The sequence below is a fragment of the Phalacrocorax aristotelis genome, chromosome 1 (genome assembly GCF_949628215.1).
Source record: "Phalacrocorax aristotelis chromosome 1, bGulAri2.1, whole genome shotgun sequence".
NCBI classification, from domain to species: Eukaryota; Metazoa; Chordata; class Aves; order Suliformes; family Phalacrocoracidae; genus Phalacrocorax; species Phalacrocorax aristotelis.
In genome coordinates, this window is record NC_134276.1 from 167,743,375 (window position 1) to 167,814,791 (window position 71,417).

At 47.9% G+C, this 71,417-nt stretch overlaps 1 protein-coding gene across 2 annotated transcripts; it reads left to right on the top strand.

Moving 5' to 3' along the window:
* The first annotated feature begins 273 nt into the window (after positions 1-273).
* NTN4 (netrin 4) lies at positions 274-51,132 on the top strand. 2 transcript variants are annotated; one of them, XM_075080542.1, is made up of 10 exons: positions 274-457; positions 4,051-4,580; positions 22,402-22,683; positions 33,964-34,090; positions 35,371-35,559; positions 41,774-41,990; positions 42,706-42,818; positions 43,989-44,057; positions 45,858-46,028; positions 49,382-51,132. In XM_075080542.1, exons 1-10 carry the CDS (start codon positions 343-345, stop codon positions 49,516-49,518), a joined length of 1,950 nt encoding a protein of 649 aa, XP_074936643.1. In that variant the 5' UTR covers positions 274-342; the 3' UTR covers positions 49,519-51,132. The 2 variants fall into 2 exon arrangements, with proteins under 2 accessions (XP_074936643.1, XP_074936651.1); XM_075080550.1 differs by lacking the exon at positions 274-457 and adding an exon at positions 1,272-1,398.
* The last annotated feature ends 20,285 nt before the right edge of the window (positions 51,133-71,417 follow it).

A 71,417-nucleotide genomic window follows, 5' to 3' on the forward strand; every position in this document is an offset into this window, starting at 1 on the left:
CTGGGCTCTCTCCCGGGCACCAGCCCCGGGCTGCCGCGGGGGGACGGCGGCGGGGGTGCCCTCCGCTGCAATACCGCGCCTCGCCGCGCACCGGCAACCGCCCCCCCGCGGCGCGGCGGGGGCGGGGGGGGGGGGGGGGCTGACGGGGGAGGGCGGGGCGGGCGGGGAGGGGTGGGGAGCTGTGGCGGGGCGCCGCGCGGCGGGGCGGCGCGGTGCGCGGCGGGGCGGCGGGGCGGCGCGCGCCCGCCCGCCGGTGGCGCGCGGGGCGGTGATGCCGCGCGGGGCCGGTGGCGCCGCGGGGCGGCGGCGGGGCGCGCAGGGAGGGCGGCGGGGCGCTGGGCCATGGGGCGCTGGGCCATGGGGCGCGGGATGCGGCTGGCGCTGCTGCTGCTGCTGCTGCTGCTCCCGCTGCCGCCGCCGCCGCTGCTGGCCGCCGCCGCCGCCGCTGCTGCTGCAGGTGGGTCGCGACCGTCCGGCGCTCGGCGTCGTCCGTCCTCCGCGGGCGTGCGGGGGAGGCGCGGGGCCGGCTGCGCGCGTGGCCGCGTGTGCGTGTGCGTGTGTGCAAACGCGTGTGCGCCTCCCTGCGCGCGTATGTATCCGCGCGCGTATGTCTGCGTGTACATCGGAGCGCGCGGGTGCCCAGGGTATCACGCGTGTGCGCACTGGCTACACACGCGTATGTCTGCGTAGGCACGTATATGTGTACACGCACATACGTATATATATATACACACACACACGTGCATGCTGTGCTAGCGTGTGTCCGTACACGCTGCGTATGTGGGGTTGCGGTGTGCGTGTGGAAGGGCAGGAGCACCGGTTGGGGCCGGGGCTGCGATCCCCGCCGCGGACAAAGAGGGGTCCGGGCCCGCCGAGGCTGCGGCGGGGGGAGCCGGGGCCGGGGGGGCTCGGCCCAGGGCCGGAGCGAGGGGGGAGCCGGGGGATGCCATGGGGGAGCGGGGCCCGGCTGCCTCCCCTCTGGGGAGCAGGGGAGCAGCGGGACGCGGAGGAAGGGAGCTGCGGGGTTCGCAAGCGCTTTCGGGCGGCGGTGCCCCGAGCCGGCGGGGGGGCGGGGGGCGGCAGGCGAGGCAGGCAGAGCGGGCGGGACAGGCTGGGTTTTCAAAGCCCCTTCCCGCAGCATAAACACTTTGCGCTCAGACCCGCCCGCAGCGGGGTCCTGCCGCGCCGCAGCAGAGACAATTGGGAATAAACAGTTTGCATAACGCTTCCTCGGCCGGTCGCAAGCCGAGTGCCAATTTTCTTCTTTAAAAAGAAGAAAAAAACCCAGATGGGAAACACACGTTTAATCAGGCACAAGATGTAAATGAAACATCGCAAGGCAAGTGTTGCTAAAATGCTTAAGCAGGAAGCATATGATTTTCCATGGATGTTTTACAGGTGAGTCATGGTATTCGCTGCATGCTCTTACTCATTACTGAAGATCCCAGTCCGGTGGCATGTACAGTGTATACAACGGGAGTAGTTAGCTGGGTAGAGTCATTAAGTTGAGTAAGGAAAAGCACCTTTTCCAGGGCTGTGGCAGAGCAGTTGTGAGCTTGGGGCTGACGGCGTGAAAATCTTTATGTTCTCATTTGGCCTTTTACTGAATTCCTGCGGCAGGCAGCATTACATTAGAAAGCTGTCACTTTTCATAACATGCGGTGCTCTGCATCCGTCATGCAACTCTTTCCAATTCAAGTGAAAACAAACACCCTTTCAAAGGGGTTTTCCTCTCCCCCCTTCCCGCCGCTGGGATGGGAAGCGGGGTCTGTGTGCCAGCAGCATTTCTCAAATGCTACTGAAGCCAAGGTCCCTGGCCCCAAATCAGGCCCCAGGTAAGGAAGGGACCCTCCATGCCTGGCCTGAAGACAGCTGTGGTCAGTGACCGTGGGTGACCGGGGCCGGAGCATAGCAGGAGCTGGGAGCAATCAAATACCCTCAGCTCCCAGGGTCTCACATGGGAATTTGGTAGCCAGCCCCTCCCGGCCAGGCTCAGGCAGAGCCTTGCCTCTGCCCTGGAAACAGCTACGCGGAGCCTTGCCACCACGGCAGTCACCGGGACACCTTCCACTGGTCAGGTCCTCCTCCGCTGCCTCCCTGGAGGCAGTAATCCATGATGTGCAAAATACCAGAAGGACTAGATGAGCACAAACAATAATCTTGACCTGTCTCAGGGTGCTGTCTGAGCCCTGATCTATTTACCTCATCCCTCGCCCTGCCTTGCAATCCCGCAACTGAAGGAACCGCAGTGAATGTTCATCTATTTGTTTAGCAGCTAACTGTGCTGTGTTACGTATAGCCAAAGAATCCTGGAAAGCAGCCAAAGACATAAATTAGGCTAACTTGTGGCAAGCCTAACTGATAATATGGTAATAGCACTTACTTACCTACCTACCTCTCAGGAGAGCTGCGTAGGTTAGTTAATGTTTATACAATGTTTTGAAAAGGATGTTCAGGAGATGTAAGTGATATTACATTGATTTTACAGTTATGTTTGTTTACTTTTCTAGAGTAAATGTATTCTGCACAGTTAATATAGATCATCTCAGACACGTTTTTACCAGGTCCCGGTAGAAAGCCAACTTGACGGAGTATTTCTTGTTCACTAAAAATTTCCCAAGACTGTTTGCCCAGTGAAATCCAGAGACTGGATTCAGAAGTGTGTTTTAATGGGTGCATAACAAGCAACGGTCCACATCTGTTCTGAATAATCAGTGTAGAAAACCTGTATAGACCTTTGGTGGTAGAAATATTTTCTTTCCAGGGTGTTTCTTGAGGAGCAGGAAGAGTGGGAAACGCTGTCAGGCTCTGAAGGCTTAGCCTCTGCTAGTGCGTAATATAGCTTAATTGCAACTGTGACACTGTAGACAAAAGCTGAATAAACCCCAGATAAAGGATTTATTGGATGCTAAACTGAAACGACCTTTGGACATAACAAAAACGCCAAGAAGAAGCCATAATAATTGGTGCACAAAGCTGACTGTGTATGACTGGGCCGGTGATAAAGAAGACATTATGCACCTCAGATGGTTTGGCCTGCCCACATCCAAGTCATCAGAGCTCTTTTTTTTTTTTCATGTTAAACACTTTTGGTTAATCGAATACAGCCTTGACCTACTGTTACATTTATTAATAAAGAGGCGGAGAGCCCCCTAATCAAACATTCCTGCACCAGGAGGGTTACATTGCAGATGGTTTCACACCAAACCCCATGGTGATTTTATTTTCCTTTGACACTTTAACTGTGGATTTTTATAAATCGACAAGGCTTCCAGAGAAACTTGAACAAAAACCACAGAGCCTCAGCTGTGAGGCAGCTTGCCAGCATCATTTCAACCACGGATTTTTTTTTTTTTACTCCCTTAACACACATCAGTGATAGCCTTCTCAAACTTAACCAGTGCTTTGATTCAACACTGACCTCAGGGACTGTCGGGAGGTTTGGGGACCGGGTGGAGGGGTCGGGAAGGGCGGTGAAGATTTGAGGTCATCCATGGGAGGAGATATTCCTACCAGCTCTCGTGCCCCTGACACCCCATCTGCTGCACGGTGAGCTGGGGTGCAGCAATTCCATCCCCCATGGTTGTCTCCTGGCCTCCGCCAGCATGCCACCTTGGCCGCCCCAGTGTCACTGGCAGTCCATCTTTCTTGTGCTTTTCTCACCTTCCCCAGGACCACCTGGAGCTCCTTGGAGGCCTCAGGGCAGGGGTGGCATGGCCATGGCCACTGCCCCCGAAGCCTCAGCCCGGTTCTGGGTCACTCAGGGTGGGAGAGCGAGGTGGAGGCATCCCTCCTCCCCTGCTGCCTGCTCTGCTCTGCAACTCTAGGTAGGGATTTTCCCAAGCACAGGGAAGTCCTGAGGGTTTTTTGGTTTGTTTTGCTATTTTAGACACGCTGAGCAGCAGTGCCGTGCTTTCCCTCGGTCCCTCCACGGGGTCTCGGGGGGGTCAGTGTCCCCAAAAAGCATGCTGTGGGGCACGTCTGCTCCCATTGGGGTGGTATGCACCTGCCTTGGGAGCCAGCTTGAGCCCCCCGCTCTCTGCCTTACAGGTCTGGGCAGCGCGGTGGGAGCAGGCAGCCCCTGCGAAAAGGCCTGCAACCCTCGGATGGGCAACCTGGCGCACGGGCGGGCGCTGCGGACAGAGACGGCCTGTGGGCGCCACGCCATCGAGCCCTTCTGTGCCTACACCGAGGACGCCCAGCATCGCTGCAAGCGCCCCGCCTGCGGCCAGTGCAGCGGGGCCCACGCGGGGCTGGCCCACCCCCCTGCCGCCATGGCCGACTCCCCCTTCCGCCTGCCCCGCACCTGGTGGCAGGCAGCCCAGGACGCCCCTCGTGAGACCATCCAGCTGGACCTGGAAGCCACCTTCTACTTCACTCACTTGATTTTGGTCTTCAAGTCGCCCAGGCCAGCCGCCATGGTGCTGGAGCGCTCCCAAGACTTCGGCGAGACATGGATGCCTTACAAATACTTTGCTGCTAACTGCTCGGCCACCTTCGGGCTGGAGGATGATGTGAGTCAGAGGGGAGCCATTTGCACTTCCAGATATTCAAGTCCCTTCCCTTGCACCGGAGGAGAGGTAGGTCTGCTGGGGTCGGGAAGAGAAAGCCCTCGCTCTAGCCCCCTTTCCCTTTGCAATCTCCACTCTGGTGTTTACACTTCTTGTTTTACTGCACTGGCATCCCTTGTCATCAGATCTGTTTCACAGGGTGAATTAACGTAATTCATGCCGAGGTGATGTAGGCACTGCCCTGCCCCTCACTTTGCTGAGATTGTAATCCCCCTTTCCCAAAGAACTCCTCTCCCCTCACCTGGTGAAATGGTGAAACCCTCTCACACAACTGCAAAGAAGAGGGATGCTGCTGATTCCTCAGGAAAGCCAAAGGGAATGTTGCTCTTGACGGTCTTCTGCACCCCTTGCAGTTGTGTGGTTTTGGGGTGATGCAAATCGGTCCAGCTTTGGCCAAAATGCAACTATGTTAAAATTAACAGTGGCCAGATTCACTTTAAATAGTAAGTACCCTCACTGAGAACTAAGAGTGTCAAAATAGCTACTGACCGCACTGAAGTAGAGTTCCCATAAGCCAGAGTAGCCAGCTAATTAAGAAGCCTTATACTTAACCTTTTTTTTTCCCTGTGCACACTTACTATTGTGTGAAAGGAGCGTGAAAAAAAATGATGAAAACCATCACGTTTGCTAAAAGGAAAAATACATGTGAAAAATCTGATTATTTCCAATATCAGAAACAGCAGATAATAAATCATGTGCTTGGAGGTGCTACCAAGCTTGGAGGTGCTCTTCCCTTTGGTGCCTAAGCCTGTCCTGCGGCACTGGAGAACCTCCCCTGGGAGACACGGCTGCAGGGCTGCCCTCCGAAGACCCCACTGGTGGGGATGCATCCCCAGTGACCATCCCTGGACTTTAAAGGCTGCTCCCTCTAGTGGCCTCATTTAATGAGCTTGTCTGAAGGTTTAATCAGACTTAAAATTGCCCTCTGACCTAACACAGAGAAAGGAGCAAATTTGATTAGTAATCAGGTTATATAATTTTAGATTCTGCTGATAACACGTTTTGAGGTGAAAGCGTGGTTCTTGGAGACCAGCATTCACATCTGAAAAAAAATCACCTGTTCAGATCCCTTTGCAGTCATTTGGGGTCACCTCTAGCCATGCTCTGGCTAGGAAGCCACTCTCTGCAGAAAGCCTGAGGGCTGCTTGTTCACCAAAGTGCACCTCTTAGTTATGTCTTCGGAGGCAGCTGGTGTCCTGCTGTAGGAGAAGCTGCTCCATGCTCTCATCAGCTCAGAAACAAGGATCTCCACACCTGCCAGACATATCCAGGATGATTATTTAATTATGCCAGCAGAGTTTAAATCAGACGGCTGGTGAGAGAAATTGCTATCTTCCTCTCTTCTCCTGCCTCCCTTTGTACATGCCCCCAAAAAGCTGCCTGAACTTCATTTCACAGTGAAATATGTAAAGGGGCTTATGAGAAAGATGGAGGCTTTTCACCAGGGCCTATTCTGACACAATAAGGGGCAATGGTTTTAAACTGAAATTGATATAGATTGGGTATAAGCAAGACATTTTTTATGATGAGGGTGGTGAGGCACTGGAACTGGTTGCCCAGAGAACCTGTGGATGCCCCATCCCTGGAATTGTTCAAGGTCAGGTTGGAGGGGGCTTTGAACAACTGGATCTAGTAGGAGATGCCCCTGCCCATGGCAAGCAGGCTGGGCTAAACGATCTTTGAAGGTCCCTTCTAACCCAAACCATTCTGTGATTCTGAACCAGGGCTAACCACGATGTGGGACCTACAAAAGAAAAGCATTTTCCAGTCCCTCAGCACTTCTTCCAGCCTGTGTCCCACCACCCAAATCATAAGGCTATGCCAGCCTGTGATACAGCACAGGGACTGAAATCTATAGCTCTCAGGCCAGCCAGGGGGACAATTCTGGAGTAGTGTGACTTGCTTCCTCCTTTTTCAGCTTTCCCAGGGATTGTTCTTCGGGATAAGAAACCCAGGGCATCATCTGGGGCAGTATTTGCCTCGTTTGTGCTGGTCCCCACGTAGCTAGGACCCCGGCGCAGTTTGCACTGCGGTCACTGTAGTGATGTATGGGCACAGCAGGACAGGGGCTGTATCTGGCAAGAACCTGTGCAAATCCCAACCTCAGGCTGGCTCCTCTACTGGCTGTTGAAATGTGTGGGGACAGTAGGTTCAAGGTCTTGTGTGTAGAAACTGGTGCCTCTCTAAAGAAGGAAAAGGATTTGGTGATGTTTGATGCATCTGCAGTAGCATGCTGCAAAAGGAGGCTGTTTACCGAGCTTGCTCCCTGTGGGATCTCTTCTTCTGGCATTGTTTTAGTTTGTGTTATTGCAAAGAAGCTATAAAAATCAAGATCATTTAATTATTCCAGGTTTTAAACAAAGATTGAGTCCAAGGGGCTGGAGCTTATAAGTTTCTATTTATATGGCACACTTCAGTTCCCTGCACTTAAACACCACATTTTACCTGCAAAGTAATAACAGCAGCTCTCTGGCAACCAGATGGCAAGCCTGCGTGCTTAGCAAATATCACATTTAATTTATTACAGTGTGCTACATTCCAGCAATTACTTGTAACTGCCAATAGCAACATGTATCTCACCTAAAGAAACATCAGAGTTTTGTGTTCTCTTTGGAGTTATGTTGTGCTTTACTCCCACTTCTGGTAGCACCTAATTTCAGACATATGGAAACAGTAATTTCACTTGAAACAGTGGTTTCAAATATGCAGTCATCTGAAATGTCCAAGTCTGAAGGGTATTATTTAATTGGAGCTCAGTTTCTGCAGTTTGCTTTAAAGCACAAACATAAATCCTGCGAGTGCTACTGGTTTTCTTTTTTAACCTTCTTGAGTTTTTTAGCTGCAGTGTAACAACAATAACGTGTGATCCAAACTGTGTATCACACCGTCTGTATACCGCTTTCTCCCACTTCAAACATTTCAACACCACATGTGCATTTCCAGGCACAGAGTCAGGGCTTGCAGGGTTTTGTGGCATGGTGGGGTCTCTGCATGCTGCTGGCAGCTCAGTCACTGCTGCCCGTACCCCTGGATGAGCAATTTGCAAAGCTCAGGAGAGACCTCAGGAGATGGCAGCTCGCCCCAACCGGCACCAGAGCAGATCGGCCCGTGTTTCTGCTGAGCATTATGGTGCCTGCAAGCCCTGTTTCAAGGCAGCATCATGCAGAAGCTCATAGTACTCAGGGGCTTATGGCCTCTTTTTAATAAATCACATGTGTTAATTTGGAGCAAAGGTGTATCTGCTTCAGTTCTTATTGAAAAGAAAAATCAGACTTTTTACATTTCTTCTGCCCTCATCATCATGAGTCATTCCTTAGATGCCTAGTTCAACTCTTATCAAAAATCCTCCCTCATCACAACTTGCCATGATGTTGTTCTTGAGGAGATTTATGATACCACAGAAAGCAAGCTGCCAAGTCTCCGGGTTCATTTCAAAGATCCAGAGCTCAGAGTTGGTGGAGAAATGAGAGATGCTGAATTGGCTCTGGGAGACACCTTTCATCTTTCTTCTTTAGTAGAGTAGCTCTGGGCTTTCCCTTGCAGTGGTGGGACCAGGGTGGTGGAGGATATTGGGAGAGTGGTCTTCATGGGGAGGCTGCAGGCTGTCACCATGCTGCAGTTACCTGAGCTAAAGGCCACCACAGCAGTGGGAGCCAGCCATGGTAATGTCACATGCCATGTGTGACACTTGGCAGGTCTACTAATAGGTAGAGTCACCTTGGGAGGGACTTGGCAGCTGTCTGCCCTTCCTTGCTACCTGTCCCTGATGTTGCAAAACTGCCAGGCATGGTTGTCCTCTGCTCTGGGTGCATCTGAGTCCTCCACTCTGAAGCAGGCGTGAGCTGGAGGATCAACAGCCCAATGGTGGGATTAGGAAGGAAAGGGCAGATCTGGACAGAACTGTAGAGGAGAGAGGTTGAAGGCTGCATGGCACAGTACTGATGTCAGGAACACTGCACAGATGCCCTGGGTTTGGTCTTAAAGGCTTTCTCGGCAGAAATAAGCATGAGTTCACAGGTCAGCACGTGCTCAGACACTTTGCCAAGCTGAACCCCGCACTGGAGCAGCCTGGCTGTAGTCTGACCTCATGCAGAGAAGTACCACTCTTTCAGCAGCCAGGAAAGCAATGGCTTGTCTGCAGAGATCCAGGAGCCAGAGAAAGTAACTGAGCCCCTCCTCAGTAGGGAACAAAGGAAAAGAGGCAGATGGTGGGCACCTGCCTTCTGCCCTGGCATCCGCAGGCACTCACTGCATCCTGTTCAGAAACCCACTTGCAGACTGGCACTGCTGTGGGGAGCTCCCCCCATCATGGGGCCCATCCAGTATGGGAAAAAGAGAAAGAGGAAGGAGAAGGAAACCTCAGTACAACCAACCCAGGTTTCCAGCAAGCTTCAAGCGTCTGCCAATTTGAGGGGTCAGATTTGCAACACTGTGAAGGTGACAAGAAATTCCTTCCCTGTCAGGGAATAATTTTGGATCAGCTGCATGCAGAGGGGTCACTGAAGACTTTCCCCATGCTAAATTCCGTGAATTAATTGTTTCACAGCAGCAGTTTTACAGGGTAGACAGAAACCCCTAAATGCTGGCGTTATCTGTGTTTTAAAAGAAAGGCTAAGACCAAGTTTCAGCCTGGACCATACAAATGTGCTGCAAAGACAGAGTATTTCCACTGTTTTCCAGGGTGTAACCCTTCAGCCACGTTATTGCAAGGGAAATCAGAACTGGATTTCCCAGCCAAACATAATCTAAGTAAACAAGATGCAGAAATAAACTCTTCCAGCTTCATGCTCAGACAGGAATGCCAATTTTATTAGTATGCATAAAAGGCTGTCTTCCCTCCCATAGTTCAGATCATATTAATATCTCTTCCTTTGCAGCTTAATCTGATCTCTGTTAAGGGCTGATCGACAAGGGGCCCTTAGCAGATGTTAATTCTTTAACTGTGAGCAAGAGTGACTGTCCACTCTGCAATGCAGTTAATCTCATTCGCTTTACAGTCCCATCTGTGGTCAACTCAGATTAGCTCGCCTGAGTGTCCCCATTTAGACAAGCTCCAGAATAAAAGGACTTACTGAAGTAGAGTCTCCTTGACAAGATTTTAGTAAATTATTAACTTATTTTTGTGTTCATCTATTCAGAACACTGCTAATAAATCACTTGGAGACCTCAGCTATTGTTGCTGTTTGCTATTAATAGGAGAGGCATATTTGCAGCTTGACTATATTCCAGCAACAAATTCTAACGTGCTTTTAACTTTTGAAACGTCACATACCACTCTTTTACTGTGGGGTGTGTGTCTTACTGACCATTTTATTGATCTCATGTGCCTTCTATAGCAGAAAAACCTTCAAATGTTTTGCTTTGCACTGTTGCTGCATGCAGCCTGCTTCTGTTCCTTAAGGATTTGAACACCAGTCCTACTAGTTCTACCTGAAATTAGCTGTGTAGAGAAGTAAATTGTGTCCTGCTAGTCACAGGTTTGGCCCTGATAGGCAGCAAGGAATTGCAACACTCACTGACACAAACAGGAGCTAAAGATGTTCAGTGATTTTTACTTTGGAGCCCTAATTTTGGGTTGTAGAAACACTCTGTTGCAGCCTGGAAGCTTTTGCCCGTTTTTTGGCCTGTCTTTTAGGCCTGAATAAGCCGGGGTTTTAAGCTTATCATTGCTGTCCTGAACTGAAGGTTCATCTCCATTGCTCGGAGATCCTCCGAGGATCTCATGGGTCACGGGACATTTGAGTTCAGCCACTTGCAGGACTCAGGACGCCACAAAGAGTCTGGGCAAATATGCAAGAATAACCTCAAAACAGCGTCGGATGTCAGCCCATTAGAGGGCTGCAAATGGCTTTTTTGATCATCCTCTGTCACTGCTGTCTGCACAGAGAGAAAACAAAGGCCCAGACTGACGAGAAGGAAAAAGGGATCCTGGCTGGTGTTCAGCAGTGCTCAGGACACGTGAGGACATGGCTAGGGAAGTATGTTTTTAAGTCCCATCTCTACGCTTTGTAGAAGTGTATTTTGTAGGAAAAAAAAAAACCTCTTTAACAGCACCTTCCTCATCATCCTGTCTTTGGAAAAACGCAAATTGTCAGGCTCTGTATAGAAATGCCATGTGTAAAAGAGGGGGGAAGGGGTGATGGGGGTGATGGCCAGACCCAGCCCAACTCTTTGCATTATATCAGTGAATTCAGCAAGATGTGGGGACACATAGCACAAAAATAATGATTTCTAAGGGAAAAGTTAATAAGACAAAGTAAATAAAGCCAGGCCAGAGCCAATGTAGTGATGTAGGAACCTAGAAATCCCGGGCTGTAGAGGCTGACCATTAAATGAGGGGTGGCTGGCAAGGGTTCATGAGAGGCGAACAGGATGCATGCCTGCCGGCCAGCACAGCACAAGGCTCTCTGCTCAGCAGTGCTGTCAGCCGCAGGCCAGCAGGGCACCATCCTCCCACCAGCTGCCTTGCCCATGGCTGTGGCGAGATGCATCTCTTGACTTGGTCCCTGAGCTTTCCCTCCCATCTTCCCAAGCCCTGTGCAATGTTTCCACTGGCTTTAGCACTGTCGGGTTGCGGGGAGCCTCTCCCTTTAAATAATGGGGCAGCAAAAAGGGGATTCAAGGAAAAAGGGGAAACCTGAGCTTATTTTTTAATCTGTGCCTGGGAGGTCAGGAGACAGGGGCAGTTCTGGGCACATGTGGAGACAAACCTTGGGTCTCCATGGAATTTTACCGTGAAAAGTACTTTCCCTCCAGAGACTGGGCACCAGCAGGGCTGAGCAACACAACTGCTGTTTTCTGGGCACCCGCACCTGCTTTTTAAGTTTTCCACATGTGGAGTACCAGGGATGACACTGCAAGGTCTCTGGGCGAGGTTGTGTCAAAACCTTCCCTCTCTGCTGCAGGCAGTCCCAGAGCAGTGACACGTCCCTTTGCCGGGCCTCCTGGGTGCTCAGCACCTGTGGAGGAACAGGGCATGCGAGGGGCAAGACACTTTAACCTGCCTGGTGATCCTCTGCATGATTCCCCCTGTTGCAGCTAGCCCACAGGAAAGTCTCATTGTCTCCTTTTCTCCCTGGCTTTCCCAGTGCTTTTGACACTTGGAGGTTGGCCTTCCGCTTGGCCAGCTCTTGAAATGCAGCCGCCCCTGGGATGGAGCATAGCCAGTATTTAACAGTGCGTATCGTCAGTGCTTCGTTTAGAACAGCAAGTTTCTGACAACTGTGGATCAGGGCTTCTGGATCGGCCTTCACTTATGGCTAAAACAAATTATTCCTTGGTGTGAGCTTGACCGGTCTGTGAAAGGGGGTATATTGTAGGCTGCCAACAGCAGGAGGGAATAAGTCCCAGGGCTCCAGGAGACCCTTTCCAAACTTCTTATGTAGGAGGTGAAGAGCACTGTACTCACATGAAACAAGAGGAATTTGGGTAGGCAGAATTTAATTCTCTAAATTGGCATCTGGCCTTGTTAGCGGGACTATTGCTTCCCTTGAGAAGAGTGCTACGGGATTTTAGTGGGGCAGCCAGAGCCTCTCTTCAGGCACTGCACCCCACTGCTTCATTTCACAGTTCATTTTTGGCATGAAGGGAGGACTGGCTCACTTATTCAAGCTCCCCAGTTCGCTGGCTGGAAAGTAGGGCTGCCATATTTCTGTTTGTGATTCCTGGATACAACCGGTTGCACAGGAAGTGTGTAACCTAAAGCAGTGAATCAACACATCTCAGAAGATTTGGATCAAAAGCTCATGGGGACTTAAGCTGAGATTAATCACCATGCACAATGGGTGTCGGCGTGAGATATCCAGATATCCAACGTTCCAAATCCTACACAAATGGTGACGTCCTCAAATTCTCCCTGGGCAACATTTCCAGGAAGAAAAGAAGTTAATGTCCAAAAACAAACTTACTAGACACATATGCCATGACTCTCTATCACCAGTCTCTATGCAGCATCCCTCATTGCTGTGGTCAAAATCTGTAGCCATGAGTTGAAAGGGCAGTGCTGTTTCTCACGGTCTTTTTGATTATGTGAATTTACATATAATTCAGACAGGTGTTCTTTTTCCCAAAATTCAGTGTAGTTCATGTAACTGGATGGTTTAAGCAACCAGCCCTATAGACACAAAGCCTTTTCACCATAGAAAAGAGCAACTGAAAAATATTCATGAAATTGTATTACTCTTAGGCTGAAAGAAATCCCCTCGATCCCTAGTACGCAGGCATTCTTGCCTAAACACTAACCTGCTGCCTTGCAGGCTTTTGCAGTGGTGCATCATGCTCAGGAGCTGTTAAAGGAGTTGTTCTGCAGCTCTGCGGGGTGAGCCAGCTTTTCTTACAGCCCTGCCTATGAACAAGCAAATCCAGTTCTCTGTCTGGTTCTTTGGAGGTAGCTCCAGGTTTTCTTGGTCTTCCATATGCACAACAGGTATTGCCAGCAGGCCGAGGCTGAGAACATAAATCTTTGTGGGGATAGGGAAAGGAGGGGAATTGCTGGAGGGAACAGTATTTAAATACCATTTTTCTTGCTGATCAGTCAAAGGACCTCTTCATATCATCAGCTGAAATGTGCTGGTTCATTTTCCTGTGAGGGATAATGCAGCCTTGGAAACAGCAATGCTGAAGATGAGAAAAAAGCAATAATTATTTTCCTTGATAGTGCATAGCTAATTATATTCTCCATCTGCAGAGTTTTGTGAGGCAAGAAACTGAGTGTTTCTATTTGTTTGATGAGTGAAAGTAGTGATTAGGCAAAATAAAGTAATTGTGGAATAAACTATCTATTCTTGGAGAAGCACCGTTAACTGGAGGTGAGGAAATCAAAATGTTTTGGGGTGTTTTGAGCTGGAGAGAGATTTTTTCTGGAGAGAATATTACTTCTGTGATCGTCATCTGCATGAAGACAGGCATGACCTAGCAGTGTTTCATTTTCATCTAATGAAATTGTGCGGTGGGATGTTGAAAGGAAGCTGAGAAGATGGCTCTTGGGTGATTGATTATTGCCAGAGAAGTCTAGGATCCTGGAGAAATTCCAAGGCTCTTGCCTAGCTTTCTTCATGCCTTTCCCAGCCCCTCACCAGCCAGCTGCTGCGCATGAGTAGAACCTCATTCCATATGGGTTCTTACTTTTGAGAATGGTGGAAGAATGCCATGAGTTTCCCAAAAAATAAAAGTTGTCTTGGCATAAATTAACTTGCCAAGGCCCCCACAAGGGCCAGTCGTTTGAAGTAGTTGGATTTTCCTCCTGAAGTCTTTGTAAGATTGCCTAACTTTTGAATGGTGAGATAAGGGATTATTTGCCTTCTTTCATGTGCTGTCAAAGATTGCAGAAGGGCTGTAGGCATGGGCCAAAATACAGTGCCATTTCTCCAGCATCTCGAGGAGCTCAGGGGGTACCATTGATAGTAGACAGCGGGTTTCTGTCACCATTGCTTTGGGACATGGACAGAGCACTGTGGCCCAAAAGACAGGCCCCACTGCTCAGTTTGACCTTAGTGTCTCCAACAGCCACCTCTCCGCAGTGGTGAGGCAGGTTTCCCGATTTCTCTGTTTTATCTCACCCAGGTGATGCTGAAGTGTGCACTGTGAATATGCATGTGCCGGGAATGGTCAGACCTCTCAGTGAGAAAGACAGAGGCTCTTTTTCCCTCCAGTCCACTTCGTCTCACAGGCAGAAAAACAAAGTATATTAGAGGTGATGATACCTGCCCAGTTTAGGCTGATGAACTTCCCACACCATGTGAATTATTTACAGCATCTGCCAAAAAGTCTTTTTTTCAGCCTAGGGTCATTGCAGTGGACATAGCACAGAGATACACATGGGTTTCTTTCTTAAAAGCTCTTTTGCTTGGTGTGGTAATACATCAAATAAGTGTTTTATCAATGGAGGGTACCAGCACTGTGGCTTCTTCACAGGGGGAGGAGTTCACAAGGCTTGATTTTGTGAAGGAACAAGATTGTTTCATAAAACTTTTAGGAGCTGAACGCCTTTAAGATGTAGCTCCCAAATGTGGTTGAAGTTAGCCAGTGGTTTCAAAAGTTTTTAGGGTGGACTGACGGACAGACATGTAGATACACATGCAGTGCAATGGCATAAGGTCTGTTTCAGTACAGAACTAACCTAAAAGATATGGGAAGGCTTGACAAGCAAAACACTCCTCTGCAGGCACAGCTCTCCCCTCTGGGAAAAAAGCCAAGGAGAGAGCCTGGCAGAAGTTGACCACACTGGTGCAGAAAAATCCCTGGAAACTAACATACTGACTGGGATAGTAAGTGCTAGCATGGGGTTGAGCCCTCAATACTGAAACTGGAAGACAAGAAAAACCTATCTGCAGAGTACCTGTCTCTCTCAGAGGACGTATGTGGTCAGGGAATACGTTGGTTGTAGGCACTAGGTCTGGTGGTTTGACCATGCATCTGACAGACAGAGCACCTGAGCTGCTCCTGCACTGGCAGGCCTAAGGAAGCCCCGTTGAACCAGGCAGCTCCTGTGCCTGATGCTTCCCACTGTAAAAAGGGGTCCCCAATGATGCTGGGGCAGGTAGGACTGTATCTGCTCCCTGTAGATACCAAATAGGATTTATTGCTGTGGCATGAGTCTTGCCACTTGGCACGGCAAACCTTGAAAGTCAAGCCATCCTCACAGGTACAGTGACCGTCTCACCTCAGTCTTTCTTGCGTAGGATGTTGGGCTTAATTAAGCTTATTTAGTCTTTCCTGGGAAGGTGCAAGGGGATGAGTCTCAAGACACCCCTGCACCACCAAGAGGTGACCAAGCAGGGATGAGTGAAGGAGGTTTGGGGACATCCTCTTTGAACCAGGAGCACCTGGCTGGTGCTGAATTTCCGCAGCTAAATTTATATCTGATTCCCTCTGCAAGTGAAAAAAAAGAAAAGTCTAATCAGACTTTTGTGGTGATGATGCAGTTTCTTGGGTGGAAGTTGAAAGCAGGCACTGTGGCAGGTTGATGATACAGAAAGCCTCAGTGGGCACATACATGTTGCATCATTGTTATGATTTTTTAAATTACCCATTTCTACAAATCAGCTTTATTTGCCCCTGGAGCTTTCTGTAACGCTTACCAAGAGAAATTATTACTTTTAACTTTTACATCTATTGAGAAGGAAAACTTAATCAGCCCAATAAAATTTCCCAGCTAAGCTTCTCCAAACAAGACCAGCCAAGGCTGAAAGCAGCTGCTACTTTTGGGTAGTCCTTATGGGAGAGGGCCTGGGCTGTTTGATGGGCTGGGCTGGCTGTGGAGGGAGGCACGGGAGGATGGGGCACAGGCACACAGTGGCTGGGGATGGCAGAGGTGTACTGTGCCGTGGGTGCAGCATGGAGCATCTCAGCTTGAGCTGCAGTTGCATGCGGCTGCAAGTAGCAGTAGGGGGCTGTGGGGACAAGTAGATGAGAGGCAATGCTGGGCAAGCAGTTGGATACCCTGGGGCCAGGATGTGGAGGATGAGGGCTCTCCTTTGCCTTAGCCCCAGTGCCTGGCAGGCAGTGCCTAATCTCGGCCACTTGCTGGGCTTGAGGCAAATTTTTCAGGAGGCAAAGAGACGAGGTTCTGGACACGCTGGCTGAGCTCCACCAACACCTTTTCTGCCTACATTTTCGGAGTGTTGTCCAGGCAGTAATTGAACCAGATAGCTTCCAGTAATGTGGAGATTCAGCAGGGCCCCATAATACAGGCCAATTAGCCACATTTATTTAGTGCCTGCATACCAAGAGAAGCTGCAGACTCATAATGCAAACCTTAACTTTTCCATTAAGCATGTACCGAGACCTCACATGCCCTTTTGTATGGTGGTGCACACCCCTCATTGCTTTTGCCATCTCTCTATTTGGAGAAGACATAAAACCTTACATTCTTTTTGTTCTTATTATTTTCTCCTGTGCTCCTGTAAAATACATTGAAAGGAATAAAATCACCAGCAAAAATTAAATAAAGCAGTACTGAATTTATCAAATGCCCATGAGCCAAATCACTAATATGGATAAGTCATTATTATAGGGTGCTTATAGATGCATTCTCATGCATCCAGGTTGGATGACAGAGAGTAGAGTCCCTCAATCTCAATCTAGAGATCTTGTTGGGAAGAAAACACAGACCACTTTGTGCAGTGTTACCACCTTGGTTTTCATTTACAATCAACTAAAATGCAGTTATGTTTTTAATATTTATTGCTTTTATTTCTGCTGTATTCCCATTTGTTGGCTTTTTCCCATGTGTATATGCTTCTTGAGTCGCCTATCTTTTTATCCCCTCTGTCTATAATTTACTGGTGGTGTCATTTTGTGAACCATCTCCTGATGTCTCCCAGGCTTGGGGGCAGAAACGCTGGCTGAGGCTGGTCTCCCAGTTGGAGGTTGGAGCGTTGTGCCTCTAGCTGGGTGCTGGGACCTGAGGAAGGGGCACACACGGGGACTGTGGGTCCCTGCCCATGGCCTCTGCGGCTGTGCCTAATTCTGAAGGCCTGTGAGGAAGAAGCTTCTTGTGGATCACCTGTGTCTCTTCAGTGTCATGGGCATTTGCAACACAAAGGCCCCATTTTATTGCTGTGGACACTTGTATCTTGACAAAGGTCCGGGTCCCTGCAGCTGTGGTGGGTGGAGGCTCCAGTGATCCGAGATGCACCCGTGACTCATCGAGAAGGCTTTGCTGGCAGCAAATCTTTCACTGGTTTTGTTGACTTCCTCAGGCAACTTTGACTTCAGAGCCTATTTTGTTGCTCTCAGCATCATTCTTTAGCATTTTCCTTCCCACTGTGGATATATATAAAGCTGTCCTTTCATTGCCTCTCGAGTGTAAACATACTAGGGTACTTCTTGCAAAGGGACTTTTATGATTTTATAAATTGAGATCATTGTGGTGCAAACGGTTACTTGAGTGCACCATGTTCATGGCTGCTGTTTTATTTATATATATAGCTACATTATTGCATCTGCGGAATGACAAGTAGCTAAGGCTTCTTGCACCACTAAGACAAAATTAAGTGAAGTAATCAACAGAGGAAGAGTTGCTCATGACAGCCCATAAGGAAATTGAAATACTGTGGAAATTTATTAAAGGGTGTCTGTGTAATGGTGCGCCCAAGCTGCAGCCAGCTGGAGCAGTCCAGCTGAAAAGCAGAATATTTTTACTCTATGACATACACAAGGCACTGTGGGACAGCTTCTCTGCTCCCACTCCCCTGGTGGAGTGGGCTCCCTCCTGCCACCACTGGGCATCGCACCGGGAGGGCCAGGTGGACCCAACCCTCTCAAGGCATAGCAGTGGCATTCCTCACTCAGGGACTGCAGTCTACAATTCCTATTTGGCTGTGTGGAGACCTCTCCCCCACCAAAAAATCCTCATGCAAGTTTTAAATCACTTCGCTATTGATGTTGTTTCATGCAGATGTAGCATTTATAGGACATGGGATCCGACAGCATAATTCCACATGACATGGAAGTAGCATTACCCCAAATACTGATATTTTGTTTTAAAGACAGAGGTTCTTTTTATTTGCCTCCTGGCTTGTGACATTTACTCCTCAGATATGAGATATTGCTAGATACTTAGTTTTAAATGGAAGCTGAGATAAAGATTCAGTTCCTGGGATTATGTTCAAGAAGAATCCCAAGCACCCTAAGATTTATAGTGAGCTAGCAACACTGGGAATGAAAATATCTTTCTGATAGGATATGTTATGGCATGTCTAGCATAGAGTTCCGTGGGTTTTCAATTTATTACTTCCTACTTGTTCTACAAAATAGAAAATTTGGATTAGTGCATGCACTATAGAGCTGCTGATTCAAAGATCCAGGCCTCCCACCCTTTGCTATCATATGCAGTGCTGACTACTGGGAGAAGTCACACTGCCTACCCAACATTGTAATGCTGGGCTTTGACATATTGTCAGTAAGACCCCGCATGCGGAGAGACTTCAGTGGGAAAGCCAGAGGTCTGGTTACTGTGGAGTGCTTTCTGGTGAGACTCGTTGCAGGCAAATGGCCAGATTTTGTTGCCATTGCTCCTCTCCAAAGGGGGTAGGTGCATTCCCCTGTGCATGATGGAGCTTTCTCCTGGCAGAGGCCTTGCTCTGTGAAAACAGGAATGGCATCATTTATCAAAAAGGTTGTTCTTCTGTACCTCACTGACCTGTTTATCCCCCTTATGTAATTGCAACAGAGCTGTCTTTGGCAGGACCTTCGGCCTTGACTTCCTTCAATGCTTTTGAGATGGGAAGAGTAATGGACTTGATGGCTTTGCAGGCAGTAACTTCTCTGGGGGGACAGTAGGGAACTGCTGTCCCCCTGTCACGTCTGGCAGAGGGGTGCCCCAACAGCTAAAAAGCTGTCATGACACGTGCCAGGTCCACGACTGCAGTGGCAGAGATGCTGGGGAGAGTTTCTGTCCCTGTGGTTTGAGCCAGGCGTGCATGTTTTCTCTGTGTTGTTAGCAAGATAAACCCAAAGGGCTGCAGGGAGCTGTTGGGAAGAGAAAACGTCAGCTGTGGATTGGGCACATCACTGCGAGTGTCTCAGGGCGGCTGGGGAGTGCTGGCCCAACAGAGTCGGTCAGAGGAAGTCCGGCCCAGTGGCAACAGGGAGATGATAGGCTTGCAAAACCCCATTGTCAGATACACATGCATGTTGGCAGCATGTTCTTCTCAAATCCTGCGTACGTGCTTCCCCTGCACCATTAAAACTAAACAATATTTTGGCTGAGGGGGACTCTGACTGCACTGGCCAAGGATTACGGCAGAACTGGAGGTGTGAAAACCCAGCCAGGTTTGCTGTGCAAACCATGGTTCGTTCACAGATGTGACGCTGCAGACCAGGGCTGGTCCTATCAGTGGGGCAATTGCAGAGAAAGGTTCAAGAGAGGTAAACGCAGGAAGGCTGTTACCGGCCCGTGTGTGTACGTGGGGCTGATGTGCTGGGCAGCACAGGGGTGCAGACCCATAACAGTTGTATGAGGGCGGTGTGGCCCCAGCGACAGGCTGACTCCCAAGATAGGCTGGGATAAATCAGCGAGGTTAACAACTGGACAGGGAGATCTTGCTGGGAAACGCATCCTTGACCTTATGCAGCCTCTGGGGACTACAGCTCAATTGGCCGGGGCAGAGCGGAGAACTGCTATTTGTATGGCGTCCTACATGTTATAATGACTGGTTTGTATTTTATTAAAACAGAGCTACTAGCATCTGGGACAGAGGGATGAGGGAGTTTACTGTGTTGGCAGCACTGAGACCAGGCTCACCCTGTTACATTGCAGTGCTGCAGGGTGCAGCAAGGCTCTGAAGCTGGTGCCGGGGCTGCTGGGCACAGCCAGAGCAATACGGGGCAGCCAGGGGGAGCGGCTGAGAGCCTGCAGCCCCTGGGAATTACAGATAGGGTTCATGTTTAGCATCACTGTTTTCAAGTAGCCATAAAAAGAAATGTTTGTAACATTTTAGGGCCTGAGCAGGAATACTGGCCCCATTGAAATCAGCAGCATAACTCCTCCTGAATTCCACACAGGCAAGACGTAACTCTTTCAGCACAAAGCCACTCAGGGTTATTGATTTCCTGGCTGCATTGTCTTTAGTAGAGCTACAAGCATCAGTCACGTGCATTAAACAGGGGCAGATAAACAAGAAAAACTGAAGATTATGAGAAGAAAGTCTGCAGCTGGTTCTAGCACAGATTTTTCCCTTTTATGTATTTCCTTCGTTGCTTTCATCTGACTCAGGACCAACAAAGATTTCTCTGAGATGCAATTTATGTAATCACAAGGAACCCGAACTGCTAGTTTTTACTGAAAATTCTCGGTGCAGCATTTTCTATCATCTCTACCAAAAGGAAATCAATGTCACCAGTTTGGATGTTTCCCAAGGAATTTTCTTTCCATATCTGAAAGCGTCTTGTGTTCACAAAGCCATTAATAAGTAAATGTGATCAGAATGACATTGATTTAAATTTGGGTAAATAACAAGACTTGGGGAGAGGTGCAGGGCCTGAGAGTTGGGTTCACTTGGGTTTCTGTTCATATCTGTTTGATATTTTTTCTTAGGAAAGCAGAAAAAACTCAGTATGTCCCTGAAAGAGAGGAAAAAAAAGCCCTTTTGAAATACGTTACTATTTATTAATATCCCTTATCAGACTCAACACTTCCACACGAGGGGCGTACCGTTTACCAGCCTTGCCCTCTGACCACCTCTCCCGGTTAACCTTCTCCCTTATCAACGTCTTTCCGGCAGAAGATGCTGGAATACCTTTGGGAGGGAGCATCTGCAGGATGGCAGCACAGGGCTGCAGCTGTGACGTGCTTGCCAGCGCACGGTGTCTGGCACCAGCACGCCCAAGCCCCGCTGTCACTGGCACGCTGGTGGTGACCATGCTTACCAAGCCAATGGGATGTGCAAAAGCACACTGCTGCCATTCAGCTCTAGAATGAGCTCTAAATCTCCTTCCAGGCCAGGACAAAGTTTGCTGTGGCTGGATCCTGGCAGCTCTGGAGAAAATCCAGGTCCCGGCCAGGAGCGGTGCCAGCAGTGGTGGGGCTGGCAGAGGCAGCAGTCAGCAGGCAAAGCCCGCAGGCTGGCGAGCTGGCAGCACCGGCATCATTATTTCAAGCATACATGAATCCTGGTGAAACAAAAGGGAAGCCTTCATCAGCTGAAGCGTATTAGCTGCATCCTTTGGTAGGACTGTATTTAGGGAGAGGAAGCTGTGATCCCTGTAAGCGGTGCCAGCAGGCTTGCCCACTGCCTGTCTCCAGGCGCCCTGCAGCACCTCCTGGCAAGAAACTATGGTCACCCTTCACTGCTGCACACCTTCTTGTTGTCCAAAGGAGGCTGGCTGCTGTTTCACGTGGCATGGGTGGTATCAGCAGGGCAGCGGGGCAGTTGAGGTGGTTTTAAACGGCTGCTGGGAGCAGTGCATCAAGCTGTTAGGCTGCGTCACACCCTCAAATGCTTGACGAGCGACTGATGGAACTGACATTTACAAATATTGTAGTTCACCAAGCCTTCGGCAGCTACTCAGTGAAGAGCTATTTAACTCTTTAGAAAGTGTCACTATAAGTTAATGTACCAGTAACTAATACATGTGTTGTAAATGTGTCGTTTTATGCCAATAGCAGCTATGTGAGATATACGCTATATGGCACCTTGACCAACAAGTTTAAAATAAACCTCTTCAAGAAGATGAGTTAGTGCTAATTTTTTTAATCTAGTGCTCTCAATTTTCAGCTTGCGACAATATTTACCTATTCAATCAGACCCAAGTTAAAACAATGACTGACTGATAAGTATTTGTTTAAACTTCAGAAGCCCCCCACTTTTTTTTCTTTCTTATCTTGGTTTTCTCGACTATCAGCTTGCTGTTACTAATTGCCACACCTAATCACTTTTCCACTAGGAAGCAGCCTGGGACTCATAAGAGCCAAATATTTGGAAATCTGAGCTTTATTTGTTAAAAAAACTGCCAATTCTGGGGGAGGGAAGGTTAATGAAGAGTCCCCCACCTAGCATCATATGCAGGACTGCCAGTCCCTGCGCTGGGCCATGCCGTGCACCATCGGCACTGACCTCTCCTTTAAGTTAATGATGAAATGTCACTTGACACCCATAGGGTCTGGACATCATGTGGAAAGGGACATAGTGGGTCACAGGGGGTCACTTTGTGCACACCGGGGTGGAGGTGGATTTGCTGCTTCCGCCGCTTGCGAAGGGGGAAGAGCATCACAAAAGCCTGGTGCATGCTCCCAGGGGATGTTCCCGCTGCCATCCCACACCCCAGCCCACCACAGGGCTGGCTGACATCCTCCTTTCTGCTTCCCATGCTATGTTTCTCTGCCCAGGTGATATACCGAGCCCTGTCACCGCCTTATGCCACAGAGGACCCGTACAGCGCGGAAGCTCAGGCGCAGCTGAAGATCACCAATCTGCGGGTGCAGCTGCTGGAGCGGCAGGGCTGCCCCTGCCTCCCGGCAGGGCCGGCTCCCTGGCAGCCCCCAGCACCCCTGCACTACGCCATCTATGACTTCATCGTGAAGGGCAGCTGCTTCTGCAACGGCCACGCTGACCACTGCGTCCCCGTCACCGGATTCAAGCCCATCAAGGCAGCCGGTGTTTTCCATGTGGTATGTACACACACTCAGCAATGTCTGCACTGCAGGAGAGCAGAGTTTTAAAAATAGTAGGGAATGGTGTAGAGTGTGGTATAGGTCCAAGTATATGGTATTTGATGTGTGATGCCCTGAATTCCAAGCACAGTGAGCAAAAGCGGTGTTTACAGGGGAGGTGGTCTGAGGCTGAGGTGCTGGGTCCACCAGGTCACTCATCACTCACTCATCAGGTCATTCAAGGGTTCTCCACAGTAATTTAAGTTTATTTATTTCAGGTTGATCCTTCAAATAAATTAAAGTTCCTGACTCCCTTCTTCCCCCAAATGCTAACTCTCAATAACAGAATATCTAAAAGATAATAAACACAGGTCATCTTGATGACAGAGAAGCAGGAGAGCTTCCCTGAATGTCCTAGGGATCTTCTGATTGCCATTGCTTCTGGAGGATCCTCAAATACTGGGTTGGCTCCTGAAATGAGAGGCAGAAGAGCTGGGGTTTCCCCTCTCACTCCCAGGCTTTCCATTGCACTTTGCAATACCCTTCTCTGGATAAAAACCCTGTGCTCCAGTTTTGAGGGGACTCCCATCACAAGAGGTCTGAGCTCAAATCCCTTGGGACTGACCAAGGCCTAAACCCCAGTCCTCCCACATCACAGGGAAGCAAGAGCCACTAACTCATTGGCAAGGTGATGGGCACAGCAGCAGCCAATGTGTTGGATGCCTGAGGCATGGCACGCCTGCACCGTGCCAGCCCTGGGACACCCTGGGCTCGCTGCCCCCAACCCATCTTGTCCTTTCTGCCTGTCTTGGCTGGCTCTGAAAGTCCTGGCTTTGCTGGCGGAGCAGCAGTAGGGAAATCCAGGGCAGTCAAGCATATTGGCTGAATAACGTTAGAAAGGAAAAGATCATTAAAAAATCATCAGGCAGTTACTCGAGGTAAGGAGGTCTGGCATCTGTCCAGCTCTTCAGGGAACTCTCATTTCACCTAAATTATGGTCTCAGACGTGAAGCAGACAGCATGTTTTCCTTCTAATAGAGCTAGTCTTGCAACATCCTAAAATACACCAATTTGAAAGCGTACAGCTTTATGATTGATAAGGCTGTTTCAAGTAGCACTGCTCTGCTTTCCACAGATGTTCCCTGAGAGAAAGTCTTTGAAAGGAGCTGTCTGCTCAGGATTATTTTGGTGGGATACAATTGCACAGGAGCGTGTCCCGGAGCACCATTGAGAGTTGTAGCAGAGCCTGCAGCCAAATACGTTTCCGGTACAGCTATAGCCTATGGGAACTGTAGCACGCAGGTAACAGGTGGTGCTGTGGGAAGGAATCAGGTGCCAAAATTGCACTGAAAACCAAAGCAAGAAATAGAAACAAGCCCCTGCACTGGCCCCCAGGGGACTGGAAATTCAACTCCTATTATAAATATGTATGTGGCAGGAGTCCCAAAGGTGACGTTTCTGCAGTGAGGCTGATTCATTTTACGGTGCCTTACAGCTTATTCCACATGTCCCAGAAGCGATGTGCCAGTGTGGGGGTGACATAGCCCCGTGGTTTGTAAGGAGGGTCAGGGAGTGGTAAGATGTTTCCTCTCCCAATACCACCTTTTCCATCATAGGACTGGGGCAGCTCAGGCTGAGCCCAGTCTGTGCCAGGCCTCTGCCTGGCACAATTCCCAAAGGCTGCTGCAATTTGGGGGGTCCAGTGTCACCCAACTTGTGCATACCAGACAGGGGGTTGCCAGTGCATTGCTTCAGGAGGGGAAGAGGATTTTTTCCAAGATGATAGCAAGACACGTGTGTGAATTAACAGAAAAGGGATGAAATATTGTGGGGTCTGTGGCTGCTTAGCTGGGAGAGGTAAGAAAAACTTCTGAAAAGAAAGTAGGATTTCAGAGAGGGAGCATTTTTGTATGTTTCACCTGAAAAAGTCACAGGAAAGATAATTCTGAAGAATTACGGTCAGTCATTCAAGTGTGAGATGGGGACTTCAATCTTGTCTTTATGTAACAGTATCTACATGGGGTTTTAGCAGAACCTTCTCTGTAAAACCGAGGACATGAAAGCTGGGAAGCACATTACCATTTCACAATATGATTATAAAATCTGACTCTGTTTTTATATTTGTTTAGACCAGATCACTCCTGAGGAATATCCCCTAAGTTAGAGCATTAGCATCAAAATTTAAGCAAGTTTAAGATCCCCTAAAAAAACCCCAAACTTTTAAAAAAAATTATACACAAGTTTTCTTAACCCCTACTTGGTCTTAGCCCACAGGCAAAATACTAACTGCGGGCTTACATTCAGTCCCTGCTGGGCCAGTGGAAGAACTGGATGTGATATATTTGTTTTTCTCTTGGGCTGCTCTGGGCAGTAAGCCGGGGTGTCCTGGCAGCACCGGGCATAGCTGCCAGGTCTCAGACAGATCTCGCAAAGTGACCAGAAGCATTTCAGCCGTCAGTCAGAGAGGATCTGACAAAGCCACGTGGGGATGCATGGGTGCTGTCCAGGCAGGTTTGGTGCGGGGGCCAGGATGCTCCACTCAGCTTAGGACATTGGCCCAGCTCACTGCCACGGGATTCCTACCATGGGATGCATTTTTTTCTTGACAGCTGGGCCCTTCTGTGCTGGGAGTGGCTGAAGGAAGGCTAGAAGTCCAACTTGGCCATGAGATAGTACTGACACGGGACTCCTCGGGGCATGGGAGTGAGATGCAAACAGGGTGGCTTTTGGACAGTGAGGGCTCCTTCTACCCCAGCAGAAGCAGCTCTAGCTTCATTCACTGGGGTGGGATAACCTCTGAGTCAGGTTAGAGCAAAAGTGGACTTTACAGAGTCCAAACATTCACTGTAAGAAAAAAATTATTTCACAGTAGCCCCAACAGCAAAGAGCAATAGCCAAGACCTGGTAAGAGAAGAGATTTGTTCTGTGCTTTCACTGCTGTTCAGCTGCAAAATTCTCCGTGATGCTCCTCACCGCGGAGGTCACCATGTGGGTACCACAGAGCAAAGCTTACAGGTCATTTCCCTCACCCAGCCTTTCTCCTAAAGGAGAGAGGAATTTATATAGGGAAGCACTAGGTTCTTTTTAGCATCAGAAATGCCATGTCAACCTGTGGGGGAATTCTGAGTATACAGGTGGGTCTCCTGCTCCAGGGGAGTGTACTTCTCCATGAGCTGCAGGGGCAGCCTACGGAGAGCACCTGGCTGCCTTCCAGCAGCAGCAAGGGCTGCTTCTCGTAAGTACTATAATCCTGACTGTTACTTGTTATACATTTGCATACAACAGACAGCTGTCAGGGTGATACAGATACACTTTCTTCTCTTCCCCACTCCTCCCAAATTTATGCAAAGCGTCACTACCCAAACCTCATCAACAGCAGCCCAATGCACGCCCAGGAAAAAATGTGCATGGACAAACGCACCTCATACCATCTATGCAAAGCAGTTGGATCAGTTTGTGAGCTGCATTACATGGCAAAACACCCATGCGAATAGAGAGATGGATTCACAGACACAGAAGATCCCTCCTGACCTTCAGTGGCTGTGAGAAGACTTTTTTTGGCTGATCTGTGGCACAGGAGCTTCTCACCACTTGCCAGTACCTCTGTGCATGGAGCCATTGCAGTGCATGCTTGGCCCCTTACCAGCTAAAGCATTCCCATGGCCTGCTTGCAACTGTGGCAAGGGTCGTGAAAGAGGAGACAAGCCTGGTTATAAGTAGGATCTTGCAATATAGGACTCTGAAGTGGGGAAAGCAAACCCAGAGATACCTCACCTGGCCTGTGCAGTTCTGTCTCAAGGTGAGGGCAGGAGTTCATCTATCTCAGAGACTCCTTGACCCTCCCTGACTGCAGAATCCTGCAACAGCTAAGTGGTTTTCACAGTTGGCCTGAGTTATCAGCCTTAGAGGGCTGTGTCCTTGCTGGGGCTTCCTGCTTGTACCTCTATGAGATGAGATCCTATTATCAACTGACAACTTCATTATCTCATTGATAATCCAACATTTTGAAATATCTAATGTTTCCCGCTCTGTCCTTCCTTTCCTCTCCTGCACTCCCACTAGTGCAGCCCTAGTTACACATCTTTCACCTGCACTGAACTGAGTGAAAGCAGATGAAGCGGTCTGGTTTTGTTCATCCTCTTGTTCTCTTTTTCCCTCAATGACAGCTTTAATAACATGATACAGCAGCTGTCTTTGCTCTGAAGAAAGGAAGTGGGAAACTAAAACTTAGGGATGCAGAAGAAGACATGTGCCCAAAGCAGTTTGTCATAGTGCTGCTGCCATACCGAAATGGTACTGCTGCAATTATGCTTATATGCTTCTTTAGTAGTCCAAGGTGCTGCATCAGTGTGTCAAGGACTTTTCCAGGAACTGGGCTTTATTTTCTAGGCTGAACAGACAAACCAGTTCAGAAACCTGATCAGTGAATGCATCTGAACTTGATTTCTGGCAGCTGCCTGACAATTAGGCACCAAACCCCACATATACCTCACCTAATTTTAGGCATGTGTCTGATGTACCCAAGTTAGCCAGCTGATCTCCCCAGGCTCCTTCCACAGTTATGAAGGGGTGGAGGGATACAATATGGTTGGGATCCTGGGTAGACTGAGTTACCGTGCTAATGCACTTCTATATAGTCGGGCAGCATGAATATTCCTCCCCCTTCCCACATGGCCAACCCAGTGGCTGTTATAAATTGTTATCACGCTACTGACATCAAAAGATGCTGAAGGTCTTCTTCAGCAGCACTGACAGAAGCCCATTGTACACAGAATTTAAAAAAAACTACCAGACAGCCCCCACACCCTGGACAACAAGCTTTGTATTCTTTCACAAGAACGAGATAGGATATGAGAATTTTCTCATGCATAAATTTGGTTGTCTGGTGCTTTGGGAAAGAATACCTCCCCGTGTGCTGACAGCAGCCAGTAAGCAGCGGTTCTAAAATTGGCACAGTGGCTCAAGCACAACACAGTTTAAAAAGCTATCGTTAAAGGCTCGATGTGAATGCTGTGATTTTCCTTTAGACTGATATCAAGCCCATTTTCCATGAAAATAATAAAAAAAAAGAAAATACAATTTTAGCAGTTCCAAGAAATAAACTCTATTAAAAGCAGTTGCCCCTCCCAGCTATTCAGCCTATTTAGACCATCAGGTCTTTACAACATTGATTTTCTTTTAGTGTGTGTTTGTGTTGGACTCTATATAGTGGGTAGTTCTTGCAATATAAATCAATTCATAACAGGTGACTGAAAGCATTTTTCTCTCGACACAGCATTTCTTTGTCACTGCCCAACATTTCGGAACATGATAAGTAGGGGCGAAAGTATTTTATAAAATTTGACTAAAGAAAAAAACCCATGTATTTGCAATCTGAAAGGAAGTGCTGGAAGGTTATAATTCAGCAACAAAAGACTCTGGAAGGAAGCATGCCCTAGCAACTGTCTTTTTATAGAGAAATCAGTCGCTCGTTTATCTTACAGCAGTCAACTTTTGTAACACTGTTTGCATTGTGCCCTCTAATGACTGACGTTGCGACGGGGCTGTCGAGCTAAGAAGGGAAACAGTGTGAAAGTGAACTGGGATGTAAAGACCCCATGACAAAATGAAAAATGGCATGAGAAGGCTTTTGCTGCTTAAATGAGTCAAGAGCCGTGTGAATGCTTAAAGCAGTGAGACGTACTGGGAATTGTGTTTGTGTACTTAGCAATGCTCCAGAATGACCCAAGTGAGTACGCCTTACAGTTAAATGTAAATTGAGATGAATAAAAAGGGAGGAAAAAATGTCTCTTTCCCTTGTCGGTGTGTAGGGGTCACATTCTGCCTTCAGAAAGGTGCTGAGGTGGCAGAGAAATCCCCGAGGCTGGGTACATCATTTCGCTGCTCTACTTTGGGTTCCAGCAGAGCTGCCAGGCTGGTTTCTCAGCCACGGCTCCCAGATGCTTCCCAGCACAACAGGGAATTTACAGGGCATCACAATCTTGCATCTGGCCCTCCTATGGCTCTTATGTGCATTAATTTCACCTGGTGTAGACAGTCTGTTGGCTGTTTTTCACCTGCCGCCACTTCTCCTTTCCTTCTGTTACCGCTCCTTCTTGTCCTTCTGTCCTCTTATTTTCAGCTGTCACAGTATTTCTTTATAACTAAAAAAAAATAACTGTCTGCCTGTGGGCTGCAAGAAAGGGCTTGCTAATATTCACCTTCTTTTGTTGTTTCCGACACATGAAAATCTTTTCTGCCATGTTGGAATTATGTAGAAGAAAAAAGAGATTTTCTTGAATGGGATAAAGTTAGGATGGAGAGATGTTTGAAGCAGAACTGTTTTGGGGGGTAATCATTAGAATGCTATTGAAAAATAATTAATACATGAACCTGAGGCAAGTTTTTTGAAGCACTTAGGTCCGACTTTCATTAAATTTCTGGAAAAAAGGAATAGGGAATAAAAGGTATTAACTAAACAGTTGCACTGAGAAACAACTTATAAAAAAGCCCGTTTCCCTTGCCTCGCTCTGTTGAGATGGGCCATTTAGCTGTTTAGCTTGTTCATTAACAGGTCTGCACCCTTCTCTGGCTGAGAGGGGTCAAGGCCACCTTGGGATGAGGGGGCACCTCACAAAGGCAGGGTTTTCTCGGAGTCCAGCCTGTTTGAGTAGTGGCACAGTAAAGGCTCGGCACCACAGGAGTCGGGAACGCAGCTGTCTTTTCCAAAGCTTGCTCCCAAAGACCAGAGCCTGAGCAGCTGCATCTGATGCAGAAGCAGGACCAACCAGGCCGTCACATCCTGTGCCCCTATGGGCACCCAGACACGATTCCCGCCAAGATTATGAGTCCCTTGCCCCATGGCAAACAAAGAGCATGGTTTTGCAAAGAGCACATGGTAGGCTAGGCCACTGAATGTCCATCCCCGCCCACGCTGAGCTGAGCAGCTCCTGCAGAGGGGGTGCAGGATCCGCAGCTGGATGTGGACTTGGAAGGGAGCGTCTGATGAAGATACTAACGCAAGTGGTTGTGATAACCCCTGGAGGAAAGGAGAATGCAAAGCAGCACCCTTGCAATAAAGACTGGGAATGCATGGCTCCTCCCGACCCAAGCTGTGGCAGCACCCACTGGGTGCTCAGCACTGGCCCCAGGAGCAGTTTTCCAGCCCTGCCGAGTCGGCTGGGGAGCCCGCAACTACAGGCCTCTGTGCTGGCCTTGCACTTGCCATCATGCAGAAGTCAGGATCACACTATTCAGTTATTGTTTAATCTTTTCAGCCAGACCACTCGTTTCTTTCCCTCCTGGATGCATTGTACATTTACAAGCAATCAATACAAGGAGCATTATGCCCCTCTCTACCTCAGGGGCTCTGTAAACAACAACTGGCTTGATTTGCTTGATTCAATATTGTTTTTTGAGTTTTACAAAACTCTTCCTTTAGAGGTCACATACAGATTAAGAAGTTTGGCCAACAGCTATTCAGCAGTTTACTTATTAGTTCTGCATGCCAAATTAACAGCTGCACGTCACAGCCTTGGGATACCCATCCTCTTCTGGTTTATTTTCGTGCACCTCCTGCTATTCTGGCAACACGGCATGCTCTATTATACAGTACTTGGGCTTTCAGAAAATGTAGGCTCTTATGCCTTGGGACTGTGAATGCTCCTCAGCAGGGAGTTTTGCCTTGCTCTCTGCTGGTGTCTTAAGATGCTTAATCCTTTGAGGGTTTCTTAGGTGCTGCTGAGTTCCAGAGCCATATATTATTAATGCTGGGCAGCTGCTGGCTGATTGATTAAGTCCCCACTGATTCTTTGTGTGGCTTTGGCAAGGGGGGAGCTGAATTCGAGGGGTGAGGATGAAGGCTATGGGCACAGGCAGGAGGAGCGCACATCGCTGCAGTAATCCCAAGGGTCCCCATGTCTAAGACAAACCCCTCTTTGCAATTCTTCTCCCACATCCTTCTTACTTTGGCTCCGTGATCGCCAAAGCACCAAGGGACCACCTGGTTTTGACCGTGGCACTCTCTGGCTGCCTCAGGTCACCTTCCCCTCCTGATCACCCACATCCTGGGTCTGGTGGATCCCTCTACCCTAACAACCGGGACAGTCTGGTGAGGAACAAGCCAAAGGGTTTCTCTGGCCACAAATGTGGTTCAGGCTGCTGCAGCTTCTTTAGCAATAACCATTCGATGGCCAAAGGGCTTACGGGAAATGGCAAAATGGCATCAAAGAGTTAGAGCTCCACCAAAACCACCAAAAGATGACGACACGACTACGAAGTTTAATGAATTTCTGTTTCCATGTGTGTGGATTCTTCTAGTGTGTAAAGTGACTCTGTAACATTGGTTTGTGTGTAGACTTTGCCTAAAAAATGTAGAAGAGAGAAAGAAATTTTATTGCAGTGTTGATTTAGGAAAGTGAGGCATCTTAGAGTTTGAAGAACATTTTGTAGGTGGTAGCAAAAATGAAAATATGAAAACACAAGGTACACTTTGAGAGCTAAATATTCCCTCTGCAAATTTATTTTTTCTTTTCTATATTTGCTTCTCATTCTTCTCAAACATTAGCACACATTTAAGCATATATCAATATGATAAGCCAGACACCAACTGATATCTGCAATGAGGCCAAAATAGCACAGAAAGTGATGTTATCTTACTATTTGTGCTTTAGCTTAGATGTTTGCACATTCTGTGGGACTCTGTCTGTATCTGTCCATTGCTTACACAGTCCAGTTGCTGTACTGTACTTTGCTTATTCCTGCTTTGATGATCCAGACATTTTAATAAGGCAGGAAAGAATCACTTGAAAAGTTTTTGAAAGATTTTGCATTGCTGCTGAAAAATCTTTTAAGGACTTTCAAGGTCAGTTTTGAAGTTTTATCTGTCCCGGTTACATCTGACTCCTGTGAGACAGCAGCTGAAATCTATTCATTAAAAATAAATAAATCAGAAAGTCATCATTAGCCAGGAGTGTGTGTGGTGCATGTGTGTGCACCTATGTAACAAGCAGGAGCTGTTTACATGTTCAAGGTCCTCTTCTGTTTTGTTTACTGTTCAGGTTTTTCACAGGAACCTTTTGCATGGCAGATCTCGGCAACAAGTCATACAGTTAGGAACAGCACACTTGTAAAAGCACAAGTTAAACGGAGTGGAAGGCAGCATTTTCCAGTAGCTGTTAAAGCCATGCCCCAGCTCTGGGCCCCTCGACCACCCTGGGTTGCTCCCAATACCGAAAGCAGTCAGTGGGCTGGTGCCCAACTGTGCTGGTTTTATGGCCTACCTGTGGCGTGAGCACGGGGCGATGCTGGCAGGACAGGCTGAGGTCTCCGGTTCATTACTGAGCAGCAGGAGAAGCTGAACCGTGCTCAGTTTATTGCCTTCCTTTCTCTATCACTGGTGAAGGAAGGGGCACCAGGGTGGTGAGGCTCTGCTCAGCTCATGTTTCAACAAATGCAGGAGGACATTGATCGTGCCTTGAGCCTGCCCAGGCATCAGACATCTGGAGAGACTTGCTGCTGAAATGCTGTTAGTAAAGCTGTATTTAAAAGCAAAACTTCAAGCAGAGTAAAGTTGCAAGCACAGGCAGCCACAGAAATAGCTATGGTAGCCTGCCACGCTCCACAGCAGAAGGCAGGGCCATCAGCCTTGCCGGCAGAGCCATGCTGCTTCAGAGCTTGATTTCATTGTCTCTAGGGGATGCTGGGCTGCTCTTGCCCTCTGGCTACATCCTGTTTTCTTCGCGTTTGCCAACAGCATGAGTAATGCCAGTGGCTGACAGGGCAGCTGGCACCCAGCGTGCTACGCTGGCTTTTCATCTCTAATTACACCCCTACTTTAGGCTGTCTAGCTGTTAAATTACCTATCTGTCATGAAGATATCCAAGTATAGACACTCACAGTCTTTGTGCTGTCCCTGGTTCTTCCTCTGTGGGGTAAAAACACTGCCTGAGATGAGTAGATATCTATGCTTTGGGGGTTTGGATTTCTTTTTTTCTCATACTTTTAATGTTGTTGATGGCTGGGCACACAGAGCTGAGTGCTGAGTTTGTGAGTGCTATTCCAGCAGTACTGCAAAGGTGTATTTATGTTTGGGAGGGAGAAAAAGAGAAAGGTTTTACAGTGTGTCCCAAGGATGCTTTGGATCTTGTTTTTTTTTTAATCTCTCCTGGAAATTCATAGAATCATAGAATCATATAATTATTAAGGTTGGAAAAGAGGTCTAGGATCATCAAGTCCAACCGCCAACCCAACACCACCATGCCTCCTAAACCATGCCCTGAAGTGCCACATCTACACGGGTGGTGACTCCACCAGCTCTCTGGGCAGCCTGTTCTGATGCTTGACCACTCTTTCAGTAAAGAAATTTTTCCTAATATCCAATCTAAGCCTCCCCTGATGCAGCTTGAGGCCATTTCATCTCATTCTATTGCTAATAATTTGAGAGAAGAGACCGACACCCACCTCACTACAATGCCCTTTCAGGTAGTTGTAGAGAGCAATAAGGTCTCCCCTCAGCCTCCTCTTCTCCAGGCTAAACAACCCCAGTTCCTCAACCTCTTCTCACAAGACTTGCTCTCCAGACCCTTCACCAGCTTCATTGCCCTTCTCTGGACATGCTCCAGAAACTCAATGTCCTTGCAGTGAGGGGCCCAAAACTGAACACAGTATTTGAGGTGTGGCCTCACCAGTGCCAAGTACAGGGGCACTATCACTTCCCTACTCCTGCTGGCCACACTATTCCTGATACAAGCCAGGATGCTGTTGGCCTTCTTGGCCACCTGGGCACACTGCTGGCTCATGTTCAGCCGGCTGTCAACCAACACGCCCAGGTCCTTCTCCGCCAGGCAGCTCTCCAGCCATTCTTCCCCAAGCCTGTAGCATTGCGTGGGGTTGTTGTGACCAAAGTGCAAGACCCAGCAGTTGGCCTTGTTAAAGCTCATATAGTTGACCTCAGCCTATCAATCCAGCCTGTCCAGATCCCTCTGCACAGCCTTCCTAGCCTCAAGCAGATCAACACTCCTGCCCCATTCATGCTGCAGTTGGAAACTCTCTGCTAAAGATCCTTTTAGCTCTCAAAAAAAAAGGTGTGATTATACAGTACTATAACATGCAGCTCTGCAAATAGTAATCTAATTGAAAATATAACTGCAGAATATTTGTCTGGTTGAAGATACCAAGACAGACATATTGCTAGCCCTCTTTCTAGTCTATATAATAGCATCTAGCTGGTGCAGTATCTCCTCTACCTGGGCATTGCTCATGCCCCAGAGACGCTTTGGGTTTTTCTATGGGTGATCCTTGATCTCTTTCCCCTACTAGGTCCATGGGAAATGCATGTGCAAGCACAACACAGCAGGCTCCCACTGCCAGCACTGTGCCCCACTCTACAATGACCAGCCTTGGCAGGCTGCTGATGGCAAAACTGGAGCCCCCAGAGAGTGTCAGTGTAAGTAACCAGCTGGAAACAGCATCTCCAGAGCCTGTGCTGGAGCAAAATGTTTCCTCTTTGCGCACTTTTCTCCTTTGTTTCCAAGAGGTGGTGGATACTGGGGCGATGGGCAGGTGTTTGCTCAGCAAGCATGGAGCCAATGCCACGCTCCTGCCCAGTGCCCACCACATGTTTGTATGGTGGGGACGGCCCTGTTCGCAAAGCTCCTTGCTTGGAAATCCTCATGAGACCATGGTATCTGGCGGTGTAGCCTTTCTGTGGGACTCAAGTGCATCCATCGCCTTGAGATGAGGTCTTCAGTTGCACGCAGACTGCGGCCTGCCAGGGCTGCCAGCATTGACCCCTCCATGGGCACTGCTGATAAATGTTTGCGGGAGGTATGGCCTTCTGCTGCTGGACATGGTCTCTGCTCACCTCCCGGACACTGGGGGCAGGAGGAGCTGCAGGTTGTGGGGACGTTTGAGGACTGCTTCTGTGGTGCCTGGGAGGGATGCTTGGGATGAGTGCAGGCTGCAGGGGACCGCAGAGGTCGCGAGGTGATCTGCTTCCATAACAGCAGCAGCTTAGCCAGCAGGGCGCTGAGAATTAACCACACCATGCTGGGAAGGTTTGAAGGCATGCTAAGCACCATCCTGCTGTGACTACCATGCTATCAACACTTAAGCTAGCATCAGCCTGCCGATGTGGGCTGTGGTCACACCTTGCTGCAGTGTGGGTGTTCCCCAAGGGAGTCACAGTGAGCCCCTATTTCCACCAGCAGTATTTGATATGCAGGGGTTGGAACAGACCTCACTTAGCCCCTGACTTCAGGCATGTGGGCATCCAGACTTCCTCCACTGCCAGCACAGGGAAAGAGAGATGTTCACCCTCTCTCACACACTTCCCCTCCACCTGCCTTTTCACTCCATCACCTGCAGGAGCATCCTGCATGGCAGATACTGTATGGAGCTCTGCTGATTTCTAAAACAAGGAGGGAAGGATTCAGCCCCAGCAGGACCAGTGAATGTGGGAGGTCTCCCTGCAGCAGCCTGACCATGTTGCTGCCCTTGTACCAGAAATAAGACTTAAAGAAAGTATTATTTTCCTAAATGTCACCTCTAAAGGCTGAGAAGTGCGGATGAAAATGTGATGATACTTCATGCACTTGCATGAATAATGGCTTCATAGGTCAAGTCTCCCATTCCAAAATGCGTTTTGGGGTTTTGTGTCTCTTTTCTATATATCAACATCTTTCATGACCTTAATGAGACTTTCTGTTCCCTTTGGCTTTGTCTCAGCGTGCAAGTGTAATGGGCATGCTGACACTTGTCATTTTGACATGGATGCATGGCTGGCGTCGGGAAATCGCAGCGGTGGTGTCTGCGACAACTGTCAGCACAACACAGAAGGGCAGCACTGCCAGCGCTGCAAGCCGGGCTTCTACCGGAACCTCAGGAAGCCCTTCTCTGCCCCGGATGCCTGCAAACGTAAGTCAGTGACCTTTTACTAGTAAAAATGCTTCTGTTAAGTGGGAGGGTGTCAAAGGAAAGGTGAGATCTTCCTGTTCCTCCTTGGAGCAATCTTCTTGCTTCAGTGAGGGTCAGGGATTTCTTTCAATTCCATTACTGATGCTGTTTGCAAAAAGCAATGGTGCATTTTGCAGGGCGAAAGCCTGCAGATGCTGTTGATAAATCTATCCCAAGGATCCCAGTAGCTTGGGCACAGGGGAAGAGAGATGATTCAGGGACTTTCTCCTGCTATTTTTGGGGAGCAAAAGCTGCATCTTGTTTGCATGTTCTCCTTGTTTGGTGATTGTCACAACCCCAGAAGAGGGGTGCCTCAGCCAACAGGGGTACAGCTATTAAATAGCATCACCCACCAGCACATGTTCACAGCAGCAGCAGGTGGGTCTGAAGGGAAAGACAGGAACATGAGTTAAGTGATATTCCAGAAGGCGTGACACTGAGGAGGCCAGGCCAAAGGCAATGACTTGGACATATGTGAAATTAAATATTTCCCAAGCAAAAGCAGTGATCCAAAAGCCATACTCCCCAGGGACCACTGTGAGGATGGTGACTCACCGTGGGGGACTCCGGATCCCCAAACCGCACTAAGCACATTACACTAGTCAGCTAAATATAGGGCACAGGCATGCCCTCTGCTCTGTACCTACAGCCACCCACTGCCTTCACAATATTTCTCCTCACTGACCCAAATCTGGATGAGAACCTCCATGGGAAGCAGAAAAAGATCTGACTGAGACCCTGCTTGTGTCATTTGAGGGGAGACTGAGCTCATCTCCCACCTCCAAAGGAGAAGTGCCTGCATTTAAAGGAAGAGAAACCCTGCTGGGGTGGGGAGCTGCACCGTGGGCTGGGAGGGTGTGTGCAGTTTCACTTTTGTCTGGAGGGTCGGGTGGAGATTGTCCACTTTTGTCCCTCTCCCTCACTGCGCATCATCCTCATGAGACTCCCTATGGCCCCACCAGCCTGTCACAGAAGTCCTCCTCTTCCCCTTTCACTCATTGCAAGGAGGAGCAGTAACAGCTGAACCGCCTGTGTTACAGCCCTGATTCCTTTTACAAAAACAGAATTGACCACAGTGCTCCATTACTTGTGTAAATAATTATTTCACTGCTGTAGTATGTACACAAATTTGGCTTTTTAGACCATGAATTTAATAACTTTTAAAAGTTCTTTACCTACTTGTGTACATTGAAGTCCCAAGTCTTGTCGTCTTAAACATCACATGCTTTCCCTCCATAATTATTGCCAGAACTTATTCAATTAACTTTTGTTTTAGAGTCTCATTAGCAAAAACACAGGTTTAAATCTTGCACTTAGAGCCAAAGCAGGGGCTTGAGGCTTTTTTCCTACTTCTCATGGATTGATCCGTGCTGATTAAGAAAAAAAACAACTGGATTAGTTGACTCCTGCTAGATAACGCAGGATGAAGGACTGAAATAAATTCTGTATGGGACCCTCAAGCTCCAAAATGTGCTTTTACTTGCAGCTGTGCTACCTTCACTGGGATTGTAATTCCTGATGCTCTTTACATGCCCGTTCTCGTCACAGAAAGCGCACGCTTTTCTGAGGCCATTGAAGCCAAGTCAGGCTTTGGCACTGATTTGAGTGTGGTCTTCTGGACACGTAAAAATAATGCCCTTCACCTTGGAGGTGGTAGGAGTGGCTGCCGTCTCCTGCAATGTCTCATGCAGCCCATCAAGGAGATGGAGTTTCACAGGGGACCTATTGTAGGGTTTTCCTGGTTTTCTTTGCAAAACCAGATGGAAACAGAGGTCTCAGGATGTATCACTGCAAAACGGCCACGACCCAAAGGGAAGGCTGCCAACAGTGTGCATGTGCCTGCGCGCAAGTTAGATCAGCCGTAATGAAGTCAGGCATTACATCACATCATTAGCTATATGTTAGGCAAATCCCAGGAGACTTGATTAAAAAGTTTCTACCAGCCCTTCTGGGCAGGAGGAAGCTGTGGCGATGAGATGATTAATGGGTATTTTTGTTGATGTAATGGCAGACACAAATGCCGGTGCTCGGTCCTCTCAGCTTTCGGCATTCATCTCTAAATCACTGGCCTGTGGCATTCCACTTTCCACATTCCCCCCCACCCCATATCCCACCCCCCAACCCCACCCCCCTCCGCAGAAAAGTGTGCCTGACATAAAGACTATAAATTTGTTTCCAATACTCTTCAATGCAACAATCTAGCCTCTTTATGGGTCACTATGTATTCATGAACTCTGGTATTTAAAGGTGAAAGGTAACATATTTGACAAGAACTATAAGATAGCCTTGAGTACAGTGCAGAAAAAGTCTACATTTATTTACCTTCTGCATTAGGTACATCTACTCTGTTGCTCTTTTTTTTTTTTTTTTCGGTATTTATGAATTACAGAGCATGAAGTACTCAAGTATCTCAGGGAGACAATGTTCCCCAGCATAAACTGGCTTCCACAAAAATGTAGGGATTATCTGAATGCTTTCCTTTCAGAGACCCTATTGACACAAGCACACAGATTATTTCTCTCTGGGCTTTTCAAACCCTCACAAATGCTCTCCTCCATAAGACCTCTTTACCCTTTCCCTTCTGGTCTCCTGCTGCCAGGGCAGCTCCCTGCACATGGGGACCTGGCGTCTCATGGGGGAGCCCAGCAGCTTGCAGGGCCATAGCAAATGACTAATGACTGTTAAATTAAATTATATAAGACCAATTACAGCCTATGCCTGGCACCTTTCCAAGGACCATGCCATGGTCTGCAATAACAAGGGACGTACGTGGTACCCTGTTATTCTTTCCAAGAAGGCCACGGTGTTGCCTGCTTGCTTCTGGCTGAAGGCACCATTATTGCTCAACCATGGGATAGCATTGAAAATTTTAAAATACCAAGGTCAAAGTAAATAAAGGAGTTGTTAAGCCATAATCTTTAAGGATACTTTAAAGATTCTTGTAGGCAAAGAGTGTATCTAATATTTGCTCAGCAGTAGGTGTGTACCCGATAAAACGAGATGTTCTGCCACTTAAAAGAGCAATCTGATGACTCTTTCCCCTCGCCATACCTATCGGCCCTTTTCTTTACATCCCTCATGAATTTTTAAGCCTCAGCTACAGTATAATTGCAGACAATAAATTGGGTTTTATAATTGCTGAGTTTATTTTTGCTTTTCAACTGTAGGTTTTTGAGGGTAAATATTTGTCATTTCCAAAGATTAGCTGGCAGCTAAAGAAACCACAAAAGTATCGCCAATCCAGGGCAGAGAAATCCAGCTCCACTGGGGTCCCGCTCACTGGGTTTTGATCCCAATCAGCACATGCAACGCTGGGACATGTGGCTGTTAATTCATACATGTGTGGAAGTCACATGCAAAATATAGCAGTGTAGTACAGGGTGGTAAATTGGCGTTTTAACGATGCAGCTTACAAATCAAAAAGAAAGCAAAAAGATCAAGCTTGTGGAAGGTTTCTTTTGGCCCCAGGCTAGTGGTGCCCAGCCAGCCCTTCTTTCACTGGAGCTCCCTTGGCTGTGGAAAACCCCAGCCTCCCTCCCCGGTGGGGTGGCCATGGCACATGATATAGGTACTGTCCTGAAGCCTTGCACTGAGAGTCTCATGCTCTGTGCCTGTGCATCTGCCATGAAATGCCATCCAACACTGTCTGTAGCTGCTTTATCTGCTGCTCGGCTGCTCCGCTCATCTTCCTGGAGGTGGGTCTCCAACTACTTGTGTACAGTGAGGTGCAGATTGGGTGGAAGGAGGAAAACAAGGTCTAAAACCAACACAAGGTGCAGCAGCCCATGAGGGAGCAGTAGCTGCAGCTGCCAGGTGTTGTATAATCAGTCCTGCAGTCCCTTTCTTCCTGTCATTGCCATAGTATGGAAGCACTTGGTCCTATTTTCATGCATTTCTTTCTAAGTTGGTACAACGTGCTCACATTTGAGCTCTAGTCTTATTTCTGTGCTTCGTGTGTAGTGATGGTCTGCACTTGATGTCTCAGCACATTCCCACTGCAGCACATCACAAATGTTGTAAATTTACCACCCAAAGCATCCAGATTAATGCCACTTAGCGTCATCTTGGACGTCCGCCTAAGATGCAAGACCAGAAAACTTCCATTTGCCGGCCACCAGTGGAAAGCAGGTTGGCCTCTTGGTAGCTTATAGGGGAGCAGCCAGGAAGGATGGGGTCCATGGAGGTGGGTGTGCAGCCCTTGTAGAAATGACCAACCTTTACAACACATGTCTTTGCAGCTTCTATTCAAAAGTATAGTCAACTACATTCTGATTTTTAATTGCTATTTTAATTGCCTGTGAACTTGCCACTCTATTTTTCTTAACAGCCTTTGTAAATGTAATACTCTTGCCTCACCGTGGTGTTGCCACTGCCATTAAATTTCCCATTATGAAAAAACTTGTGCGAAAGCATTGTCTAAAACATAAAAAGCTCCAACCCCAATAGGATTGGGTATAAACCTCAGCTGAAACCTGACCAAAACAGGACCAAATCTCTGTCTGAGCAGTGGGTTTAGCTCACTGACTGCAGGAGAATAGAAGAGCTTTAAGTGCTTGATATTTCCCCTGAAGGGGCTGAGGAATGCCAGAAATACCCACCACATCTAGTAGGAAAAGAGAGCATTTGGCTACATGTGTCAGGTGTAAAACACTTCACAGACTTCAGGAGAAAGGTATGCAAGTCTCAGTGAGCGCTGTTGAAAACTATGCTATTAAAGGTACCAGAGCTCACTGCCTGCAGCTAGTTATGCAGTTTGTGGAGAGGTTTCTAATCTTTTAATTTTATATAATTATATTTGTTTGGGAATAGAGAGGGTGGGGAAAATTTAGGGATTACTTTGGCAAAGATTTTGGAATTGTAGTCACCTCTAAGTTAGCTGCCAATATTAATCTATCCGTTAATATTTTGAAACGACACTCCAGGTATGTCGAATCCCTGAAACCACAAAAATGTTGTCAGAGCAAAGTTAAATATATCTGTGCAGCAATAAGTATTTTAAGAGAAAGAAAGGTTGTGGTGCATGCAGTGGCTTTTTTTGCTTTATCGCCTTCACAGTTGTAAAATAAAAATATTCATATTAGAATTTGAAACAAATTTTTCCTCCAAATGAAATTTTCTCAGGAAATCCAATTTTTATGTAAATGGAGTTTTAGACAAAAGTCTTTCAGCAGGAAATTTTTTGCCATAATGCTCAAGGCTGACCATAACACATCCTGGTCAGAGAACCAAACTCAGGAGGGCCCAGGTCACCCAGTAGCTGGTCCTGCAGGGCACCACATTGCCTGCTGGCCAGGCCAATGGTCAGACATTTGGCTCACTCTTTTGATAACTGTATTTCTGATCTTTGAAAAGATTAACATATTTGGTGGAGAAAAGACTCTAGTCTTTCAACAGACACAAATTATATTTATGCGAAAGAAAAATCCTAAGAATTAGGCAAAGAAAACTTCACACCACCTAATTTAGGGCAGCCTTTCTGATTTGTGAGAATGGCCATTTCTCCCAGTGTGTCCCAGTACACTTCCAGGGCATCATTCTGCTGCAAGGGGCTGTGGGGGAGGGAAGAAGAGCATCTGGCATTTCTGACATGCACTCTGCAAACCCCTGTCCCAGAGTATATGCAAAAGCATATCTCTAAGCCATTGATGTCCTCATTCTTTTTTTTTAATGTTTTGAAATTATGCTTTAAAAGAAAATCAGACAGAGGGCTACTTTTTGCTCAGCTTCCACTAATTAAAATGATCATTCTGAGGGGTTTTTTTAACCTCCTGGATGCAAGACAGTTGTTATTACTTTAGAAGGCAATTATGCTCTGATTCATTTTTGCAATAAAGCACCCGCAGCTGCTTAAACATCACTGCGAGCCAGGCACATCCCTGGGTACTTGGCTGGACTAGAGTCCAGATGCTATAAGGAAAGTAATAAAGGCCTGTTTGGCAAAACATAACACGAAACCAGGGTAGGTTGACTAATTAAGATACCTCACAAAAGTTGAAGTCATAAAGTTTCTAAAGGGAGATTCTGGACAGATTTATATGGGCAAGAAGGAAAAAAATCCCAGAAACATCATTGTCCCCAGGCCGAGCAGCAGTTTCGCAGACATCTCCTGCGCCTTTGTCCCGCAGAGTTTTTGCATTCACAGACGCTCTCTCTTCCCTGATGGTGTCCTCCACAGCCTGCTCCTGCCACCCCCTGGGATCGGCCATGCTCCCTCTGGGCCCCCGCACCTTCTGCGACCCCAGCACCGGCGACTGCCCCTGCAAGCCCGGCGTGGCAGGGCCCCGCTGCGACCACTGCCTCCCTGGCTATTGGGGCTTTGGTGCCTACGGCTGCCGCCCCTGCGACTGCGCCCGCAGCTGTGACCCCCACACTGGTGACTGCCACAGCAGCAGGTGAGTTGGGGGTCCCGGCCACCCACCCCCCCCAGCCTCAGTAATCTCCCTGCAGTCTGCACCCCAGGGAAGGCACTGCTCCAACACAATTTATGCATGGCACACAGTCTGAAAAATATCCATGATATAAGATATTTGGGTTTGGTATGGTCAGGAATTGGGAATGGAGTGGGAGCTGAGACTGCATTTCACCTGGGTGCCTGGCACACCATGGGCAGGGCACTGGCAAGGTTGGATTATTGGCTCTCGGTGCTGGTGTTAATGCATGGGGCATTCTCCACAGCCTTCACCATTGCTTCCTCTCCATGAACAAAATGTGAGCCTTGCGGTGATCTGAGTGAGAGGAAATCAAAGGGTTAATATCGTTCAGGTGCAACTCAGCTTGCATTGATTGCGCTGGACTTAGAGTCAGGTCTGACTTGTAGAAGACAGCACATTTTAATAATAGCCCACTCTTCAGATCTTACATATTGCTTTTTTTTTTACCACATTGGGGATATTTATAGCATATAAATCCCTATAACACATTTTTAACCCAAAATGGATTCATGACCCACTGTGACAACACTCAACCTGTTCACTTTGCAAAATTGGCCCTTGCATTTAACACCACCAAGTCATGCAGTCACATTGCACCCAGAGGACAGGTTGGTAGTGGCCCTGCTTTTCACCAGCTCCAGGAGGAAGGCTAACCATCTCCCTTTCTCCCTAACAGCTCAGATGTGACCTGGCACCACGAAGCACCTCCTTTCCAGGTGGTGCTTAATGAAAGTGAGCCTGCCTGGGGCTGGGAGGACGAGCAGGGCTTCTCGGCGCTCCGGCACTCTGGTAGGACGGTGGCTTCATGCATGTTTCCTTGTCCCATCCCTCCTGCCAGCAGCCAGCGCAGATACAGTCCTCTGCACTGGCTTGTAGCTAGTGCCCTGGGAGTTGCAGGAGGGAATGGACATTACCCCATTAATGTCCTGTGTGACCGCCTCCTTCCCCTCCATGAGCTGGAGGGGCTTTACTGCTTGTCCCATAAACATGAGGATGTGCAGACCCTTTAGGCAGATGCTCCATGCTGAAAGCCTGCACCCAGTATTTAGCTGTTGGTAAGGCAAGAGTTGCCTCCCTGAATTTGCAGCCCCAGCTCTGAATTTCAAGGCTGAACACTCTCTTTACTTTGTCCATCATGTTTTAAATGTGTCTTTGTATCCACTAGAATGACTACATGTTGGACAAACCAGTAACATTAATTAGAGGATGGGTTTTGCCACTTTATAACCAGGGAATTGGAAATTTCCAAATAAGAATTTATTTCCCTGATGCCCACAATTTTGGCACCAGCTGCAGCTTACGATGCAATTCAAAATTGCCTAACATTTAAGCTATGGTTTCAGCTGGAAAAGTTATTTCCCCCCCAGTCTGGAGGAGGCGGGTGCTGCGTGAGGTTGCTGTGAGGCAGTTTGTCCCCACGGCACAGTGTCAAGCCATCCTCCCTTGCAATCGTTGTATGCAAGCAGGCAAGCGTCATTTCCTCCATTTTCAGAAGGCAGCATGATAAAATCTCAAAGATACAATAATTGAGTTAATTGAGGGGAAAGCTCCATCATTCGTCTGGGCAACTTCATTTTAAACATAAATAAGTATATCATGTTATTCTTTGTTCTAAGATCACGGAAGTCATTAATCTGCCTTAACCTCTGCAACATTTCCTTTTAAAATTTTGTCTGGTACATTATGGTGTGGAAAATACCGCAGGGAAAGACATGCGTGTTATTTGCATCCCGAGGCAAAATAATAAGGCCTTTGTTTCCCTTCTCTTCATATTGTAAACAAGGAATAATTGCCCTTGGACTAAGATTGTGTATTCAGCCTGGATCTGAAAACAGGGCTTTTTTTGCACGGGGGGTTGTGGACCATGTGGAAACCTCTGGCAGGCCCCAGTTTCTGCCCACAAGGGCTCCCAAGTTTTAAGTACAATCCGCAGCTGTTTGCTTCCTTCTCTTTCCCCAGGTAAATGCGAATGTAAAGAGCAAGTTCTAGGGAGTCCCAAGGTCTTCTGCGGGATGAAATACACCTATGGTGAGTTTCGGGTGAGGTGGCAGTCGTGTAAAGGGAGATGCTGCGAGGCGGTGCAAGGGTATAAAGCATGAGAGATGCTGCTGTGCACATCGCTCTGTCCCTGAAAACCCATGGGGTACTTAGTCTGGGGGCAGATCTTTGACCTTTCCATACCATGGTGCTAAGTCAAGGTGGGTCACGCATCTTGCTCTGTTACCCACCTTTCTTGCTACCAAAATATGCCAGTGCCAAAATCACTGGAGGACAAGAGCTGAAAGGGTCCCTAAGAGGTTGTCTAGGTCCGAGCAGACTGGAAAGCACTGTTACCAAAAAGGGGTCACTAAAACTCCGTCTGTAGACCAGGTGTCCCAAGAACAGTCTAGAAATCACTAAATCTGAATTACACTGAATGTAAGGAGGGACAGTGATCATCACACAAGCCACTATATAGAGAAGATGGCTCTGGCAGCTACTGTGAGCTTCCCCCGTCAACAAAGCTCAGCTGTTGCAATGGGGTTATATATATTGTCTTTGTGTCTGTTGGATTTAAATGAATGAGAGGAGGCACATTGTTTCCCAAGACCTTTCCGGTGTGTGCCAGTGAACCGCCTCCTTCATACCACAGCAGAGCAAGGAATGTTCTGTGTAGCACTCCCTTCCTTCACAGTATTCACAGGGGTCTCCTGCACCTGTTTCGTCTCACACCGAAGTTGAAAATGCACAGAGAGATAACCCCTACCTCTGCAGGCTGCAGAGCAACCCACAAAGCGGAGTTCAAGGGGCCGCCAGTTGTTGAAATGTAGCACTGGCTTAGCGATATTAGGAAAAAATCTGATTCTGTTTTGCTTTGCTCCTGGCCGCGATAGTGCCCGTGTTTAATCTTGCAAAAGATAAGAAAAGAAAAAAAAAAGTCACAAAACCCCCAAGTTAATAAATCTTATCTAAAGTGCACTCAGGCTTCCCACCCTTTCATCACTCAGCATGCAAAGGTGTCAGCTAAACTGGAGAGACAGATGAAGTATGGTGCTCATCACAAGCTTCACGAGGCCATGCTGTAGGAGGAGAGGTTTTGCTGAGCTTCCTAATGTGCAGCACTGAATAAAGCACCACCATATGGTGATACCTACCAGTGTAGGCATCAGCGCAGTTGGGAGGAAGCTCACATGTGGGACCCAAGCCCTGAGCCTCCACCTCAGAGGAGCTCAGCAGGTGGGATACTAGGCAGCAGTGGAGTGCTTGTGGGTATCTGTGAGCTCAAAATACTCCACGACTTGCCTCAGTCCTCACCAACATCTCAGTCTCTGCCACTGCATTTGGATTTGGCAATTCTGCAAAGCAGGAGGACCAGCAGCAGGAGTGCTCACCAGGGTAGGCTGGGAGCAGCCCCTCATGCTCCTGCCTGCTGCCTGGCCTACCAGGGCTGAGGCTGGTAAAGTCTCCAGGTCCATCCCTAAAAGTAAGGATTTCCACTTGATTTCCAAAAGCACTAAGGAAGCCAAAGTCTTTGCTGAGCTCTGGGAGAAAATGGGACCCTCACAGGTTTTGAAAATCAGGCCACTGGACATCTCCCACAGCCTGCGTGGCAGGTCCAGGGGTCATGGCCAAACCAGCCAGCAGCATTCCTGCCCACGGGAATGGGGATGTATGTGCTCCCCGAGTGGCTTTGCTGACCCCAGGCTCCACAGCAAGGAGCATCGGACTAACTCCACTGTAATGAATTGTCCTCACTGCTTCACCCAGACACCTGCATTAGACCAAATAAAAAAAAAGAGTACTGTAAACAGTTTATATATTCCTGGTTTTGAATTCGTGTCTTCACAGTGATCAAGGCAAAGGTCTTGTCAGCACATGACAAAGGCTCCCATGCAGAAGTCAATGTGAAGATCAAGAAAGTCTTGAAATCTACAAAGCTGAAGATCCTCCGGGGCAAGAGGACGCTCTACCCTGAATCCTGGACTAACAGAGGCTGCACTTGTCCCATCCTCAATCCTGGTAGGTTTGACGCCCTGAGCAGTTTACCCCCACCACGTTTACAGAGATTTCATTCCCATCCCTCTGTCCCTTCATGCCAATGAGCTGAGATTGCAGCCCAATGTTCATTAAATTATTGGCTGTTACGTCATTTGGATTCCAACAGCAATGTCCATCAAATTTGAATTTTGTAGAGAAAAACTTTATTCATTCTATAGACTTTCAAACACACATTTATCTTTATGAAGCATAGTAACAGTCTTACAGCTTTACCAGTCTCAGTCTGTTCCCAGAGGGAGGGAGGTACATACCACGCCATGACTATATGACATACATTTTCAAAACTAATGCTAATTTGAATCCATAAAAACACGTTTAAATCTAATTTGAGTCATGACATTGTACTGAAGTTCTAATCTAAACTCAGGGGAAGATGGCTCCTTGGAAGTAACACTAATTTGCATCTACAAGATTTGGAAGAGATTCTCTTATGCAGTGAGAGGGCAGCTTTGGCTTCACAGGTTTTTCCTCATCCTCTTTCACTGAAATGGAGGATAACCAGTGGTGGTTAAACCTGTCCATGTAGTCTCTGGTATGGACGAGGAGATGCAGACTTAGGGTTTCCTTCAATAGAGCAAAACTAAGCTCCAGCTGACACACCTTTCTTTACAACTCTGAGATAAACCAACAGTTACCAACTAATTCAGAGAAAGGGTTTTTTTTTTCCATAACGCGCACACATCACTTGGAAATCCCTGATCAAAATGTCAACTTCAGTGCTGAGATGTCCCTTACATGTGTAGCACTAGGAACTTCCTTTGGCGGGGAAAGGGCTGTCTGCAAAGCTGGATCACACAGAAAGGTTATTCATTGATGAGGTGTTTGCAGTCTTCTTTCATCTCCACCAGAGTGACCGTCTTCAGCTTTGAAGGCAAGCTGCTGTGATAGCACAGCTGTAGTCAGGAAGTTTTGTCAGGTGCAAGGGTCAGATGAATCAGCAGCGTTAGGCAGGACTCTGCTATTTAAGCACAGTAAGACTTTGGATATTGGTAAAACCCTATAAATCTGTAATTAAATAGATACAAGTGTTTTATTTTTACATCTGCAATGCAAACACAAGCAAGAAAGCTTTAATATGAACATGGAGGAATGACACAGAAGCTGCCAGACACTGATCATGCAGGGCATGATAGGTACAATTGCCTTTAGGGACAATCCAGGCATCTGACACATTGGGTGTTACCCCTTGCAAGCTCTCATGATTACACTGCAAAGCTTGGTGTTTTCTTGAAATGCAGCTGCCAGAGTCCCATGAATACATAAATTAATCTCAGCTTTCATGTTGGAAAGAAGTTGTGAAGTTTGGTCCTAACAAGAAACTTGAAAACATCAACAGAGTGCATTTTTAAGATTCAACCATTTCAAAGTGGGAAAAAAAGGATCCCAAATATTTTTTAAAATTTCATTATTTTCTTTAGCTACCACATTAATTTCTGGATGGTCAGCAATACTATATTAGCAGATTTATCCCTCTCTCAGAAAAAGAGCTTATGACCTCTGAATGAATAAACCAACAACAGCTGGATAAAAAGCCAAGCTCACATAAAACAATTTCCTGACATATAGCTATGATGGAAGCTCCAAGCATTTATCAAATCTGCATGGGCCATTTGCAGATGATAAATGTGCTTAAGTTCCTATGAGAGGATATTCACTACCCTTGCACACCTTCCCCTGTGCACACACCCACAGAGGCAGGTTGGACTTCTGGGGGGACACTGGGATGAAAGGTTTAAAAGTCTCAGCTGAACGCAAGGGAAAGGGAGCCCTGCTTCTCCTTGGCTCTTCCAACCACAGACACAAATAAGAAGAGAGCTGCCTGCCAGCAACGCAGGGCAAAACTCACAGCCTGAAGTGCTGGCTTGCAGCATCTCAGTCGTTTGATTCATTTTTACACTTCTGTAAACATCTGGTTGAAAATCTAGAAATCCCTACTGGATCAGCAACTACAGCAATATTCGCTTGCTTTCTGAGGGTGCATGCCACTTTTCTCTTTCAGGGGAGGTAGATTTAGGAGCCCTTGAAGAGTGATGTTTATAACAGCAGGCTTGACATGGCCAAAATGAATGTCTTGCAAAGGGTGATACTGCCATACACATATCCTGTGTTTACTTGGCAGAAGAGATAATGTGTGTGCCCAAAACCACAGATAAAGTAGATAACAAATTGTATTGAATTAAAGAAAAACATGCTTGACCTTTAACTAGGGGACACTCTCCCTTTATTCTGAACTACAAAATGAAAAACCAAGAAAACATGAGCAGACCCCCCGCTGTGGCCAGGGCAGAGCAGGGCGGCCAAGAGCACTGAGGGAGACCCATCTCTCCCAAGCTAGTTTGTACCTCCATGTGGTGCTCCCCAGACCAGTGCAAGGAAGAGGAGGTACGGGGAGGGGTCTCATGCTTGCTGTACCCCACGTGTGCTGCAGCAGGATGCTGGCCCTGGCAGGGAGCTCCTCCTGCCACAGGAGGAATTATCCTCCTGGTTATCCTGGTTTATGGCACGTTTGTGACCCATTTAGGCTGTTGGGATCTGTGGCAGTGTTTCTTTAGCTAATTCAGCTTAGCAGTTATTGCCTGGCTCCAAGCGCTCTTTGAGTTGTGCCCCAAAAGCCAGGAATGGACCTGGATGCCTGGGGCAACCTGTGCAGCGGGACGCTATGGGGCTGCCCTTCCGCCCTTTCTGGCGCCTTCTGAACACCAGAGAGGGCTTTGCCACATGCTGCTCTAAAACATCTGGGAGAGGCAGAAGTTAATGCAGCTACTTTCAGTGTGGCTTCCACCCCTCTCAGGCTCTTCTAGGGTGTTTGCGCTGGCAAATCTAGTATTGCTTCTCGGCAGGGTCTAGCGTGCCGTTGCCTGCAACAGGGCGCCGCCATTTGGAGCAAGACACCAGCACTGGGCCATCCTGTGCTGTCACTGCTGGGATGTGCTGAACCGACCGATCTCCAGGCCCACGAATATTCAGGGAGGGGTGAGGTACGTGGCTGCCAAATGAAGGTGGTAGCAGTTCCGAAATGAGGTACGAAAGCTTGTAGTGCAGCTATCAGAATTCAGCTTCCATTTATATTCTGAAGTTAACAAAATCAAAGTTTGTATACTGCATCTCACCAACATAAGCGCCACAGGGGTCATTTTTCCATAGATATAGATAGAGGTATAGATACACAGATATATGAGAGAATCAGTATGTATAAGTATTTCTTCATATAAGTGCATTTTGCATGGGATTAGATATCCAGGCTGACTTTGCAGTGTCAATAGGCCTTTTAAGCATAGTGCTGTGCAGTCCCTGACCACTTTGCTGGTTTGCAGGCTTGGAATACCTCGTGGCAGGACACGAGGATGTCCAAACTGGCAGACTCATTGTCAACATGAAAAGTTTTGTCCATCAGTGGAAGTCAGCTCTCGGAAGAAAGGTCCTGGAGATTTTGAAAAGAGACTGCAACTAGAGGTGCACAACTGCCTAGGGCATTTCTTTATGCATCAAATGCAACAGCCTTCACAGAGAGAAGACCTCTAGGATGAAAACTGGAATGTAAGAAAATAGTGCCAAAACATGTAGCGAGGCATTCAGAGTTGTAGGCGCTGTCTAATTTAACCCTTCCTGGCCAATGTTCATTCACTCGCCTGTAGCTTCCTTGCCAGGGGCTCGCCTGAGCCCAGCTCATTGTTATGTTGAGGGAAACAAAAGGAAGGGCGGATGCTTGTCTCGCTCCAGTGCAATGTTGGAGCAACTCCTATGAAGCCACTGATCACCCCAGACTAAATTGCCACCCTAGAGAGGGAAAGCGTGCCCACGAGCTAGAGGTGAAAAGCAAAACACAGCTGCTGGTGCAGATCCTGGGTGACTTCCAGAGGCTCCCAGAGGACGCTGTGGGGAAGGTGACGGCTGCAGAGGCAGGCAGGCACTGACAGCAGCATGGCAGCGATGACCGCTCTTTAGAAACACCCCCTCAGGTTAGGACACAGCACCTGTCAAAGAGAATCGGGCACCAGGTGCTTTTAACCTGGTGGACCCACGGAAGGTTTCGGGGAGCTACATTCTCTGCCAGTGCTGGTGAGGATGGAGCTGCTGGAGTGAACCGAATCCCTCTGCCTTGGCACAAGTGTGGCACAAGGCAGAGGCCAGCTCTCTACCCACCGCATGCCCACAGAGAAGAGCCGGCTCTGGAGGGTGCAGTGTCTCTGAGCTTTTGCCCTTGAAGTGTTAAAAAACAAACCTAGCCCTAGTGTAAATATTTCATTGTATAAAGCACTTTACTACCTGCCTCTTCACGGTGCGGGAAGTCTAATTGTGTTGGGAGAGAAGAGCTTGAAGGTGGCACATGAAAAAAACTCCCTGAAACAGAAGCACTCCTGAAGACCCTCCCAGTTGAACGGTGTTAACGGTATAAAGGGAACGGCCAGCCTGGCACTGGCCACTCAGAGTATCTGAGGATACAATCTGAAAGATAAAGTATTTGCACTGAAGTCTCAGCTTCAGACCAGCACTTGGACCCCGTGGGCAGGACTCCAGCAAGACTTCACAAGCAGCGTGAGAAGAAGAGACTTTGAGACAAAAAATGCAATTACCAGAAGAGAAAAACTCTGCCTGCAGGTAAAGGAGTGGATGTGGAGAATGAAAAGGACTCACATTCGCATATCACAACCCAGTGATTCATGGTGGGCCTGGAGTTTATTTTAATTTTATGTTAGTATTTAAAACTGAACTTTTTCTTTTTCTGTGTTACTGTTTGCAATATATATGGCCATTATACTTCCTCATTAACACCAGTATGGAATATAGCACAGTTTACTACAGTTTTCAGCACTAAAATATATCTTTTCTGTTAAGCATCTTTAAACCACATTGCATAGAGTATTTTGTTCATAAGTATGAGGGGAAAGAGAATGAAGACATGCAACACCAGAAAAGTCACGAGTCTACCAATCTGCTTTACGTATGTATTTTTCTTTCAAGGTCCCGTCCTGTGGACTCACAAAAAAAAATGATACTATTTTGGTAATTTGTTTTTGTATCTCATGTATGTAATATAATAAATATAATATGATTTCAACATCTTCATCTCCTGTTACTGCTTATGCCACTGGCAAAGTAATGTTTGTGCCAGCACTAGAGAGCACAGTGAAGATGGAGCTGGATAGGAAGAAGCTGCCATGGGGGATATTTTCCTCTCTGGAACATAATATTCACCATATGGTAAAAAGCCAGGTAGCATGGATGGCTCACAGAAATCCCATTTCAACTCTATTTTGGGAGGCTTATAAGCTTTTCTCATAAGAAGGGGAATTGTACCTAAATATTTTCAAAGCCGGCCAGTTCCTGCATCCACACAGGCCTGATGGCTGAGACGCAGAGAAGTTACCCATAAAGCAAGCCAGCAATGGCAGAAATCAGGCTCACTCCCTACATTTGAAACTGTAAAGGAAAAAAAAAAGGCTGTGGGAAATGAGTGTTGTGGCAAAAGGTCTATAAAAACACAGCAGAGTGAAGTCAAGCATCAGAAATGAGCAGCCAGGGGGTCAAGGCATAGCACAACATGGGCAGCACCTCCCCAGGTGGGCAGTTAATCAGTGACCACACTGCAGCAGCACCCATCTCGCTGGTGGCTGGAGGAGAGGGCAGGGAAAGACGACTCCTGTGGCGACACTTGGAGACTAAGCGCCTCCAGTATCTCCATTTTGATTAAAACTTTGCAGTTTTACCTGCTTGACATATTTTTAGCTTAATTTTATTTTAGTGTAATTAAAACTGCATTTGCAATGGCTAGTTGGTTAATGTGGCATCATGAAAGCCGGAGGGTGTGAGTGGAGAGGCCCACAGTCCCAGCCAGCTTGAGCACTGCAGGGAACTGGGATGGCTCCAGCAGTGGCAGACGCTGCTTATGGAACCTTGTCTGACCCCAGCCCTAGCCTTGGGTCTGGTCATTGATGGTCTTATGAAGGAAAAGGATTAACTTCCACAGGACAAATCTGCCCATGAAAGATTTCTGTGAGGGGATTTTGGCTGGAAGGAGAAATGTCCCTTTACCGTGAGCGGGCAAGCTGCATATCCCTCCATCCATATGAGGTCACCTCACAGTGACAAGATGGCCAGCCAAGCCCTTCTCAGAGAGGAAAGCTTGTTTGGACAGTAAATCTTTGCAATTGAGTTCATGGAAGCAGCCTGCCTGGTTTTTCTGTTTAATCCCATCTGTTACATGTATAAGAATAAGATATCTTTCCCTACCCACCTGAAGAGTAGATTTATTGCTTGACAACTCCAGGAGTAGCAATGCCTTGACCAGTCGCGCTGTGTGACAAAAGTCAGCAGCAGGAAAACCAACCCAGTCATAATCAGAGTTGGCAGCAGCATCCGTGAAAGGGTGTTTTCTTCCAGAAATACCCCTCTGGCCTCACATACAAGAGTTTCTGATGGAGGCAAGGCTGGCAACTTCACCAGAGGCCAAGCTGCCCCTCTCTGGACCTTGTTGCTCTGGCATGAGGAAAGCAGAGGCGGGTGCCGGGTTTTTGGGGACCAAAGTGGTGGCAGCAGCACCAGGAGCTGCAGCAGCTCTGCCCAGAGCATCCCTGTGCTGTCCTCATGCCTCACCTGCACCTAAAGAGCAAGTACCTCCCTGCCACTGAAGGACGCATGGTGGAGTCTTCAGCCATCCCTATTTCCAGTGCAGGAGGCTAGATGTAAGCAGTGGCCAAGGGTCAGTGATAGGGGCTAGGGCTGCCTGCCAGAGCCCCCATGCTCCTGGTTGTGTGTCAGCATTGCAGGAGTGACACGGCTGATGACACGCACTTGGGCTGGAGGAGGTAAAGCGGGTGGTTAGAGCCAGCTGCCAACACATCACAGACCAAAAGCACACATCACAAATACAGCCCATCCAGTGTGTCTGCATATGATCCATAGCAGATGCTACAGCACAGAGAAGGGGAACACCCAGCCCCAACAACAAGTTTTCAGTCCCTGCTTCCACCGTGCATCTCTCTGAGCCCAAATACTGTGCCATGAGGGTTGTCAGGACCAGGCACTGAGCTAAATTCATGTGCTGCTGTGCAAGTGAAGCTTTCTCCACTGTCCTCTGCCACCACTGCTACTTGTGGAAGAAAGCAGGACAGCCACACAGATCTGCCCATCAGTTCTCACTAATCTGAAGCCAGGTCTTGGAGGAGGCTATACTCAGAGGTGTGGCACATTCTCCCTCGGGAGGGCACCTTACACACTCAATTGCTTGTTCGTAAACATCTGCAAATGGGGTGAGCGCTCCCAGGCTCTGCAGAGCCTGTGGGCTGAATACCTCTACCCACTCATTTAGCAGGAAGCACAAAGTGATGGGACAGAGGTGTTCAGGTGAAACATCTGCTTTTATTCTGTTAAAGAGCATTTTCTCTTTGGACCACCTTAACAGACACCATCCATGCCTACCAGCTGCGAGTGCAAGGAAGGGTAGGGGAAAACCTGCCTGCAGCCCCAGCCGCATCTTTCCCTGCAGCAGCAGCTGGCCATAGGGCGACCGGGCAACCCATGGACCCCGACAACTTGTCCCATCACCTCCCAGGAACTGATGATGATGGGGACCTACTCTGTCCTTGCAACCTCCCAGATCAAGCCCCAGCGAGCTGCAGAAACTGTGTCCCCTCCTGCCACCACGAGAGTCGGGAAGGGCTCAGGACTGTGCCAGTTGCACATGCGTGGGGCCCATCCAGTCAGCCATCACTTGCCCCAGAGGAACGTGATCTTCCATGCAGTGGAAAATTACAGGCATGTTTAATATAGTTGCTCCGGCAGGCTGAATCTTCTGGGATATGACCATGTTGCTGAAAATGACTGAACATCTGGTACTACTAGCCTGCCTAAATGGAAGCCAGGCTGGTATGGGTAAACATAACAACTCAGGAACAAATAGCTGCAGTGTATTTTTTTTTCAAATCTTTGTTTTTAGTTATGGTATTGACTTCAGTATCAACAGTGGATAGAATAAACATCCCAAAAATGTCCAGTGGCTGCTGCCCCAGCATCCAGAGGAGCCTTCTCTCTGATAAGGCAGGAGGAGATCGGCTGCCTGTGGGCCTACTGGGCTGATGTGTTGATTTTTTGATGACGGTGTTTCCAAAGCATGCCCTTGCCCAGGGGTCACAGCTTCTTGCTGGTCTTTTCCCACAGTTCAGCACAGAAACATCACAAATGCCTTTTATTGCTTCAAGGGAAGGCAATGAGCCCTCGGCAAGGCTCACAGGCTGGGAAATATACTATATATGGGAAATGTTTTGGTATATTGAAAATGTTAGCATGGCCAAGAGGCCAACATGCTGCAGCAGGCATTGGGAGAACCGCTCTATGTCCCCCGCCCAGCTCCAGGCCATGTCCCTTTCCTCACTCTTCCATTACCCCGGTGGCTTCTTTGGAGCAAAAATAATTCTGGGCTGCTCACAGACATGATGTGTTGATCGGTGTGGTGTGCTCATGGGTAAGATGTGCTCACAGGTGTGATGTGCTCACAGGTGTGATGTGCTCATGGATACACTTAAGCCCCACTGATGCACATAGGCCAGGGAAGATTTTGTTGTCCCCAAGTCCTGTTGATTGCAATGTGATCTACGGTTCAAGGCATCTCTAAGCTCTACCTGGTCACTTTCTCAGCAGTAGAAGATGCGTAAAAGAAGTTTATCAGGCTGCTAAGAGATCTGGGAGGTGTAGGTGTGGATCCAGGGGTGTGCATGTGCATCCCTACGGGACTGCTCACTGCTTCATCTCCCAAATGGCATTTTCCCTGCTCACATATCTGACTGGGCAGGTTGCTCACGCTGCCAGCATTTCTGTCTTTGACCTCTTCTCTCAGCCTTATACATAGAAGTCATATGTACTTATTGAACACAGGACCTGGATTTTAAGTCATCTGGAAAACAGGGCTGCCAAAGGCCCTTGGATCTGTATGAAAATTGCTGAGAAGAATAAAATTGTTCCTAAACCCAACATGAGTGAAGTTTCCCTGAACTGACTTGCTGTGAACATGGATATGTACCCCTTTCGGCAGGTGCAAAACACAGTCCAGCTCCAGGCTCAGGACACACACTGATCAAAAACCAGATCAAAACCAAGCAACTGTCCATTAGGCTGGCATTAACCTGGAGTAAAGAACATTCATCACTGCATTTCCTTCACCTGATTCACAAACATCATCCCTACCTGGTTTGGTAGGGGATATTTCTAACACTCTAACCTTAAAATGTATAGCCGTAAAAAAACACAGTTGCTGTCTGTCTTCTGATCTTCACAGGAGCTGGTTCTTCTCTCCTGCATCAGGTGCAGCTTGCTTCTGGACCTTGAGCATTTGTGCAGCCTCCAGGTGGTCAAATCTGCTGCGTCATCTCTGCTTGGGCTTTATCTGAGTAACACCTGCAGGAGATAAGGAAACAGTATTTCAGGTACACAAACAAGGACTGGAGACTCGTCCCACCTAATGTGAGGTGCAGGTGGCAGGTGGCATTTGGGCAAGGATCCCCTGATCCCCCCAGGGTTGCAGAAAAGACCCAGAAGCCCAGGCCCTGGGGGCCATTACAGCTGCCTAACTGCCCTGCAGGCGCAGGTCAGGGGGCAAGAAGATGCACAGGTGCTTTTGTAGCTTGAAGTGCATCACCAAGATTCTCTTGGCAGAAGACCAAGGGATTAAACCCACCTTGTGCAGGGGTAGGGACGTTATCCAAGCAGGGATGTTGGCAGTATTCATCTGCAGCTGCAGACAAACACAGGGACAAGGGACCCCAGCAGTAGGAGACAAGGAAACCTAAGGCATCGCTATCATCACCCCTTGCTCAGCGTGGCTGCCTGGACCTGACCAGCCCCTTCTCCTGAAGAGCTGCAATAGGGGGTCGTCTCTTGACCTGCAAAGCAGGTCCTCAAAAAGGCTCCCAGAGCCACTGGGGTGATGGGAACATGGAGGCCAATTTGAGGGAGCCCGAGCCTGGTCACTGCAATGCACTCAGCTGGCAGCCACCTAAGGAATTTGAAAGCATTCACATGGAGCTCCATGTGCAAACTAAGCATGCCCAGAGCTGCTCTGCAGCCACAAAACATCTCTGAAACAGACATTTTGGGAAGGACCCTGGCCCTCGGCAGCCCCTGGGCCAGGGGGTTGGGAAGGGATGAAGTGGTGCAGGCCAGAGCTGTGCCAGGAGCTATGCTAACAGCTTGGCTGTAGAGATGATCACCTTCCAGGGCCCAGAAAAGTTCCTGAAAACTGTGTAATTTATTCACATGTCTGTACCTCCAGAGAAGCAGCACATCCTGCCCCGTGACTTGGCCCTGGCTGCAGCCAACAGCTACAAAGGCAGGAGGGAAAAAACAACAACAAGAAAACAGAAGCCAAGTTATGCAGCAGAGGGGGAAAAAATATTTCTCTGGTCGCAGCGGGTGACCGACAGAAACCCTGAAAGGTGCTGTAAATACAATTCAATGCAGCACAGACAAACAGCCCGGCCTTGGCGCTCTGAGGAGCCCGACGCCCTGTGGCAGCGCTCCGGGGACCGGGGACTGGGACGGTGGAATGGGCCAGCACTTCCAGTCCTGGTCTGGGACGTAAACAGGACGTCCCACCCGGGCTGATACCGATCAGCTGGACGGGGCAGAAGAGGGAAGAGGCTGGCCTCGCTGCGCCCTAGTCACCTCTGAAATGACAAAGCAATATTACAAATGACAAAATACAAGTGATATGGGAAAGAGCTTCGAGGGTGAGGGGAGGAGATGGCCCAGGGGACTTCTGCCACAGACTGCAATGGGGTCTGCTCCCTTGCCTGCGCTCCACACTGGTGACTAGTTAACTTTGACACATTGAAAGCGATAACGACCAAATTCTTCTGAGCAAAAAAGCACTTATAATTGGATAATGGCCACTGAGCATCAGTAGCTGGGTTGCCTAATGCCCGAAGGAAAGCATGGGAATTTTTTTTCCACCCACAGACCTATTATGAAGCTGACAGGGTCCTGCTCTCTGCAATTCCCATTAATTTTACTGCTGGGCTTGAAGATTTATGACAGCTTTGTCTGACATTCATGAGGCAGACAGGTATTGTTACATGCCGACATAACCCAGGTAGCAGCCACAGGTTGTTCTCCACAAATGACTGCACTCCAGTCAGCTTTGGAAAACTCCCGGCTTTTGTACAGGGAAATACTAAATAAATGAGAATCACTTTAAATTCCAGTCTCCCTTTCCACCCTCAGGGAAGCCCTACACATGCCAGAGAATAGGGATTGCTGCTCATCCTGTATTCAAACAGCAGGCAAGCTTAAGTCCTTAGAAATTCTTGAATACCTGGCAGATGATGACATACACCGAGGACATACCATACCTGTCATTTAAACCCTCTGTGATTTGGAAAGAAATCAAACATGCAGCAGTTATATTAGCTAGGAGCAAAGGAGGAGTGACCATCTGGCATCCTCATTCTTCTCCTTCCAGGACTCTGTTTTTATTAGCTGTGCAGAGTCTTCCCTCCCCCCCCATATAAAATCCAAAATAGAGAGAAAACAAATATTACTAAAATAGGAACAGTACAAGAGAAAATACCATCAGGAGTTCCTGTTCACAAGGCTGGCATTTATCTGGGGTTGTTGACATATTTAATAGTCATCCAGTCTCTGCCAGCCGGATGCCAGCTTCAAGCTTGAATCCACAACTGAGATAACTTCTTGCTTTATGCTACAATTTCTGCCCTGTTATTTTTCCTGTAGTGTAAGTTAGCAGCATGGCATATTCTGGGGGACAGCTTATGCAAAACATCCTGAAAAATAAACCTACATGGCTAATCCCTGAGTTTCCCTCACCTGGTGAAGCAAGAATTCTGCATTCATGTTATGTTAAGGATGTTTTTTTCTGACTGAACTGCAATGAAGAGAGCCTGTTGCTTTGCTGATAAAGGACTGTGAGTGTTACCATGATTTTGGTATAGTTTCTGAAACCTTCTGAATGTTTCTTCATTGTACTGAAGAAACGTTTTCATTTGAATTATCTGTAGTCCATGGAGATACATCCGTGGAAGAAGACTGGGGAGTAACAGGGCTATAGTCTTCCTAATTCCCTCTCCCTAGTTGGTGCAGCAATTGCACACAGCTTGTTGGTGGAGGCTGGTACTCGGTTATACTAGATGCTGCCCAAAGAGTTTTTACCCCAAGGACTGCAGGGTCTGAGGGCTCCAGGGAGACCAGGACTTGGGGAAGACACACTATCCCCTCTTGTCTTGCTTGGAAGATTTTGTTTTCCTTCCCTGGCATCACCCAGGAGTGGAGCAGGGCTGGGCTTTCATGACCAGCAGCTCTTTCATGGTGAGACCACCACAACTCTCACTTGCCGCAATTCTGACACAGATTTTGCAGAAGGTTGGACAGCCCATCCCCTCCACCAGCCAGCCACCATCAAGCAGCAGACACCACAGGGGCAGAGGCAGAGCCCACCTTGTGGCTACAGGAACCCCAGGTCCTGGGGAGCACGTGTGCTAGCACCCAGGCAGCTTAGCTGCCATGAAATAAGCCTGCTAAGAACCAGTAATGTATGGTAGTAAGGCACTTCAGACTCTATGGTTTTTAAATCCACCTGCCTTCTGTTTTCCAGAGTACATGAAAGCCATGACAAAAAGGTAAAGTGTGGATTTGGAGCCTACCACAGGCTTGGGGCAGGGGGGATCCCTCACAGAGAGCATGGAGGTGTGAGAACCATCAAGGGTCACCTATTGCAAACCAGAGGTGCTACGGGTCTTACTCACTGCGCCCCGGTGGGTTTATCTCAGTAATTCACAAGCTGATGAGCACTGACCTCCACTACAATTCTCTCCTTGCTGCTCCCTGAATAAACACTATTTTAATAATAACAAGCCATAAAGGTTACTGACTCATCCTTTCTCTTCCAGTTAAGGAAATTAATTGGTCAATTATATTAAGCATCACATACCTCAAAAAAACCAAATATTCCTGTCAAGGGATCCACTGCGCTGGCCATTATGAACTGAGAAACAACCTTCAGGTATCAGTTCCCAGCTAACACAACATTTTAATGTGTTATAATTAGATATTGGTTTTGTCGCTGCAGTCCTGTGGTTACGGTGCTTTCCACTGTAAACCCACTCAAACTGTGTGACTTGGCCAATGACTCTGACCTTTCCCCATAAATGAAATAAAATATAAGTTATTTTTAAAAGAGCTGGTGCCTATGCATGCTTTTTCCCCTTGATGCTGTCATTCAACCATGATTACTTTATTAAGCAGAGAGTGAAATAACAACAGTGGCCTATTGTGGTATATACTGGGAAAGTATTTTTTTTTAATGCAAGTGGTACACAATAAAATCTATTTTGACTCTGTATCACGTTATGTAACAACAAGAGAGTGAACAAACAGAGATAGCTACCTTTCCCATGCAAACAGACACAAAATAACACCGTTAATAAAACTTTTCCTTGACTTTGCCTCCCTCACATTCACAGCCTTGGAGCCCTCTGGTATCTTTAGCTGCTGATACGGTGGAAGCTCTGACCAGGACAACGGTGAATTGCAGATCCCCGTGCAGCACCCATCCCTTCAATGCTCGCTGCCCTGGGAAGGTTCTTCCTGGCACTGGCCGCTGTCACATTCTTCATGTGGGATCACTACAGCAGGTCCTTAGAGCTGGTTATCTGCCACATTCACAGTGGCTTGGCACACATTTCAAGGCACCCTTGCGCAGGCAGCAGCCCTGCTGGGGGAGATCCCTGCAGGCAGCAGGGGCTGCTGGCAGCCACGGTCCTTGGGTGCAAGAGCAGCGCTGGCACTGAGGGTGAGCATGGGATCATAGAATCATAGAATACCAGGTTGGAAGGGACCTCAAGGATCATCTGGTCCAACCTATCTTGGCAAAAGCACAATCTAGACAAGATGGCCCAGCACCTTGTCCAGCTGAATCTTAAAAGTTTCCAATGTTGGGGAATCCACCACTTCCTTGGGGACATTATTCCAATGGCTGACTGCTTCTCATTGTGAAAAATTTTCCTCTTGCGTCCAGTCGCAATACCCCAGGAGTAACTTGTACCCATTACCCCTCATCTTCTCCATGTGACTCCTTGCAAAAAGGGAGCCTCCATCTTCTTTGTAACCACCCTTTAAATACTGGAACATGGTGGTAAGGTCTCCCCTAAGCCTTCTTTTCTAACAGCTGAACAAACCCAGTTCTCTCAGCCTTTCCTCATATGGCAGGCTTCCCAGTCCTGTGATCATCTTTGTGACCCTTCTCTGGACCCTCTCCAGCCTGTCCACATCTTGTGTAGTGAGGACCAAAACTAAACACAGTATTCTGGGTGTGGCCTAACAAGTGCTAAGTAGAGTGGGATAATGAGTACTTTATCTCTGCTGGTGATGCCCTTGTTGATACAACCCGGCATCCTGTTGGCTTTCTTTGCTGCAACAGCACACCGTTCACTCATATTGAGCTTCCTGTCCACCAGGACACTCAGATCCCTTTCCACAGAGCTGCTCCCCAACTGGCTAGAATGCAGCCTGTGCTGCAATCCTGGATTATGTTTTCCCAGGTGTAAGACCCTACACTTGCCCTTGTTGAACTTCATAAGGTTCTTGTTAGCCCACTCTCCCAGCCTACCCAGGTCTTCCTGCATGGTGGCTCTCCCTTCTGAAGTGCCCATTTCCCCACTCAGTTTGGCATAATCAGCAAACTTCATTAGGGTACACTTGATCCCATCATCCAGATCACTTATGAAGTTATTAAACAGTGTTGGGCCCAATATCGATCCCTGGGGGACCCCGCTTGTGACAAGTTGCCAGTTTGAAAAGGAGCTATTTACCACCACCCTCTGGGTACAGCCTGTCCACCCGTTCCCACCCACCACACAGACCACTTGCCTAGACTGTAACGCATCCGTTTCTCTAGGAAAAGGATATGGGAAACTGTATCAAAAGCCTTGGAGAAGTGCAGTTAGACAATGCCCACCACTCGCCCCACATCAGCCAAGCAGGTTACTTTGTCATGGAAGGCAATCAGATTTGTCAGTGCTCTGCTTTTGCTGGGTGTCAGGGTGCCAGGGCACTTCTCCAAACCTGTGACTGCAAGAAACAGAGACAGGGAAGGAGATGAAGTGATAAGAATGTCCAAATAGGACAGAGCTGATTGCTGTAGGCAGAAATGCCCCCACTATGCATGAGTACCATGCATGGGCATTGTGAACTTCTCAGAAGACAGCATCGGAAAATACCCTTTTCAAAAGAGAAAGTGGCAGACATTGTTCAGTGGCGAAGAAGTACCTATAGGAAAACATCAGTTATGGCAAAAAACCTGGAAGTGAGCAAAAAAGACAACTGCTTAAAAAAACATCCCTAATAACCTATCTGGAGCTGGTACCCAAGGGCTTGAACACTTGAAAGAGCTCAATATCCATAAGTTTTGTTTTGCCCGCAATGGCAACAGCAGCCTGGCTGGCGTCTCACTGGCCTTGCTCCTGGGCAGCTGAGGGCAGAGCTCAGCATCTCAGCTTGAGTGCCGCACGGAAGGTCTGCAGGGCGAATTGCACTGCTTTACCTGGCACTCAGCGGGGGGCACGGATGTGCAGCCATGGGCCAGCAATTTACATTTAAATAATTAATAAAAATTCCAAGCCAGAGAGCTTCCGTGGGGTTTATAACCTTGACATTTTTTTATCACCCCCTGGCTTGTTTCTCTTCCCTTTTATAACCAAACAAACCCATACAAATTAGTATTTGAAAGTATGCAATTAGCAAGCTGCTCCTGCAGCTATGCAGTTCTCCTGCCACCCAGTTTCCCAATGGGGGGAAATCAACAGTAAAGAACAAAGAAAAGAATTTGCTGCCTCATATTAATGATTGCTGTTTGAGGACAGCATTTGTATTTTAAATGAATAGCTTGCAGAGGACAAAAAAGGTCAGAACTGCATTTTATGGTAGCGATAGAATAGCAGGAGGACAGAAGAAAGGCGAAAGCTGCGAGCAGACAGGCGGAACAACACGCTCTGCTTGCTGGAGAGGCTGGGACCAGCGCCCGGCCATGCTGAGGCCACACATTCAGGAGTCAAAATACGGGCATGGTTCTGCAAGGTGATGAGGACAGCTGTGGGAGCAGAGGACACTTACCTCCAGCCAAGTCAATGAGCTCTGTGGCACACAACGTGGTTCAGGAACAATCAGCTCAACCCAGTGATCCCCCCAAAATCCTTCCCTTCTGCAGATCCATATGGACACAACCTCCTTGCACACGGAAATTTTTTAATCAGCTCTGAAGCCCCAAATGTGCTCTGTCCCCCAAGATGTTGCCTGTGGATATGCAATACGACCCTGCCAACATCCAGCAAGAAAGCCTGTGCTTACGTGTGGAGCGCAGCTATCTGGGAATGTGCCCTTTGCTACCTTAATGTTGTCAAATTGCCTAAAGTTAAATCTAAACCGAGAAACCAAAATGAAACCTGATGCTGATTCAAGTTATACTACAAAACTCCAGCCGTTATCTGTGGGTATTGATCAATACCTTCAGGAGAACTCAGCCTGCTGGCTCTCTGAGGCTTCAAGGTAAAGATGAGCTAGTATGGGAATATTTTAACCAATAATATGCAATAAGAATGAAACAGCCGCACCACAACTAATGATAAAGCTAGCCAGAAAGGAAAGCCAAAGTTTCCAAAAGGGCCCTGGTACCCCTGAGGCGGACACCCCGTCAGGGTATTACCTGAGCAGAGCAGAGCAGCCAGCTTATAACCAACTTCTGCAAAGCTGTTGAGAGGAGTAAGAGGATTCTCCAAGCACAAGGGCTTGTGCCACTAGTCTTTCCTGCTGTGAAGCAGGGCCACGAACCCCCTGGGCCACAGGGACTGACTGTATTCCCCCAGGGCTGTGTCTGGGAGGTATGGCTCACTGCTGGGGTGCCAGACCCCTGGGCAAGAGGCACCACGCCTGGCACCCACAGGCCCTCTGCCCTTCCGTGCATGTTCTGCTGCCAGAGTTCACCCAGGGGGACCCACGACCTCCCAGGGAGCCTCCTTGCTGCACTGGGTCTGTACAGCTTTAGCAAGGACCAGGCCACAAGTGAAATCATGCTGCAGAGGGTGCACCAGAGAGAGGGTGAAATCTGGCACCTTGCCCCCACCATCCCCTTCTACTTCCAGAGGTTTTATTCCTTGAGCTTTTCAGTGCCCTTTCCTCCTTCTTTGGCTCCTTCCCATTGCTTCTGTCACCTCCTGCTTGCTGCACATCTCCTGGTTGCTTTCCCAGGTGCCCAGAGTGGCCGGCGGGATCCTGGCATGTTTGCACCCATTTAGGACCTTCCTCAGAGGACAGATGTCCCACCTGCCCCAGCCTTGCTGCAGCTCTGACTCCAGGGCAAAGCTTTTGAGGAAAAAGTAGGATACATTAAAGCTGAGTGGCTGCTGAGCTCTCTTATTGACTACAATAAGATGGAGAATAACATTTCATTAAGTGCATGTTTCTAGTGTAACAAGTCCTTACCTGCAATTGTGTGTGAAGCACAAATGGCCTAAAGGCATCACACCTGAAGGAAAAATTCCTATCCCTTCAATAACATACTAACATTTTTAGCATACATTCAAAATATATAATGCAGCAGGAAAAACACATGTTCTTTTCTCAGCGGCCTTGATAATCCGTAAGAGACAAGAAGGAAGGCTGCAGCTTTCTAGCAGTGACTTCCCAGCACGTATCCTTTTTTTGAGATGTTCAAGCCAGGACAGAAATCAGAAAATCAGCTGGAAAACAAGGATGGCCAAGAAAAGAAATTCATCTTTTGAATCAGAGTAGTTCTGAACATATTCCTGGAAAGAGAGACTGTAAATCTGTGAGCCAGATAAAACTGGTCCTCTGCCACCCTGACCCCCACATCCCAGTGCTTCTGCTACAGACAAATTACCCTGCGGCTCAGAGATGCCTGAGAATCACTCTTGGCTTCTCTCCAAGCACTTCAGCTATGAAAAGGAATAGCTAAAAAAGTATCTCTTTAAATAGGTGTTCCCATAGTACAGGTTAGTCCTTGTGTTGAGTAGAGCTGGCAAATAACCCTGCTCCAGGCAGGGAGGGGTGGGAGAAGGTGTTATTTCAGGAATCCTCACCCAGTAGGACTGGCAGGCTGTTAATAGTGTATTTTTAGCTGTGACAGAGCTGGATGGAAAAGGGTGCCGCTGTTGGACAGGGTGCAGAGGCCGGAAAGGTGACGGTCCTTTACCGCTTTGTCTTCTCACGGCAGCATCTGACATGCTGTGCAGAGTCCTGGTTCAAGTGTCCCCAGCACCGGTGGCTGAGCATGGCGGGGATGCCTTGCTCTGGGCCTCTGCTCAGACCGGCGCTGGCTATGTGGAACACCAAACGCACCTGCAAGAGCAGCTGAATGGCTGTCACAGCTTCTGCAGCATTTGCTGGCTGCCGCCAGCTGCTGGAGGGGACTGGTGACAGCCAGATATGACCCGCAGACAGGGTCCCCATGTCCCTTCTGGCTGCTGGACCCCCTCTTGAGAATAGGTGGCATCCTGTCACACAGCACTCTTCTCCCCCGCCCAGCCCTGCCACAGGTTTCTGGAAGGAAAACAGCTATTGGCCTTGATTTTTCAGTTCTTATCTTAAACCAGTTTGCTTCTGACTTACAGGTATCAATAGGAGAAAGGTGCATGGGTACAGTTAAACCACTTCAGAGATGCAACTTGCAAAGATGATTTACATATTTGCCTTTTTTCTGTGCTCACACCAAGGTTTCACCAATCTACAGCCCAAAGGTCTGCCAGGAACACCTTGAAATATTCTGCATAAACTGTGCTGAAGTTCAGCAAAACCAATTTGCCTGGCACAAGCAAGAGGCTGGAAGGAGGAATTCTTGAAAAATGCTAATAATGTCTCAAACTTGAACTATTTTTCCCTTAGCTGGGAAATTATTCTGCTTAAAATAGAACAGGCAGAGAGATGTTAGAGAATTATTTTAGTAGTCCCTGAGCCACAGAACATGAGCAAATTTTGTTCTGTTTTGGGATGGCTTAGAAAACCCTTTCAGCCCTTCTGCATAGATCAGCTTTCCATTTTGCAGAAGGGAAAATACAAAGATTGCCAGCCTCTGGTTGCACTTTCAGCCTCTGAACTGCTGTGGAGATGGATACACATGATTTGCATCCATTTCCCTCCACATTTCATTAATGTGAATGAAATACATTCGCAGTGTGTAAATAGTGGACTTAGCACAGCAGCCCTGTTTGCATGAATAAGTCTTTTAAGCTCCTCTGCCCTTTCTGCCCCATGGCTGCATAGATAAATAAAGAAAAGGCCTTATTATATTTGTGGTGGCTAAAATTAAAGGTCTGTGCTAAACCAAGTAAACTAAGCCTTCACACTTGTCCCCTATCACTTGCTGCTCTTTAAATCCCTTGGCTTAGGCTCTATAACCTGGTGGGAGAACACTATTCTGGGAGAGTGTTAAAGCTGGAGACACGGTTACATACTGACAACAGTGGGGTCTTTGCCAGATACAAAACCCAAAGTCTCACAGCTGATGTGCTGCAGCCCCCTCGTTCATATAAATAGACAGAGACCGCTTTATCCAGGGGGTTTTAATAGTTGCTGAGATGTTGTTAAAAGGGAAAGAGAATCTGTGACAAATTTTCACAGGAAAACACTTGGAAGTCCATCTGTTTTGAATGTTGGGATATAATTGTTTGGGGGGTAGTCCTGGAAAAGAGAGAACCAGTCACACCTTGCCAATTATTCATCCATCCATCCATCCATCCATCCATCCATCCATCCATCCATCCAGGTGAGGGCTGCTGTGTTTTTTGGAAATAAAAAAGAGAGGAGAGGGGGAAGAAAGACTACTGCACCCCAACATGGCCTTCTTCCTCCTGAATCCCACATCCTTCTTGCCCCAAAGCTCCTGGTCTGCATCCCACATGCTGCAGAGCTCAGGCTTGCTACTCACATGAAGCCCCACTCCCCCCAAGGTATTACCCCAGTCTTCTCCAGAGCTACCAGTGCTTCCCAACTGGGGCACTGCACTGTGCACCCCCCATTTCCCAGAGCCCTCCCATCTTCTGCATCCATGTTGGAGATACCCTCCACCCCAGAGCTCTCCAAATCTCCTCCCTCAGGTCCTGGCAGTTGCTCCCCCTTCTCCCCCCAAGACCCTTTCATCCTCCAGCTCTCTCTCCCAGCCCTGCTCCCCAGGCATTTGGGGAGCATGGCTGTTGTCCCCTCCCTCCCTTGTTGTCCCCTAATGCTGTTCCCTCCATGGCTGGTGGAGTCACCTGGCCTGCCCCTTGATGGGCTCACAGATCCTGTGTCAGTGGGTGAAATCCCAATGTATGGCACTGTGCAACCTTCAGACAGCTCCACAACACCGTGGCCTCACCTAAGTGGAGTCAGAGTTTCCAGGGGATGCAGAGCTAGAGCTGGGACATCAAAAGTCCCAAATCACTAACACCTACCTACATGAGAGACTTTGCCTCTCACTTGTCCTGACCTCCCCGACACTGTCTGGACTCCTTTGCGCTATTCCAGTCCTCTCCTCAGGAAAGTGTTTTGATTTCCTTTAAGGAGTGTGAGAAAGTGCAGGGCCCGGACCCCCAGCCCTGTGCCCTCAGCCACCCATAAATGTTTAGGAGTCAAAATTAGGGTCTGAAGGTCATGGGGGAGAAGGTGCTGGGGATGGGTGGGATGAACTCCCTCAGCATCCCTCAAAAACCCTCTGAGAAACATGCAGCTTGCCCAGGATGCTTCAAATGCTAGTCTTCAAAGAAATTTAGATACCTGATGGCTAAATCGAACTCTTGGTGTTTTCAGCAGAAGGTAGGTGCCCAGTGCCACTCCCAGGTAGCAATCAGCGTCTTTGCCTCCTCACTCCTTCTGGTGCCTTTCAGCTTAGTGCCTGCTCCCAGGAAATCCTCCCACCTGGCAAACCTTTGGGTTTGCAGATTCAGAGCAACAAAAATTTACTGTTCACACTTGTCTGGTATCACACTCCTTGCAGAAATAACCCTGTGGCCACAAGCCTTACTGTGCCTTCAAGGTGCTCAGCTTGCCATCAGACCAGAGCATGCAGCAGAAAATAAATTAATTATTTTATATCATTCCAATATTTCCTTAGGGGATAAGCCCGTCTCAGTGTGCAGGCAGACAAAGAGACAGCACTAATGCAGGGCTTCATCCTTTCCGCTCTTGCTGTCCTTACAGCAGAAATAGTCCTGCTGTGCTAATGGGATTAAAATGATGGGTATCAAGGCACTAAGAATTAGGAGAATTTGGGTTCAAAACATTGTTGAGTTTTCTTTTGAAATGGCTGTGTAAACACAAAAATGATTAGCAGATAGAGATCAAAACATCCACATTAGTAAACACAACAATGGACTCGGCACTTTTTCTTAAACTAAAATGTTATGAATGTAGCAAAGTTTATTTGCAGACCAAGGCATCATCACAACAGAACATAAACTCTTAGGGTAGCCAGTTATCTGGCATAATAATTCTGTCTTTTCTCATTAACAAACATCAGCAAATCCGTGCTGTAAGCACCAATATTGGGAAGTCGCGGGTACAGTGGCTTCTTTGTGAATGAACAGTCTTTCTCTGAGAACTGGACCGCCGGTAATTAATTATCTCAATGTCTTTGATCTATTTACTTTGCGCATATTTCATCTGTTTTGGTTTGTTACTTGCATTTCAATGATCTCTCACATTATGGAGCAATTCCTTTGGTTGGGAAAATTGCCTTTCCCTTTCCCATGGGAGCGTAGCAGTGGACTAACCGCTCCTCAGAGATGACAGGTCCATTTTTTACTTCTGTGAGCATGACTGCACTGATTAAAGGAATCTGCCCGTATACAGCTGAGGAATTCAGTTTGCTCTTATGAAGCCTCTGTGTGCATTTATAGCAAACTGCAAACTCTTTTCGGGCTGCTAAGCTATTTGTTCTCTCAATTTTAAAAGTAAAATGTAGACAGAGATGGCAAAGGATCACTGTCATTAAAGATCTGTCTCTTACTCATCAAAAGCAAGAACATTTCTAACTACTGATTAAACACTTAATTGTATTTAAAGCAATAATTACAGTAAGACTGTGTATTTGATTAACCTCAGATTTTCCCAAGAACAATTTTATTAGCTATTACATGTTGTGAACTTGACCTCAAAATAAAAGGTTTGCTCTTTCTTTTTTTTTTGCCATGGCAGACAACAAACCCATGCTGATAGCATGAGGGACAAATATCCCACTCCTTCTATCTCCTCCCACCAAAAAAAACCTTGAGACGTGGGGGTTTTTTCCAGGTTATTAGAGTTGGAACAGGTTGGGAAGTTTCCAGTTCCTTCCTCCCACAGGCTGTTATTTCTGAGTATCTGCTGTTTACCAATTTCTGTTATTGCATTATACGTGATAGTAAAGGCAGACCTGAGGAGGGAATAGCAAATATTTTATGTATTTTTGGCCTCCATTCTTGAAAAACAACATTGAAAAAGGCACAGCAAACAACCTTTAACTGGAACTGCTGTAACCAAATCAAAGCTAATTTTGCATCCGAAAGCTATGGCAGAGCCCAGCTTTAGCTTGCTATAACCCTGCCAATTCCCGTACAAATCAGTACCTCATCTTAGACAAAATTAGCTCTAGGTTGACCTATAATGGAGAGACTGAGCTCAAGACAAGGAGAAGCTAAGGGCATGTTACCAGAAGACAAGTTTTGTCACCTTGTCACTGCAGGGGAGGGACAGCAAGGCTTTGCTGAGGATGCCAAAACACAGGGTCAGTGAGCATGGGGAGCAGTGTCCTTGCCCAAGTGTTCATGCCCTGTGCAGGAAACAGGATGGGGCTTTGTGCTTTCCCCTTGTCAGGGGGACTCATGCAGCCCAGAGGTTCATCACCAAATATTGGTAAAATAGAACAAACCCAGAATCAGCAGCTTAAACTAGAATCAGCCTTGACTCAAAACTCCCTTCTGTTTTCACAATGCGTGAAGCTAGATTTCACTGCCCCCGCTAAAACACATCTAATCTATGCAGAGGCATTTATCTAGCAAACCCCTAAGGCTGTAGCGATCGTGGGAGGTTCACAAGAACTTTATTATCTTAAAACCTAAACTATAGCCAAAGAGATTCTGCAGTACATTAGGTACATGGATATTTTTCTCCGACACCAGGAGGCAAATCTTCCCAAAACACATTTGAACCTCCTTGCCTGGTAGCTTCAATAACATCGGAAGGACCTTTTGAAGTTTTCCCAGTCTGATGCGCTGTTGTAGCACAGCCCAGAGAGCACAGCTCTTTGATTTCTATGTGAGCAATTCACACCCTAGGGCTGGAGGCCAGCAGTTCCATCTCGTGCCCTTGAGCACTGCTGTGGTTTGAACATGAGCCTGCTTCTGTGCTCCAGTGTCACACTGTGAACAGCCGGCTCTGCTGTTTGTCTCCCTCTGTGGTTCTTCCAGGAGAGGCCGAGATTGACTATTTTTGCCCTCCAGGGTGACACTGGGACACAGACAACATTTGCTCTCTCTTCAGTTTTTATTGACTGAACAGCTGCCCTTGAGCTGCGTCATGAAGCAAATGTATTTGTCTGAGCTAATGAAAGCATGAAACATACCCTGTATTGGATAAAGGGCATAGCAAAAACGTGGTTTTGCAAAAAGATGTCTGGTGCTTGCTTCGAGCCACCATGATGCCTAAGCAAAGGAGGGAAGAAGAGGTGGCATCCCACCAGCTCTCCCAGCTATGGAGCTGAAGCTTGTGGCCAGCCTCGGGGTTGTCCTCTCCCCAGCTGCCCCTCCAGTCACTCAGCAGTGCCTTGGGAGGCAGCAGCCTCCACAGCTCTAATCTTTTTTTCCCCTGGACCTACCTCTCGCACCAGGGGATGGCCAAGAACAGCAACCAGGGGCTGGAGTGGCAGTGCATTATATCTCTGATGTGGAAGAGCAGCAGCAGCACTGTTTCAAGGCACTCTGCAAGAGGTAGCCAGTGAATGACGCTGGGGGAATTATCCTGCATCCATTCATCAGTGGCTTACGCTTAGGGCACACAAGTGCCATGGCCAGCACAGAAAGACAAGTTGGAGCTTAAAGAGAATGAGATTTTCCTCTTCCAGACCCCAGCATCAGATTAGCAGCAGGCAACCTTTCAAAGCCCTGTGCCAGACTGGCTTTTTCAACATTAGAGATTACGTGCAGGAGAAAGTCAGCAAGAACTAGGAGGGTTGTGGTTGCCAGACCTCTTTTGGGAGGACCTAGCCTCCTCAACAGAGAGCAAGACCTGAGAGCTCCTTAGAAATGCTTCTCTGAAGGTGCCATATTGCCCCATCCCTGCCTTGCAGTGGCTCTGCTCTTTCAGCATAAGCATGTGCTGCCATGGTCCTCTTCCCACATTAGACCACATAGTTTTTCCTCTGAGGGGAAAATCAAAACCATCATTACTAGCAGGATAATACAGCCGTACAAAGTTGAATCTCAGCCCTCTGACTCCTGAATTCGGGGCTTATACATCATTTTATGTCTCTTCCAGGAAAGCAGGAATTTAATTGTGTTTACTGTAAATGCTCCCCTTTAACACTCTACACTCATTCTATGTCACCAATTGCACAAATCCCTTCTAAAGTTAAATACAAGACTTTGGTTTGAGACAAGTCATTCATTCCTATCAGCCTTCTTGGTTTTTTGATAAGAAAAACTCAGGCCTGTGCAAGATAACTTACGCAGTTATCTCAGACTGCCCTCTTACGGCAAAATGTTAAACTGTAGGTTTTCTTAGGCTTTTCAAACGGTTTGCAAGTTCCGTTAAATTCTAGTCTTAAAAATTACTGAACAGCAAGACAGAAGAAGTCGTGGTTGCCTGATTCATTTCTGCCCCATACAGGTCCTGTCACCAGTTCATTCTCCCGTGCCGAAGCACTGCCAGCCCCCTGGTCAGCAGCTTGGCCACCACCTGGTACCCTTGTGTTCACCCATCCTTCTTTCTCTGGCAGAAGTGTGCCCAGCTGGGTGTGTGTTTGGGAAGTTTTCATATATGTTAGAGAAGGCCTGACTTCATGAAAATGTGTCTTTTGTGTAGCATGAAGGCTGTCGATGGTCTCTAAATCCTGGCAGACTTGAGGAATTTCTCAAACCCAGGGTCTGGCTGCTGACCAGGTTTTGCTGAAGCCACAGGTGAGCTCTCCCCTGCTGCAGAAAGCTCCAGAAAACCAGGGCAGCAAAATTGCTGGCCACCAAAATGATCCTCAAGGCCATCTCAGCTGGCTGCGGACAAGCATGTGAATGTGGGAGGGCTCTGCACAGGTCAGCAACCCCAGCCGTGAGTGTGAGCAAGCAGGCAGGGCAATCTGCAGCCTCCTCCCCAGCCCTTCAAAGTCAC

Bases quoted from the DNA above. Each gene is read 5' to 3' on its own strand.
- NTN4 (XM_075080542.1), top strand. From the start codon at position 343: ATGGGGCGCTGGGCCATGGGGCGCGGGATGCGGCTGGCGCTGCTGCTG. The intron at 4,581-22,401 runs GTAGGTCTGCTG...TTCTCTGCCCAG, and splicing joins TCCCTTGCACCGGAGGAGAG to GTGATATACCGAGCCCTGTC. The intron at 46,029-49,381 runs GTAGGTTTGACG...GCTGGTTTGCAG, and splicing joins TTGTCCCATCCTCAATCCTG to GCTTGGAATACCTCGTGGCA.